The sequence below is a fragment of the Neoarius graeffei genome, chromosome 2, assembly GCF_027579695.1.
Source record: "Neoarius graeffei isolate fNeoGra1 chromosome 2, fNeoGra1.pri, whole genome shotgun sequence".
In the NCBI taxonomy this organism is placed as follows: Eukaryota; Metazoa; Chordata; class Actinopteri; order Siluriformes; family Ariidae; genus Neoarius; species Neoarius graeffei.
Genome location: NC_083570.1, coordinates 2,609,015 through 2,681,103, shown reverse-complemented (window position 1 = coordinate 2,681,103; position 72,089 = coordinate 2,609,015). Strand labels below are relative to the sequence as shown.

The following is a 72,089-nucleotide window of genomic DNA, read 5'->3' as shown; positions in this document are numbered from 1 at the left end:
GCCCCATCTGACACATGCAAACTCCGCACAGAAAGTCCCTCTCCGGCCACGGGGCTCGAACCCGGACCTTTTTGCTGTGAGGCGACAGCGCTAACCACCACACCACCCCCTCTCTGGGTGTTGTAGGGTTTAAACCATTACATTGCAGGCATTTATCGGACACTCTTATCCAAAGTGATGTACAACAATTGCAAAAGTCAGGTACAAGAAGTGCTGAACTTCAAGACAAGGAATTTCTAGTGCCAACTGAACATGTGACAGAATAACAGTGTAACATTCTGTTGAAGTATGAACAATCAGCAATCAGCAAAGGAAAAAAAAACAATTCAATGATACAAATAAGCTGACAAAGTGCAATTGAATAAAGAAAAATAAAACCCCAATGGCTAACAACAGGCTCAACAGTACACAGCCTGGGTTGGTCATGACAGCTATGCGATTACACAGTGGATAGGGAAGCAGGGCAGAGTTGCAGCCTGAAGAGGTGAATCTTCAGTCTGCACTTGAAAGTGGTCAGGGAGTCAACAATTCTAACCACAGTGTGAAGGTCACCAGTGGGGAGTCAGGAGAGACTTGAGTGGGTTGGGGAGGAGCAGAGAGGAGGAGCAGAGCATAGGGTTCTGGCTAGTGTGTAGAGTTGGATCAGCCTCTGGATGTATGCTGGACCTGACCCCTTGACTGCCTGGTAACCTAGCACCTATGTCTTAAATTTGATGTAAGCTGTGACAGGTAGCCATTAAAGGGTGGTATGCAGAATGGTAATGTGGGAGGAATGAGGGAGGTTGTAGATCAGGCAGGCTGCAGTGTTCTGGATGAGCTGCAGGAACCTGATGGCAGATGCTGGAAGGCTAGCAAAGAGGTAGTTGCAGTAGTACAAGTGTGAGAGGATCAGCACTTGGACCAGGAGCTGAGTAGAGTGGGTGGTGAGGAAGGGGTAGATAATTCAGATGTTGTAGAAGAGAAATCTACATGTCTGGATCACTGCAGCTTTGTCTGCTGAGGGGGAAAGTCTGTCAGTGAACACCACCCCTAGGTTCTTCACACTGGGTGAAGGTGACATAGAGATGTCCTCCAGAGAGATGACGAAGTCTGGGGGTGGAGAGAATGGAGTGGGAATGTAGATCACCTCCATCTTGCCTGAGTTGACCTTCAGGTGATATTTGTCCATCAAGTTCTGTATGTCATGCAGGTAAGCAGAGATGCAAGCAGAGACCTGTGTGTCAGATGGAGGAAAAGAGAGAAAAAATTGAGTGCCACCGGCATAGCAGTGGTAGGATAGACCATGAGCAGAGATAATTGTCCAAGAGACTGGGTGTAGAGGGACAAGAGAAGTGGACCAAGGACTGAACCTTGAGGGACACCCCTCAGGACACCCCACGTCACACTAATGAAGATGGAGCCGCACGACAATCTGGAGGCATTCATCACGCTCTTCAAGCATGTGGCCGAAGCAAAGGGATGGCTGGTCAAGCAACGTGCAGCCCATCTATTACTGCTGGTGATGTGAGAGGCACAGTCTACCTTGCAACAGCTCCCTGCCAACAGCCAGCTTGTCTACGCTGACTTGAAGCGAGCCATCCTGAAGTGTGTCAGCCGCTCCCCAGAACAACACAGCCAGCTCTTCTGCATGTTGACACTGGAGGAAGTTGGCTGACCATGTGCGTTCAGCCAACAGCTCTGGGATACCTGCCGGCAGTGGCTGAGGGCAGATGACCATGATGCCAAGGTCAACATGGTGACACTGGAACAATTCATCGCGCACCTTTTGGAAGCAACAGTGGAGTGGATCCAGTGCCACTACCTGGCATCGCTGGATCAAGCCATTGAGTTGGTGGAGGACCATTTGGCAGCAGTTCCAGTGGCAGGCAGACATTCCATCTCTTGTCTTTTACTCTCCCCTTCTCCTTCCTCCTTTCATACCTCTTCCCATCCCCACCCCGTTCCCCCACCACAGTGGCAGGGCCAGCCACACCCAGCTGGCTCACCACACCCGTGGTGTCCCCCTACCTTCTGTTTCTGTATCTTCTCCCCCCCATTTGAGTGACTCCCATACTGACAGTGCAGAGGTGAAGCCTGAGCCAGTATGCTGGTGCTGCAGGGTACCCAGGCATCTCTAGGGCCAGTGCTCTGCAATGGTGGTGGGAGCTGTGGTCTGGATCCCCGACATGCCAGAGACAGCCCTCAATCATGCCAGAGCATATTGTATACCAGTGAGTATCCAAGGGGATACAGACCATGCTTTGGTGGATTCCAGCTGTAATCAGACCTCAGTCCACCAAAGCCTGGTGCAAGGTGAGGCAATGGGGAGAGCACAAGTGCTGAAAGTTTTGTGTGTGCATGGGGATGTGCATGAAGATCCATGAGTTACAGTATTTGGTCGCTGTGTGAGACGGCTAACTCTCCAGTAGCTCTGTAGTTTTTAGCTCTTTAAACCTCTTTTTTTCCACTTTTTTTTACTTTTTTGCTCTTCTTATGAAGACATAGTGTGTTTAACTATATAGCATGGATATATTTAACTTTAACACGCAACCAGGAGCCAGTTTTCTTGCTTATTCGAGAGAGGAGCTGCTGGCCCTGAAAACAATGGGACGAACTGGGATACGACACCCCATCCCGGCCGAGCTGAGGAGGAAACCCAGGGGCTGCAAAGCCAGAGCCAGAGGATTCTTAGTGCCAGTACTAAGCCTGGATAGTTGGGGAGGGTTACATCAAGAAGGGCATCCAGTATAAAACCTATGACAAATAAAATATGCAGAACAGATCCTCTGTGGCAACCCCTAACGGGAGCAGCTGAAAAAAGAAGACAACATTGGAATACGGATCTTAAGTTCAATTCCCAGCACTGCCAACCTGCCACTGCTGGGATCTTGAACAAGGCCCTTCATCCTCAACTGCTCAGTTGTATAAATGAGATAAATATAAGTCGCTCTGGATAATGGCATCTGCCAAATACTGTAAATGTTTCATGAGCTTTGCATGCTCTGACAGAACAAACAAAAGACACACTTCCATGGAGGCATCTGTTTTTTCCACTTCATTCACTGAATGTGCTGAGGTGAGAAATGACATTATTATAATTTGTAAATTGCCACCACAGAGGCACCACAAATGCAGTATAAGCTAGTTGGTGGGAATGGACAAGCACAAATTGGTGAAAAAAATTTTGAAGTTTGGTAAAGAGAATTTTCAGGTCTGAAAAGATGTTAAAAATATGGCAGGTTGATATATATATATATATATATATATATATATATATATATATATATACAGTGGTGCTTGAAAGTTTGTGAACCCTTTAAAATTTTCTATATTTCTGCACAAATATGACATAAAACATCATCAGATTTTCATACAAGTCCCTAAAAGTAGATAAAGAAAACCCAGTTAAACAAATGAGACAAAAATATTATACTTGGTCATTTATTTATTGAGGTAAATGATCCACTATTACATATCTGTGAGTGGCAAAAGTATGTGAACCTTTGCTTTCAGTAACTGGTGTGACCCCCTTGTGCAGCAATAACTGTGACTAAACATTTCTGGTAATGGTTGATCAGTCCTGCACACCGACCTGGAGGAATTTTAGCCAATTCCTCCATACAGAACAGCTTCAACTCTGGGATGTTGGTGAGTTTCCTCACATGAACTGCTCGCTTCAGGTCCTTCCACAACATTTCGATTGGATTAAGGTCAGGACTTTGACTTGGCCATTCCAAGACATTAACTTTATTCTTCTTTAACCATTCTTTGGTAGAATGACTTGTGTGCTTAGGGTCGTTGTCTTGCTGCATGACCCACCTTCTCTTGAGATTCAGTTCATGGACAGATGTCCTGACATTTCCCTTTAGAATTTGCTGGTATAATTCAGAATTCATTGTTCCATCAATGATGGCAAGCCGTCCTGGCCCAGATGCAGCAAAACAGGCCCAAACCATGATACTACCACCACCATGTTTCATAGATGGGATAAGCTTCTTATGCTGGAATGCAGTGTTTTCCTTTCTCCAAACACATCACTTCTCATTTAAACCAAAAAGTTCTATTTTGGTCTTATCTGTCCACAAAACATTTTTCCAATAACCTTCTGGCTTGTCCACATAATCTTTCGCAAACAGCAGATAAGCAGCAATGTTCTTTTTGGAGAGCAGTGGCTTTCTCCTTGGAACCCTGCCATGCACACCATTGTTGTTCAGTGTCCTCCTGATGGTGGACTCATGAACATTAACATTAGCCAATGTGAGAGAGGCCTTTAGTTGCTTAGAAGCTACCCCGGGGTCCTTTGTGACCTTGCCAACTATTACACGCCTTACTCTTGGAGTGATCCTTGTTGTTCGACCATTCCTGGGGAAGGTAACAATGGTCTTGACTTTCCTCCATTTGTACACAATCTGTCTGACTGTGGATTGGTGGAGTCCAAACTCTTTAGAGATGGTTTTGTAACCTTTTCCAGCCTGATAAGCATCAACAACGCTTTTTCTGAGGTCCTCAGAAATCTCCTTTGCTCGTGTCGTGATACACTTCCACAAACATGTGCTGTGAAGATCAGACTTTGATAGATCCCTGTTCTTTAAATAAAACAGGGTGCCCACTCACACCTGATTGTCATCCCATTGATTGAAAACACCTGACTCTAATTTCACCTTCAAATTAACTGCTAATCCTAGAGGTTCACATACTTTTGCCACTCACAGATATGTAATAGTGGATCATTTTTCTCAATAAATAAATGACCAAGTATAATATTTTTGGGTTCTCTTTATTATTAGTTCTCTAATAATAACTGGGTTCTCTTTATCTACTTTTAGGACCTGTGTGAAAATCTGATGATGTTTTAGGTCATATTTGTGCAGAAATATAGAAAATTCTAAAGGGTTCACAAACTTTCAAGCACCACTGTGTGTTTGTGTCTATTTTGCGTTTTACTCAAGACAGTGCATGTGTAATCTGCCTAAAGTGAGACAACAGTGGATGAAACCACATAACTTTTAAAGTTCTAGAATGGGTCACAATGAGATAGCATTATATTTTGAACTCTTTCCCCATGGTTTTAAGAATGGAAATAAATGGAATAAGTCAGTGAATAATTCTGTTTCATCATTTACCACCAGGGATTAATCTGGCATACTGCTATTGGATAAGACAGACTATAAATTAAAAATTTCTTCTCCTTGGTTTAGTTCACATACATGGTGCATGGAGAGGTATGAAGGATTATTTTTTTAAAAAAGGATTGTTTAGAATGTAATACATTTGCAAGGTTTTTATAAAAGCAATACATCATGGTCATTGGATTATTATTATTATTATTATTATTATTATTATTATTCCCTCATTTCCTTGTTAATTTTCTCAGATCTGGATGACATTGTGAAAGCAGTCGATGGACAATATCATCAGTTTGGATTTATCGGAGGAGCCTTCACTTTGTTTCAGTTCACTTAACACCTCATGTTTGAAGATTGATTATCCTTTACAAGTTCGGGTTTTGCTCTACATCCTCTTTAGCACTTCTTCTCTTCTCACTGTATTTGGAAACCTGCTTGTGATTATAACTGTTGTACATTTCAGACAATTACACACATCAACTAATTACCTCATTCTCTCTCTGGCTGTTTCTGATCTGCTTGTAGGAGGAATAGTGATGCCTCCCAGCATGATACGCTCTGTGGAATCCTGCTGGTATTTAGGAAACACCTTTTGTAAAATTCACAGCAGTTTGGATGTCACTGTGTGCACGGCATCCATTTTTAACCTGTGTGTTATTTCTTTAGACCGATATTATGCTGTATGTCATCCGCTTCTGTATCACAGTAAAATGACTCCAACTACCATTAGATTAATGATCATAGTGTGTTGGGGCTTTTCTTCAGCAATTGGGTTTGGGATTATGTTTCTGGAGCTCAATATTCTTGAAAATGAAGAGTTTTATTACAATAACTTCCTTTGTGAAGGTGCATGTATGATTTTACAAGATAAAGCAGCAGCTGTGGTGTTTCCTATGATCTACTTTTACATCACTGCAGTAATCATGCTCTGTGTCTATGGGAAAATCTTTCGCACTGCACAAAGACAAGCTCGTGCAATTCAATCCACAAATGCACAGATGAAGACAGCCAAAGAAAAAGCCAGTGTGAGCAAGTCAGAAAAGAAGGCCACGAAAACATTAGCCATAATCATGGGAGTGTTTTTGACCTGCTGGTTGCCATTTTTCATCTGTAACTGCTTCAATCCATTTATAAGACATTCAGTTCTGCCATTTCTGTTTGATTTATTCCTCTGGTGCGGATATTTCAATTCAATGTGTAATCCGATCGTGTATGCCTTTTTCTACAGCTGGTTCAGACACGCTTTCAGAGTCATTCTATCTGGGGGAATATTTCAAACCAATTCATCGCACACCAGATTGTTTTGATTGCCTTTTTCAAGCTGAAAGTCAATGTTCTTTACTTTTAATCAACATGTCATTAAATAAAATGCTACAAATATTTAGCAGTGAAAAAGGGATGGCAATAGCTTTCCCATTCCTTTCCTTTCTAATTTCTACTCCTGCCTATTCCACACTGCTTTAAGTTGGAAACCTGATCATAGAAATGGATCCCCATTTTGAAGATCAACAATCAATAATTTAGTTTCTGTTCTTATAAAATCTGAACAATTGATCAAAGGGAAATGCTAATTTTTTAATATTTAGATAAATATTGAGGCGTGCATTTTGAACTAAACCCAGTAAAGCCTATTTGCTTCAGCTTTCATTATGACTTCATGTTAGATTTGTAATATTCGACACTGTATTTTGTGATGATAAAGTCAATCTGTCATTAAAAAAATATAAATTCTGTTTGATTTATTCTTTTGGGTGGCATATTTCAGTTCAACATGTAATCCAATAGTGTATGCATTTTTCTACAGCTGGTTTAGACATGCTTTTCGAGTCATTTTGTCTGGTGAAGTATTCCCAGCTGATTCTTCACACATCATTTTTTTTAAATTGCTTGTTTTAAACTAAACTTTTTGCTTGGCTTATTATTATTGTCACCAGTGAAACAAATCTGTCAGGTATTTAAACATCTGAACCAAAATGATTTGATCATCAGCTGCACAAACATGCAAAGCTCGTATGTAGTACATTTTGCGTAGAATAATGTAACATCAAAATGAAGGGTAATACAAGCTGGGTGGGATATTTCATCATTTTTATCAGTGGAAATTAATTGTATATGTTTTGTCACGAAGGAGATTTATGAAAATCTAGCTGAAGATTTCCATAAAGTTGAAAACACTATGAGCTGTCAACACCAAGACAATGAAAATTGGGTTCACTCTGATGTAACTTAGTTGTGGTGACAAACCTTTTGAACAGTCCATTAAAATGGGATGTGAAGACCCTGTATCGGTGTGGCTCTTAATTGACAGTCAGATTTGTGATCAGTTGTTTGCCTACTGCTAATCAGAATCCATGGTTTTACTGAGAGCAGCATGAGCTCTCTTCCATGCTTATTTATACCTGCCCACTATGCAGATGATTTGGCCACAGCAAAAAATTCTTAGTTTATCAGCTGCCATATTGCATTTTGAATTGAGACACCTTGCTGGAACAGAAGAATTTAACAGTGAATATGCATAATTTTTCCTCACAATCATTACATTTGATAACATCTCTCTACTTCCTCACTGATCTGGGCCTTGGCCACTGGCCACTTTCCAAAAGCTGCACTTGATCTATGTTCCACCAAAAACATGTAAGGTCACAAAAAATAACTTTGACACACCCATATATTTGAGTACCTCTGGACCAAATTAATAAGCACTTGAAAGTGGTCATATAACTCATGTGAATTACAATTGATACATACTGCCTAGTGTGGCACTCACTGCTGCGATGGCAAGGAGAATACAGACACACAACCGAAGTCTTCAGTGAAATGAACCATGAATTTAATAAGAAATTAGGGAAGGGGAAGTGTCAGGAGTTGAATGGTGTGGTAGGTGCAGTCTGTGCAGGCGGTGGAGAGCCCAAACTGGCCAAGGGCAAGGTACCATGCAGGGGTTGGCTGTGCCAGAGTCTTTCGGTGATCCAGAGGGTTTGAGAGCGGGGTTGGTCTCCAGCAAACCGTGTGGTGTGCTCCAACTAGTCATTGTCATCTTCTGCATTGGCAAGCCTGACTAGTCAGAGATGGAGAGAGTATCAGTGTTCATGCACATCAGAAAGCTGACTAACCTCTGTGAGTCAACATGCCTTATAATACTCTCCTAGCTGCTTGAAGAGGGTGAATCAAGGTGCCGATTATGCCACTCCAGTCATGTGTGATCAGCAGGCCCCTGCCCTGTGGCCATGCTGCTTCTGGCTGTCCAAAACAATGATGCCAGAAGTGTTCCACTGTCTCATAAATGACATGCTTTTGGGACATGCTTGGGAAGTTCATCATTGCATACATTGACAATATCTGAATATACTCCCCTGACTTTACCACACACATCCAACAGGCTCCAGGCTCCTTGAACACCAAATATATATCAAGGGGAGGAATGCAGTACATTAATGGCATTTAGCAGACACCCTTATCCAGAGTGACATGCAACATACCTAGAGCAGCCTGGGGAGCAGTTGGGGGTTAGGTGTCTTGCTTAAGGGCACTTCAGCAATTCCTGCTGGTCTAGGGACTCAAACCAGTGACCTTTTGGTCCCACAGCTGCTTCTCTACCATTTAGGCTATAGCGTCCACATAAAATGCAATTTTTATATGTACATGATATTCATGAAATTCATCCATTACCCATACCCCAAAGACCCTGGTCACAAGTGGCTATTGACTTGTCACAAACCTTTCCCCATCTCAGTACCACACAGGTTATGTATTTATGGGCGTTAGATCAGTTATTATACAGACACAATACTTGGATAAATCTATAAAAATAACCATATTAATCACTGGTTTGAGAAGGAAATAATTAACATTTAACGATTTCTTTAATAATTGCAAAGCTATTTCCAATTGTCTGCTGGCTAGCATGTAGCTAATCTACTTGCTATTGTCTGCTGTTGTTGCTGTGCTTCAATTTCAGTCTAAATGTTGCAGGAATGTATGAAGTTCACTATAATAGAAAAGAACCAGTAGTCATGCAGGACAGTTATGGTAAAAGTGTGGTTAAGAAGCTTTTTATGATGTTCTAGATGTTGGACTACCAGGTGGCACAGTGGTTATCAGTGTCACCTTACAGCAAGAATGTTCTGGGTTCAATCCTTACAGCCAACAGGGGCCTTTCTGTAACGCGGCTGTAACAAACCATACGCTCGCGGATTGTGAATGAACTCAGTGAGAAAAGACAACATACAAAAGCCAGGCCAGGCCAATACTGAGAAATCCAAAACAGTCACGAGGGCTAGACAAATCGTGGTCAGGAAATGGGCAATAGTCCAAGAACTGGGAATCAGAAAAACACAGGCAATCAAAACACAAGGGCAAGGTGAAACGGGAAAAAAAACGGAAGGCAAAAAGGGTCATATACATGAATACAATCAGAATAGTAACACTCAGTAGGCTCACGAAATGTGGAGGCAATACTGTGTGAGGAACAAAACAAACAAAGGGGTATAAATACAAATGGAAACAAAAAGGTACAGTTGATGGTAATTAGAACTTGGGGGACCCACTCCTAGGAATTGGCTCTGGGTTGGCTGACGGAGTGCACATGGTAGTGACTGGTGTATGAGGGGGATTGTGGGAAGTGGAGTCCTGAGTGTTAGGTGAGCCTGGGAGCATGACACTATCAGTGTGAAGTTTGCATGTTCTCTCCATGGCTGGGTGGGTTTCCTCCAGGTGCTCCAGTTTTCTCCCACAGTTCAAAAAGACATGCAGATTAGGTAAAATAACCAGGCCCTAGGGTTGTACAAATTAGTGCATACTTGGTGCCAGTGCCAAGGCTGGATAGATTGGGGATAGATGATATCGGACCACAAGGGCCACAGCTGGTCAGCATTCTAACATCCACCATCTGCCTCAATCAACAGGCTGTGGGGCAGCTCAGGAAGGGCATCTGGTGTAAATCCTATGCCAAATAAAGTATGCAAAACAGATACTCTTTGGTGACCCCTAATGGGAGCAGCTGAAAAAAGGAGACATTGGACTACTGATCTTGAGTTCAATTCCCAGCAGTGGCAGGTTGGCATTGCTGGGACCTTGAGCAAGGCCCTTCGTCCTCTATTGCTTAGTTGTATAAATAAGTCACTCTGGATAAAGGCATCTGCCAAATGCCATAAATGTTTTAGGAGTGTTGCATGCTCTGACAGAGCAAACAAAAGACACTTCCAGGGAAGTATCTGGTTGTTTTTTTTTCCACTTCACACACTGAATGTTCTAAAGTGAGAAATCATGTTATTACAGTTTGGAAATTACCACCACAAATGCAGCATAAGCTAGTGGGTGGGAATGGGCAAGCCCAAATTGAAAAGAAAAAAAAAAGGTTAAGAGAATTTTCAGGTCAGAAAAGGTGTTAAAAACATGGCAGGTGGATTGTAAAATGTTTTTTGTCTGTGTTTTACTCAAAACAGTGCATGTGTTATTTTGCTAAAAAGAGACAACAGTGAATGAAACCATATAACAATAAAAGTTATGGAAGGGGTCACAATATTATGTTATGCTGGCATGGAATGGTATATCAAATATATTCTGTTTAGCCAGCATGATATTGAATGAGTCAAAGATGAGTTCAATATCATGTTAGCTAAATAGAAGATATCTGATATACAACAAAGATAAGCCAGTGAATATTCTTCTTCTTCTTCTTCTTCTACTCATTATTATTATTATTATTATTATTATTATTATTATTATTATACATACACATTCCTTTTGGGTGGTCAACACATCTTTCTCTTTCAAAATTCTCTCAAATTCTTCTTTATTTAACGAACCAAACCCGGTGGCCATGTTTGTTTACAAATTGTCACAGTCGCACACTCGCGTGGAAGTTTTATGTCTCCGATGTGTGACATCATTTTTTCTTGACAACCATGTGTAGCAGAACGAATGGGTGGAGTCCCTCCTAATGACTAGATAATGGTCAGCCAATTGGTATACTTGGCCACTGTAGATAATGGTAGGTGGTGTTTGTCTTGGAAAATGCCTGAATACTGGCCTTTGTAAATTCCTGTTACACCCCTTCCGCTGGTCCCTGAGTCAGTCCAACGAAGCAATGAAGTCATCTAGAAGTACCTGTGATGATGCCTGACTGCCCACTTCCTGTTCCTGAGCACACCCCTGCCTCAACTGTAGAAGTCTCAGCTGCACCTCCGGTGTTAGTGGGGCCCTGCACAATGAGCATGAGTGTGCCAGTGGTGTCATCAGTACCTCCCTCAGAAATCCTGCTTGGTACCAGTGGGGCAGCCCTTCGTCGGACCACAAGGACCACAGCTGGTCAGCATTCTAACATCCACCATCTACCTCAATCAACAGGCTGTGGGTCAGCTCATCCTACTGGCCTTGTATCCTCATGCAATCTCTGCCTTATTTAGGCCCTTGGATTAGAAAATATGGGCTTTGAGTGTTCCATCATCAGGGCGATGATGAAAAAAGGGGGGGGCAGATTGTAGCAGAATGAATAGGTGGAGTCCTTCCTAATGACTGGGTAGTGGTCAGCCAATTGGTATACTTGGCTACCATATATAATGGTAAGTGGTGTTTGTCTTGAAAAATACCTGAACAGCACCAGCCTTTGTAAATTCTTGTTACTCCCCTTCTGTTGGTCGCTGCACTATTGGTTGTTTATGTCACTGCTCTCTGAAGTTTCAGTTCAGGTTTTGTTCTGGTAGGTCTCTTCCTCAATTTCTCATACTAGAAATTTATCACATTGCATGTTGAAAAACAAATGCTCCATTTCATTCAAACGAGGCACTCGGATGATTGTGCTGTATTAGTTCCCCTGCCTCGAGTGACAAGCTGCTGCTTGATTGGTATGTAGCCACTATCAGGAACTTAGTTTTATTTTTTCCACATTTGTCTGATTTTAATTTGGTATTTTATCATGCATTGTAGGGATCATGGGCTTGAGTTTACGTCTACTGTCATCTGGGTATGCATTATGCTCACTGCTGCTTTGCTGGCTCACTGCTGCTTTGCTGCTCTGTTTTTTGCCTGTACCTTTGTTCATTGCCCAGCTTGTTCCTTGCTGCACCATTTACAGCACCTATTGTTGGTTGAACTCCCTTGGCGAGCTGTGGTGACAGATGCAAACAGCTGGTTCTTGTATGAGTTGTTGTCCTGTATGATTGTTTTGTTTATTTGTGTTTCATGGCACTATTGCCATTATGTTTTTTTTTTTTTGGGCCCATGCATATGTATGAATGTGAAAGCTTGTATATGTGTATAAGGTTCACTGGATGTGGGTGGAGCACAGAGGACGGCAGGACAGAGTCTGAGTTTGCAAAAACTCTTATTTTCACTTTTCAGTGGAATAGCTTTCTCTCTCAGCCACACACACGCACACACATTCCGGTTATCTGGTTGTGGAGAGAGACCCCTCTGCTCTCGCTCTCCCTCCTTAAATAGGGCGCGGTCACTGGGAAGACACACACAAACACAGGTTAATTGCTCTCAGGTGTAGTGATTCTGCCACTTACCTTCCCTGACTCTGCCCTCCCGTCACAGACCGGCGCTTGACCACGCCCCCACTGCCACATACCCCCACCGCCCGACTCAGGCCAGGCAGCCGTCCGGCCTGCAGCCGACTCCCCCCCCCCTTAACGGGAGAGGAAGTCCGCCACGACCATCTGCGCCCCCGGCCTGTGGACCACCTTGAAATTAAAGGGTTGGAGTGCCAGGTACCAACGGGTGATCCGTGCGTTGGCATCTTTCATGTGGTGGAGCCACTGAAGGGGCGCGTGGTCTGAACAGAGGGTGAAAGGGCGCCCCAGCAGGTAATAACGGAGGGCGAGGACCGCCCACTTGATCGCCAGACACTCCTTTTCAATGGTGCTGTAGCGCCCCTCACGCACTGACAGCTTCCTACTGATGTAGAGGATGGGGCGGTCCTCCCCCTCCACCTCCTGGGACAAAACTGCCCCCAGCCCTCTGTCCGACGCATCGGTCTGTAACACAAAGGGGAGAGGAAAGTCAGGGGAGTGTAAAAGTGGCCCTCCACACAGTGCAGCCTTTACCTCTGAAAAAGCCCGCTGGCATTGCTCCGTCCACTGGACCGGATCTGGTGCCCCCTTTTTAGTGAGATCAGTCAGCGGGCTGGTGACGTCCGAATAATTAGGTATAAACCTACGGTAATAGCCAGCCAGCCCCAGGAACTGTCTCACCCCCTTTTTGGTCTTGGGCCTCGGGCAGGCCGCAATCGCTGCCGTCTTATGAATTTGGGGACGCACCTGCCCGTTGCCCAAGTGGAAGCCCAGATACCGTAATTCTACCCTCCCCAATCGCACACTTCTTTGGATTGGCTGTGAGCCCCGCTCGCCTCAGTGACCTAAGGATGGCCCTCAGATGTTCCAGGTGCCTCGGCCAGTCATTACTATAGATGATTATATCATCTAGATACGCATTCGCATAAGTGGCGTGGGGGCGGAGGACTCTATCCATCAGCCGCTTAAACGTCGCGGGTGCCCCAAACAGCCCAAACGGAAGTGTGACAAATTGGTGTAAACCAAACGGTGTGGAAAAGGCCATTTTTTCTCAGGATAGCGGAGTCAAGGGGATCTGCCAATATCCCTTCGTCAAATCCAGTGTCGAATAAAAGCGAGCCGTGCCAAGTCGATCGAGCAACTCATCAATACGAGGCATTGGGTACGCGTCAAATTTAGACACCGCGTTGACTTTTCTATAGTCCACACAGAACCGGACCGACCCATTGGCCTTGGGTACCAAGACCACCGGGCTGCTCCAGTCACTGTGGGACTCCTCGACGATGCCCATTTCGAGCAAAGTCTCAAGTTTTTCCCGAACCACCTTTTTTTTGTGTTCGGGTAGCCTGTAAGGGCGGCTACGCACTACCACCCCCGGGGGCATCTCTATGTGGTGCTCTATGAGATTAGTGCGACTGGGCAGGGGCGAGAACACATCCGAAAACTCGGTCTGCAACTGGGCGACCTCCGTGAGTTGGGTCGGGGAGAGGTGGTCTCCACAAGGGACCGGACACCACTGACACCAACACCACGGGGACCTCCTCGTTCCAGAGTTTAAGCAGATTGAGGTGGTAAATCTGTAGCGCCCCACCCCTGTCCGTTCGCCTCACCTCATAGTCGACGTTCCCGACTTGCCATGTGACCTCAAAGGGTCCTTGCCACTTGGCAATCAATTTGGAGCTCGACGTGGGCAACAGTACGAGTACCTTATCTCCCGGTGTGAACTCTCTAAGGCGCGTACCCTTGTTGTACAGGCAGGCTTGCCATTCCTGGGCCTGCCGCAAATTCTCCTGAGTTAGGTGGGTGAGTGTGTGGAGTTTTGCGCGCAGGTCCATAACGTACTGAATTTCGTTCTTGCTTTGTGAAGGTCCCTCCTCCCAATTTGCCCGCAGCACGTCTAGGATGCCGGACGGCTTATGCCCATATAATAATTCGAACGGGGAGAACCCCGTGGAGGCTTGGGGGACCTCTCGCACTGAGAACAACAAGGGCTCGAGCCACTTATCCCAATTACGTGCATCCTCACTTACGAATTTTTTAATAATATTTTTGAGGGTGCGGTTGAACCGTTCCACTAAACCGTCCGTTTGTGGGTGACACATGCTGGTGTGGATCGGCTTAATCCCCAATAACCCATACAGTTCGCGCAGTGTTCGTGACATAAACGTAGTGCCTTGATCAGTCAGAATCTCTTTCGGGATTCCAACTTGGGAGATGACGCGGAAGAGCGCCTCTGCAATACTGCGTGCTGAGATATTGCGCAGAGGCACTGCTTCCGGGTATCGCGTTGCATAGTCCACCAGAACTAATATAAAGCGGTACCCTCATGCTGACCAATCTAATGGCCCGACGAGATCCATCCCAATTCTCTCAAACGGGGTCTCGGTTAATGGAAGAGGGTGCAAAGGCGCTTTTGGAATGGCCGCGGGATTCACTAACTGGCATTCGCGGCATGCCGTATGCCACCTACGAACATCGCCGCGAATCCCCGGCCAATAGAATCGGGCCATTATTCGGGCTAGTGTTTTATCCTGCCCTAAGTGTCCAGCCATGGGATTAAAGTGAGCCGCCTGGAATACCAATTCCTGGCGGCTCTTCGGAATTAAAAGCTGTGTGATTCGCTCTTTAGTTTGAGTGTCCTGCGTCACTCGGTATAACCTATCCTTCATAATTGCAAAGTAGGGGAAGGGCGGGGTGGCGTTCGGCTGGAGCGTTTGACCATCGATTACTCTCACTTGGTCAAATGCATGTCGCAGAGTCTCATCTCGCGATTGTTCTAATGGGAAATCCGCGAGGGATTCCCCAATAGAGAGAGGAGGAGCCAGCAGCTCCTCACTCTGACGGTGAGATGGCATAGACGGCTCTGTGACAGCTGCCCCCGCCAAAGCGACACCGGGACCTCCCCCTGTCAAATGGCAGGACCCACTCTTTACTAGGCGTGTCATTAAACCCTGAAATCCCGGCCAATCAGTCCCCAAAATTAAAGAGTGGGTAAGGCGAGGATTAACCGCCGCCTTCACTATAAATTTTTCCCCTCTGAAAATAATGTGGACCGACACCAAAGGGTAGCGGTGAACATCCCCGTGCACACACAACACCTTCACCCCTTGTGCTCCCCCTAATGCCTCGTTTTGAACCAGGCTTTGGTGAATTGAGGTCTGATTACAACCAGAATCCACCAACGCCTGATATGTAGCCCCTTGGATACTCACCGGTATGCGATACGCTCCGGCCCGATCGAGGGCAGCCTCTGGCGCGTCGGGGATCCGAACCACCGCGCCCACTTCCATTGCCGTGCACTGCTGTTGAAGATGGCCCGGCTTCCTGCAGCGCCAGCAAACCGGCCCGGGCTTTCCCTCTGCACCGGTGTTCTGGGGCTCACTCACCTGAGGTGGGGGAGAGACAGACACAGAAGGGAGAAACGGGAGGGCACCGCGGGTCCGGCGGGCCGGCTGGGGTGGCACCGGCCCCCGTCTCCGCGGTGGGGGAATGGGGCAAGGACGAGACACAGAAGGAGGGGGAGAGAGAGAGAGAGAAGAGGAGAGAAGAGAAGATGCCGTCTGCTGTCCTGCCACCGGAACAGCCGCCAAATGATCCTCCGCCAGCTCGACTGCCTGATCCAGCGACGCTGGGCGGTGGCACCGGACCCACTCCGTGGTTCCTGCTGGTAAGCGAGTGACGAATTGTTCCAGCACCACCTGGTCGATGATCCCCTCAGCGTCGTGGTTGTTGGCCCTCAACCACCGCCAGCAGGCATCCCGGAGCTGCTGGCCAAACACGAATGGCCGGCCAACTTCCTCCAAGCGCAAAGTGCGGAAGCACTGGCGCTGTTGCTCTGCCGTGTGCCCCACGCACTGGAGGACGGCCTAGACCAGCCGACGGTCAGCGGGGAGCTGTAGCGCAGCCAGCTGTGCCTCTCCCATTAGGAGGGGGAGAAGGCGCGCCACGCGCTGCTCCATTGGCCACCCCGAGGCTTCTGCGACTTGTTTGAATAGCGTGATGAAAGCCCCGGGGTCGTCCTGTGGACCCATCTTGGTAACGGTGAGGGGAGACGGGCCCGAGGCCAGAGCGCTGGTGGACCCCGCCGACGCAAGGAGGTGCCGGAATGCCTCGCGGTCTTCCTGCTGGGCCAGCACCAAGGCTTTGAAGCGTTGCTCCTGTTCCTTCCGGAGGGTGACAAGTGCCTGGTGCTGGCTTTGCTGGGCCGTGGCGAGGGCGTGGACCAGGTCGGCAAATGGGGAGGACTCCATGGGGCTGATCGGCTGGTGCTCCACTATTATCCTGGGTTTCGGCACCACTGTAAGGTTCACTGGATGTGGGTGGAGCGCAGAGGACGGCAGGACAGAGTCTGAGTTTGCAAAAACTCTTTTATTTTCACTTTTCAGTGGAATAGCTTTCTCTCTCAGCCACACATGCACGCACACACATTCTGGTTATCTGGTTGTGGAGAGAGACCCCTCTGCTCTCGCTCTCCCTCCTTAAATAGGGCGCGGTCACTGGGAAGACACACACAAACACAGGTTAATTGCTCTCAGGTGTAGTGATTCTGCCACTTACCTTCCCTGACTCTGCCCTCCTGTCACAGACCGGTGCTTGACCATGCCCCCGCTGCCACAATGTGGTGATTGGGCTCTGTGTTGTATGTTAAAGAGCCAAATTCCCTGACATTGTAGGGTGGGATTGGGTTTCTTCGTTTTTTTTTAATTTGTTTTTTAACTTTTGTGTTTCTTTTCTTCTTTTTTTGAGTTGATCACTGGTAAAGGCCTACTATTTATTGCTGCAGGTCACTAATGATTGCAGTATTTGGCCTACTACTATCATTCATTTCATTTGTATGTTTATAATTCTGTTTGCTTTGTTTGTAAGTTTGGTACACTAACATTGGAGTTCTCCCCAGTGAATGAGAGGGTCGTTTCCCTGCACCTTCAGGTCGGGGAATGGTCTCTGACTATTTGCACTTAGGGGCCAAATGGTAGTTGAGTACCCAACCTTCTTGGAGTCCTTGAGTGGACTGCTAGACAGTGCACCACGAGGGGACTCCATTGTTTTACTGGGGGACTTCAATGCCTACGTGGGCAATGACGGTGAGACTTGGAGGGGTGTGATTGGGAGGAACGGCCTGCCCAATCTGAACCCGAGTGGTGTTCTGTTGTTGGACTTCTGTGCCATGCACGGTTTGGCCATAACAAACACCATGTTTGAGCATAAGGGTGTCCATAAGTGCATGTGGCACGAGGACACCCAAGGCCGTAGATTGATGATTGACTTTGTAGTCATTTCATCTGATCTATGACCATATGTCTGGGACACTTAGGTGAAGAGAGAAGCAGAGCTATCAACTGATCACTTCCTGGTGGCAAGCTGGATCAGATAGTGGGGGAGGAGGCTGGACAGTCCTGGTAGGCCCAAACGTGTAGTGAGGTTATGCTGGGAATGTCTGGCTGAGGCTCTTGTCCGTCGGATCTTCAATTGCCACCTCCGGCAGAGCTTCAACTGCATACTGGGGGAGGATGGGGACATTGAGTCCAAGTGGACCATGTTCCACACCTCCATTGCTGAGGTGGGCGTGCAGAGCTGCAGCTGCAAGGTTGTTGGTGCCTGTCATGGTGGTAATCCCCAAACCCGGTGGTGGACGCCTGTGGTGAGGGGAGCCATCAAGCTGAAGAAGGTCTCCAGAGGCAGCTGACAGATACCGACGGGCTGAGCGGAACATGGCTCTGGCAGTCATGGAAGCAAAAACTTTGGTGTGGGAGGAGTTCGGTGAGGCCATGGAAAGTGATTTTCAGTTGGCCTTGAAGAGATTCTAGCAAACCATCCGCCGGCTCAGGAAGGGAAAGCAGTGCTTTGTCCCAACTGTCTACAGTGAGGATGGAGTGCTGTTGACCTCAACTGGGGACATCATCTGGCAGTGGAAGGAATACTTCAAGGATCTCCTCAATCCCACCTTCATGGTGTCCGAGGAGGATGCAGAGTCTGAGGTGTTTGGGAGGACTCGCCCATCACAGGGGCTGAGGTTGCTGAAGTGGTTAAAAAGCTCCTCAGTGGCAAAGCTCCAGGGTTGGATGAGATTCATCCTGAGTTCCTGAAGGCACTGGATGTTGTTGGGCTGTCTTGGTTGACACGCCTCTTCAACATTGCGTGGAGGTCGGGGACAGTGCCTCTGGATTGGCAGACTGGGGTGGTGGTCCCCCTTATTAAAAAGGGGGATCGGAGAGTGTGTTCCAACTATAGGGGATCACACTTCTCAGCCTCCCTGGGAAAGCCTATGTTGGGGTGCTGGAGAGGAGAGTCAGGTCGATAGTTGAACCTCAGATTCAGGAGGAACAATGCAGTTTTCATCCTGGTCATGGAACACTGGACCAGCTCTTTATCCTTGCAAGGGTACTGGAGGGTTCTATGACCAAGATGGTGGTGCTCTGTTCAGCATGGGCTCACGACAGTTACGGTTTTCTCAATCAAAATACACTTCCTAGTCAGTAATACAACCCTGATTCCAAAAAAGTTGGGACAAAGTACAAATTGTAAATAAAAACGGAATGCACTAATTTACAAATCTCAAAGACTGAAATTGTATTCACAATAGAACATAGACAACATATCAAATGTCGAAAGTGAGACATTTTGAAATTTCATGCCAAATATTGGCTCATTTGAAATTTCATGACAGCAACACATCTCAAAAAAGTTGGGACAGGGGCAATAAGAGGCTGGAAAAGTTAAAGGTACAAAAAAGGAACAGCTGGAGGACCAAATTGCAACTCATTAGGTCAATTGGCAATAGGTCATTAACATGACTGGGTATAAAAATAGCATCTTGGAGTGGCAGCGGCTCTCAGAAGTAAAGATGGGAAGAGGATCACCAATCCTCCTAATTCTGTGCCTACAAATAGTGGAGCAATATCAGAAAGGAGTTCGACAGTGTAAAATTGCAAAGAGTTTGAACATATCATCATCTACAGTGCATATTATCATCAAAAGATTCAGAGAATCTGGAAGAATCTCTGTGCATAAGGGTCAAGGCTGGAAAACCATACTGGGTGCCCGTGATCTTCGGGCCCTTAGACGGCACTGCATCACATACGGGCATGCTTCTGTATTGGAAATCACAAAATCGGCTCAGGAATATTTCCAGAGAACATTATCTGTGAACACAATTCACCATGCCATCCACCGTTGCCAGCTAAAACTCTATAGTTCAAAGAAGAAGCCATATCTAAACATGATCCAGAAGTGCAGACGTCTTCTCTGGGCCAAGACTCATTTAAAATGGGCTGTGGCAAAGTGGAAAACTGTTCTGTGGTCAGACAAATCAAAATTTGAAGTTCTTTATGGACATCAGGGACACCGTGTCATTCGGACTAAAGAGGAGAAGGACGACCCAAGTTGTTATCAGCGCTCAGTTCAGAAGCCTGCATCTCTGATGGTATGGGGTTGCATTAGTGCGTGTGGCATGGGCAGCTTACACATCTGGAAAGACACCATCAATGCTGAAAGGTATATCCAGGTTCTAGAGCAACATATGCTCCCATCCAGACGATGTCTCTTTCAGGGAAGACCTTGCATTTTCCAACATGACAATGACAAACCACATACTGCATCAATTACAGCATCATGGCTGCATAGAAGAAGGGTCCGGGTACTGAACTGGCCAGCCTGCAGTCCAGATCTTTCACCCATAGAAAACATTTGGTGCATCATAAAACGGAAGATACGACAAAAAAGACCTAAGACAGTTGAGCAACTAGAATCCTACATTAGACAAGAATGGGTTAACATTCCTATCCCTAAACTTGAGCAACTTGTCTCCTCAGTCCCCAGACGTTTACAAACTGTTGTAAAGAGAAAAGGGGATGCCTCACAGTGGTAAACATGTCCTTGTCCCAACTTTTTTGAGATGTGTTGTCATGAAATTTAAAATCACCTAATTTTTCTCTTTAAATGATACATTTTCTCAGTTTAAACATTTGATATGTCATCTATGTTCTATTCTGAATAAAATATAGAATTTTGAAACTTCCACATCATTGCATTCTGTTTTTATTTATAATTTGTACTTTGTCTCAACTTTTTTGGAATCAGGGTTGTACCTTTCAGTATGTTTATATATAGTCACCAGCACTTGCTGGAATTACGATCATCCAGTGATTTCAGCTTCATAGACACAACTACTCGGGAGTGTTTCCATAGCCTCGGAGTGCTGCACCAGCAAGACCCAGGGGTCTACGGTGCAGCGGACTCCCTTAGCAGCACAAGCTGATGGAGGAGTAAGTGGAGGCAGTGTGACTGAAGGTGGAAATGTAGTTGTCGGGGGGGGCTAACAGCTAAGCTAAAAGCTAACACTTATAAAACACTGCTTCCATCCATCTTCCTCACTAATGTTCGCTCCCTGGAGAACAAAATGGATCATCTGCAGCTGGAATTAACATCAAAACAAGAGTTGAGGAACTGCTGTGCTATAATTCTGACAGAGACATGGCTTAACTCTTCAATCCCGGACAATGTTGTTAGCATCGAGGGGCTAGCTATGTTTCATGCTGACAGGAGCTGCACACTAAGTGGTAAATCCCAAGGGGGTGGTTTGTGTATTTATATCAATAACAGTTGGTGTAAAAATGCTAAGTTAGTCTCGAGCCATTGCTCACTGGACATTGAGCTTCTAACTGTAAATTGTAGACCATTCTATCTGCCCAGGGAGTTTACTTTAGTTTCCATCACTTCTGTGTACGTGCCCCCCAGTGCTAACACAAAGGAGGTTATGAGTGTTCTCTACCAGACCATCAGTGAGTTGCAATCCACTCACACTGAGGGCTTTTTCATTGTGGCTGGGGGTTTTAACCAGGCCAACATGAAGACAGTCCTCCCTCATTTTCACCAGCATGTGGATTGTGCAACCAGGGGAGTGAACACATTAGATATGGCCTACACCAACATGAAGGATGCACTCAAAGCAGCCCCCCGCCCCCACCTTGGCTCTTCTGACCATTTATCCATTATGCTGATCCCTGCATATAAGCCCCTGCTGATCAGAGGGAAACCTACAGTGAGGCAGGTGAGGGTGTGGTCTGAGGGGGCTATAGAGGCACTACAGGACTGTTTTGTTTGGTGTACACTTCTTGTAGACTGAATGACAATAAAGGTTGTCTAAGTCTAAAGGTGCATGGGAGTTTGCCCAACTGGTCTACATGTGTTTTGTGGCCCTGGAGAAGGCTTATGACCGTGTCCCTCTGAGTGCTCTGTGGGGGTGCTTCAGGAGTATGGAGTTCAGGGCCCACTACTGCGGGCCATTCGGACCCTGTATGACTGGAGCAGGAGTTTGGTTTGCATTACCGGCAGTAAGTCAGACTCGTTCCTGGTGCATGTGGGACTCCGCCAGGGCTGCCCTTTGTCACCGGTTCTGTTCATAACTTTTATGGACAGAATTTCTAGGTGCAGCCAAGGGGCGGAGAGTGTCCAGTTTGGTGGCATCAGGATCACGTCTCTGCTTTTTGTGGATGATGTGGTCCTGTTGGCTTCATCAATCTGTGACTTACAGCATGCACTGGGACGGTTTGCAGTTGAGTGCAAAGCAGCTGGGATGAGGATCAGCACCTCCAAGTCTGTGGCCATGGTGCTCAGCTGGAAATGGGTGGAGTGCCTACTTCAGGTCAGGGGGGAGTTGCTACCTTAAGTGGAGGAGTTTAAGTATCTTGGGGTTTTGTTCACTAGTGAGGGTAAGGGGGAGTGAGAGTTGGACAGACGGATCGGGGCAGTGTCAGCAGTGATGCAGACGCTACACCGGTCTGTTGTGGTAAAGAGAGAGCTGAGTCAAAAGGCAAAGCTCTCAATTTACTGGTCCATCTACATTCCCACTCTCACCTATGGTCACGAGCTGTGGGTAGTGACCAAAAGAATGAGATTGCAGATGCAAGCGGTAGAAACGAGTTTTCTCTGCAGGGTGGCTGGGCTGTCCCTTAGAGACAGGGTGAGAAGCTTGGTCATTCGGGAGAGACTCTGAGTAGAACCGCTGCTCCTCCACATCGAAAGGAGTCAGTGGAGGTGGTTCGGGCAGCTTGTCAGGATGCCTTCTAGACACCTCCCAAAGGAGGTTCTCTGTGCATGCCCCACTGGGAGGAGACCCCGGGACAGACCCAGGACACGCTGGAGAGATTACATCTCTCGGCTGTCCTGGGAATGCCTCGGCATTCCCCTGGAAGAGCTGGTGGAGGTGGCCAGGGAGAGGGAAGTCTGGGCTGCTCTGCTTAGGCTGCTACCCCTGCGACCTGGATAAGTGGTAGAAAATGGATGGATGGATGGATTGTTTGTTTGTTTGTAAGTTAACTATACTGTTGGCAGGAGGCCCACAGCTGTGGGTCATCAGTTTGTAGGGCCCTAATCTATTGGCCAATTTTAGTTATTATATTATTATTTGTTTGTAATTTGATGTGTGAGTGTATTTTTACCCATGCTATATTATTCCCAGGAGCTGAGAGCCTAAAGTGGGGAGGACAGCTGTATCCCTGAGGTGGTGGTGTCCCCTTCTTGTGTGTGGTGTTCACGTATGCATTGTACTAGAACTTTTGTTGTGTGTGTGCACATGTGAGTGGTGTGGCTTTCTTGGGATTCCTCTGACCTGTGGTGATCTGCCTCCCCATCTTTAAGCCTCAGACCAGGGACCCTTACTTTTTGGTCATATGTGTGGTGTGAGTGAAATTTGTCTTTTTTTGTGTCGATTTTATTGGTTTTTAACATTGATATATTTTGTCAATAAAAACAAACATTTTTATCAATGGAACCATGTCTCATGCCTTGTGAGTAAAACGAACTTGTGTGCCATTTTGAATTCTGGTACTTCTGTAGTAATATATTGCTCTGGGTGCATTTCGCAGAGTGGTGTAGTCTGTCTACCTATACCGCAACCCATGCCACACATGCAATATCGTAAACCATATTCAATGCTCATTCTCCATTGGGTAAAGTGATGTAATACAAGGAAGATAAATGATATGCTAACAATATTGAATGCTATGAAACAAAATGAATGAAACATGCTAGAAGGGAATAGAATACATGTTTTTATTCCATCGAAAAAGTGTCCTATATGTATAATAATTAGTATCATGGAATGGGTCAGAATGTTTTTGCATTATATTTTGAACTCTATTCCCATGCTTTTAAAATGAAAATAAAAGGAATAAATCAGTGAATGAGTCAGTTTAATCATTCACCACCAGGGAGTAATCTGGCATACTGCTATTGGCTAAGACAGACTATAAATTTAGAATTCCTTCTCCTTGGTTTAGTTCACATACTGTACATGTTGCATGGAGAGATATGAAGGCTTATTAAAAAAGGATTGTTTAGAATGTAATCCATTTGCAAGTTTTTATAAAAGCAATACATCATGCTCATTTGATTAATATGATTTCTTGAAATTATTGTTGTTATGTCCTTGTTAATTTTTTCAGATCTGGAAGACACTGTGAAAGCAGTCGATGGACAATATCATCAGTTTGGATTTATCAGAGGAGCCTTCACTTTGTTTCAGTTCACTTAATACTTCGTGTTTGAAGATTGATTATCCTTTACAAGTTCGGGTTTTGCTCTACATCCTCTTTAGCACTTCTTCTCTTCTCACTGTATTTGGAAACCTTCTTGTGATTATAACTGTTGTACATTTCAGACAATTACGTACATCAACTAATTACCTCATTCTCTCTCTGGCTGTTGCTGATCTGCTTGTAGGAGGAATAGTGATGCCTCCCAGCATGATACGCTCTGTGGAATCCTGCTGGTATTTAGGAAACATCTTTTGTAAAATTCACAGCAGTTTGGATGTCACTGTGTGCACTGCATCCATTTTTAACCTGTGTATTATTTCTTTAGACCGATATTATGCTGTGTGTCATCCGCTTCTGTATCACAGTAAAATGACTCCAACTACCGTTAGATTAATGATCATAGTGTGTTGGGGCTTTTCTGCTGCACTCGGGTTTGGGATGATATTTCTGGAGCTCAATATTCTTGGAAATGAAGAGTTTTATTACAATAACTTCCTTTGTGAAGGTGCATGTATGGTTTTTCAAGCTAAAGCCGCAGCTGTGGTGTTTCCTATGCTCTGCTTTTACATCCCTGCAGTAATCATGCTCTGTGTGTATGGGAAAATCTTTCGCACTGCACGAAGACAAGCTCGTGCAATTCAATCCACAAATGCACAGATGAAGACAGCTGAGGAAAAAGCCAGTATGAGCAAGTCAGAAAAGAAGGCCACGAAAACATTAGCCATAATCATGGGAGTGTTTCTGACCTCCTGGGTGCCGTTTTTTATCTGTAACTGCTTAGATCCATTTACAGGATATTCAGTTCCTCCGATTCTGTTTGATTTATTCCTCTGGGTCGGATATTTCAATTCAACGTGTAATCCGATCGTGTATGCCTTTTTCTACAGCTGGTTCAGACACGCTTTCAGAGTCATTCTGTCTGGGGGAATATTTCAAGCCAATTCATCACACACCAGATTATTTTGATTGCATTTTTCAAGCTGAAATTCAATGTTCTTTAGTTTTACTTGACACTGTAATAAAATCCCACAATGATTTCATAGTGAAAAGAGGGATGGCAATAGCTTTCCCGTTCCTTTACTATCTAATTTCTACTCCTGTCTATTCCACCCTACTTTAAGTCTGAAACCTGATCATTGAAATTGATCCCCCTTTTGAGGATCAACAATTAATCATTTTCTGTTGTTATAAAATCTGAGTAAATGATCTAACGGACATGCTAATGTATTCTTATTTAGGCAAATATTGACGTATGCATTTTGAAATAAACCCAATAAAGCCTCTTTGCTTCAGCTTTCATTATGACTTCATGTTAGACTTGTAATATTCTACACTGTTTCTTCGTGATGATAAAGTCAATCTGTCATTTAAATAGAAATGCAGAAACGTTTTCCCAGATTTTTGTTTGTTATACAATGTCCTGTCTTTGTATAAATGAGGACTTGCATAATATCTTCATCCTTTAATCCAAACACCGATATTGACCTGATGTTTCTGAGCCTAGGTTCATGCTCAATGCTTTTGCTTGAAAGGACTTTCGAGAAAAAAATGGACTTTGGTAAGCTTGCAATATCTGACCAAAGACAATGCAAGACCAGTATTTACATCCACATATTTATCCACCAATAACTTTTACCTCCACCTGTTTTACAGCAATTTAATCTCCACTGCTTTGAACTGTCTGGCTTCTGTCTTTTGCTTGTATTTTTTCCCCCCAATTCCAGTTTGCTTGAAATTTAAAAACAAAAAACAAACCCTGCTTGCACAACAAGGCATGCCAATAACTGATTGTTCTCCTTGAACCTTCATTTCCCATGCCCAGAAACTCCAACCAATGACATTCTCAATAATGCAACAGAGAGCGCCACTTCCAGTCAGACTACAAACATGGCTGATCTGACCGACAATACCCAAGAACAGTGCCCTCTATCGCCTGTCTATTAATTACACCTGTCACTCATTTCCTGGTTAATCAGCCCACGCTGTATAAACACCTTTCTCACTCGATGTGAAGTATTGTTCAGTGTCTTACCTGTCATACCAAGCCTTGTTGTTCTGTCTGCCTTATCATGTTCTCGATCCTTGTTATTATCTCATTCTCGTTACTCTTTAGTCTAGTTCTTATTACTCTGTCTGCCAATTGATCGACTCACCCCCCCCCCCCCCCCCCCCCCCCCCCCCGTCCCTCAACTTTGATTTCACCTAGTGTTTTGGATTTGTTTGTCAGTCTGCATTCCCCGCTCTCCCCTGCACATAAATTCATAAGTGCCTGCATCCTGACAGGATACTTTGCTGCATATGGATGAAGCAATGGAGGAGCAGTAGGTTGCTTTGATCTCTCAAAGGCACCTTTTAGGAGAACATCAGCAAATGCTCACCAATCTCAACATCAAGATGGCTCAGCTCACTGCTATGATGCTGCAGGCCCTCCTAACATGTCCCGAAGCTCCTTCGAGTCCTGCACTCCCACTTCCATGCCTCAAGAAGTACACCGGGGATGCCCTCAGCTGCAAGGTGTTTCTGCTTCAGTGCTCCATGTACTTCTCCTTGCTCCCACACATCTTGGATGAATGCAAGATCACCGGATTTCTTGCACTTTTAATCAGCAAAGCGCTACAATGGGCTAGCGCAGTGTGGAGGAGCGGCGGTGAACACACCACCTCCTATGACAGGTTTCTGGAGTTATTCAAGTGTGTGTTCAATAATGAACTGGAAGGAATTGAAGTCGGTGAGAGCCTACTCACCATCACCCAAGGTTCAAGGAGGGTCACCAATTATGCCCTAGATTTACGAACTCTTGCAAACATTTTTATCAATGGAACAAACATTTTTATCAATGGAACCATGTCTCATGCCTTGTGAGTAAAACGAACTTGTGTGCCATTTTGAATTCTGGTACTTCTGTAGTAATATATTGCTCTGGGTGCATTTCGCAGAGTGGTGTAGTCTGTCTACCTATACCGCAACCCATGCCACACATGCAATATCGTAAATCATATTCAATGCTCATTCTCCATTGGGTAAAGTGATGTAATACAAGGAAGATAAATGATATGCTAACAATATTGAATGCTATGAAACAAAATGAATGAAACATGCTAGAAGGGAATTGAATACATGTTTTTATTCCATCGAAAAAGTGTCCTATATGTATAATAATTAATATCATGGAATGGGTCAGAATGTTTTTGCATTATATTTTGAACTCTATTCCCATGCTTTTAAAATGGAAATAAAAGGAATAAATCAGTGAATGAGTCAGTTTAATCATTCACCACCAGGGAGTAATCTGGCATACTGCTATTGGCTAAGACAGACTATAAATTTAGAATTCCTTCTCCTTGGTTAAGTTCACATACATGTTGCATGCAGAGGCGCATCTTGTCACCAGTCAAGGCAGGCAGCTGCTTGGGGCCCCTGATCCACTAGGTGGCGAAAGAGAGTCGAGATTTGACACTTGCATTTTTAAAAGTCATTGCGCGTATTAACCTGCAAATAGAAAATTGTGCCTGTCGTACATAAACCAGCTATTCTTCTAATTACGACATCAAGAAGAAAATGAAGAGGAGCTATCCACCCGGGAATGTAAAAAGAAAAAAGAGGAGAGAAGAAAGCAAGACAGTGGTAAGTCAGTCGAAATAATAATGAATGATGTAGTGCTATATAATGGTGCTAGTCTAGTTTCACTCGCGTTAGCATGGCTATACTTTTCTTTTGTTGATTTTAATGACTGTACTACAGCCACTGCCTGGTTTAATTTGACAGCAAAGTTAGTTAACTTAAGTTGGCTCTAGGGCGTCACGGTGGTGTAGTGGTTAGCGCTGTCGCCTCACAGCAAGAAGGTCCTGGGTTCGAGCCCCATGGCCGGCGAGGGCCTTTCTGTGCGGAGTTTGCATGTTCTCCCAGTGTCCGCGTGGGTTTCCTCCGGGTGCTCCGGTTTCCCCCACAGTCCAAAGAAATGCAGGTTAGGTTAACTGGTGACTCTAAATTGAGCGTAGGTGTGAATGTGAGTGTGAATGGTTGTCTGTGTCTATGTGTCAGCCCTGTGATGACCTGGCAACTTGTCCAGGGTGTACCCCACCTTTCGCCCGTAGTCAGCTGGGATAGGCTCCAGCTTGCCTGTGACCCTGTAGAAGGATAAAGCGGCTAGAGATAATGAGATGAGATGAGAATGAAGTTGGCTCTAAGAAAGACTTTCTGGTCTAGCACTCATCTCCATTGAACACAGGGTGCGAAGGTCTTTGGATCTTGAGGACATGGTCACCGCATTTGCACAAGCCAAGGCCCGGAAACAGATACTGTGAAGATATCCCTTACACAAAGGCTAAAAGCCTTTAAAGTTTTTTGTTTTGTTTGTTTGTTTTAATATAATTGGCAATTACCTTGCACTGTCTGTTAAAATGAACAGAAACTTACAGTAACTTAAGAAATATAGAAAACGGTGCTCACAAATTGTTGTTTTTATGAAACATTTATGAAAATGCTGACATCTATTTGTAACTTCACTTTTTGTAGCGTGTGAAATAAAAAAACATTACTGTTCACAATTTGTTGTTGATTTATTGAACTGCATGTGTTCGTAACTTCACAATTTGTAACTTGTGAAATAAAAAAAACTATATTGCTTAGAATTTGTTGATGTTTTATTAAAATAAAGAGTTTGTCCTAGTGAATTTCTGTTGTGTGGGGTAGGATGGAGGGGGGGGGATTTCTGCTTGGGGCCCCACCAGACCCTAGAATCACCTCTGGTTGCATGGAGAGAAATGAAGGCTTATTAAAAAATGATTGTTTAGAATGTAATCCATTTGCAAGTTTTTATAAAAGCAATACATCATGGTCATTTGATTAATATGATTTCTTGAAATTATTGTTGTTATGTCCTTGTTAATTTTTTTCAGATCTGGAAGACACTGTGAAAGCAGTCGATGGACAATATCATCAGTTTGGATTTATCAGAGGAGCCTTCACTTTGTTTCAGTTCACTTAATACTTCGTGTTTGAAGATTGATTATCCTTTACAAGTCCGGGTTTTGCTCTACATCCTCTTTAGCACTTCTTCTCTTCTCACTGTATTTGGAAACCTGCTTGTGATTATAACTGTTGTACATTTCAGACAATTACGTACATCAACTAATTACCTCATTCTCTCTCTGGCTGTTTCTGATCTGCTTGTAGGAGGAATAGTGATGCCTCCCAGCATGATACGCTCTGTGGAATCCTGCTGGTATTTAGGAAACACCTTTTGTAAAATACACAGCAGTTTGGATGTCACTGTGTGCACGGCATCCATTTTTAACCTGTGTATTGTTTCTTTAGACCGATATTATGCTGTGTGTCATCTGCTTCTGTATCACAGTAAAATTACTCCTAGTACTGTTATCTTTCACGCTGCACAAAGACAAGCTCGTGCAATTCAATCCACAAATGCACAGATGAAGACAGCTGAGGGAAAAGCCAGTGTGAGCAAGTCAGAAAAGAAGGTCACGAAAACATTAGCCATAATCATGGGAGTGTTTCTGACCTCCTGGCTGCCATTTTTTACCTGTAACTGCTTAGATCCATTTATAGGATATTCAGTTCCGCTAATTCTGTTTGATTTATTCCTCTGGGTTGGCTATTTCAATTCAATGTGTAATCCGATCATCTATGCCTTTTTCTACAGCTGGTTCAAACAGGCTTTCAGAGTCATTCTGTCTGGGGGAATATTTCGAGCCAGTTCATCGCACACCAGATTGTTTTGATAGCATTTTTCACACCGAAATTCCATGTTCTTTAGTTTTAATTAACACTGTAATAAAATGCCACAATGATTTAGCAGTGGCAAAGGGGGATGGCAATAGCTTTCCTATTCCTTTACTTTCTAATTTCTACTCCCACCTATTCCACATGCTTTGTCTGAAACCTGATCGTGGAAGTTGATTTCCCTTTTGAAGATCAACAATCAATTTTGTTTCTGTTTATAAAATCTGAGCAAATGATCAAAGGGACATGCTAATGTATTAATATTTAGGAAATATCGAGGTATGCATTTTGAAAAACCCGATAAAGCCTCTTTACTTCGGCTTTCATTATCACTGTTAGACTCATAATATTCAACACTAGATCTTCAAGATGATCAAGTCAATCTATTGTTTAAATCGAAATGCAGAAAGCATTTTCACACATTTGTTATACAATGTCCTGTCTTTGTATCATAGGTAATTGCATAATATCTTCATCCTTTAATCTAAACACCAATATTGACCTGATTAGTCTGATCCTAGGTTCATGCTGAATGCTTTTTGCTTGAAAGTACTTCTGAGAAAAAAATGGATTTTGGTGAGCTTGTAATATCTGACCAAAGACAATGCAAGATCTCAATCTTTTATTTCAATTACATATAAACATTATAATAGACTACACAAGTCTGCAAATAGAGCACTGCTAATCAAGGCAGACTCATGTTTACAAAGAAAAAATTTTTATATGAATTAATATAAATACTTAAATATGTATGAAAAAAATAAGAGCATACTTGAGAAATTAACTATTTGGGAACAAAAAGAAAAAGAGGAGACAATACTTATTTGATATAAAGGTACAGTAATATATCATTCAATAACATTAAAAAAATATATATATAAAATAGGAGGGAGAGAAAGAGGTGTATCTACAACCCCGATTCCAAAAAAGTTGGGACAAACTACAAATTGTAAATAAAAACGGAATGCAATAATTTACAAATCTCAAAAACTGATATTGTATTCACAATAGAACAAAGACAACATATCAAATGTCGAAAGTGAGACATTTTGAAATTTCATGCCAAATATTGGCTCATTTGAAATTTCATGACAGCAACACATCTCAAAAAAGTTGGGACGGGGCAATAAGAGGCTGGAAAAGTTAAAGGTACAAAATAGGAACAGCTGGAGGACCAAACTGCAACTCATTAGGTCAATTGGCAATAGGTCATTAACATGACTGGGTATAAAAAGAGCATCTTGGAGTGGCAGCGGCTCTCAGAAGTAAAGATGGGAAGAGGATCACCAATCCCCCTAATTCTGCTCCGACAAATAGTGGAGCAATATCAGAAAGGAGTTCGACAGTGTAAAATTGCAAAGAGTTTGAACATATCATCATCTACAGTGCATAATATCATCAAAAGATTCAGAGAATCTGGAAGAATCTCTGTGCGTAAGGGTCAAGGCTAGAAAATCATACTGGGTGCCCGTGATCTTCGGGCCCTTAGACGGCACTGCATCACATATGGGCATGCTTCCGTATTGGAAATCACGAAATAGGCTCAGGACTATTTCCAGAGAACATTATCTGTGAAAACAAGTCACCATGCCATCTGCCGTTGCCAGCTAAAACTCTATAGTTCAAAGAAGAAGGCATATCTAAACATGATCCAGAAGCACAGACATCTTCTCTGGGCCAAGGCTCATTTCAAATGGACTGGGGCAAATTGGAAAACCGTTCTATGGTCAGACGAATTAAAATTTGAAGTTCTTTATGGAAATCAGGGACGCCGTGTCATTCGGACTAAAGAGGAGAAGGACGACCCGAGTTGTTATCAGCGCTCAGTTCAGAAGCCTGCATCTCTGATGGTATGGGGTTGCATTAGTGCATGTGGCATGGGCAGCTTACACATCTGGAAAGACACCATCAATGCTGAAAGGTATATCCATGTTCTAGAGCAACATATGCTCCCATCTAGATGACGTCTCTTTCAGGGAAGACCTTGCATTTTCCAACATGACAATGCCAAACCACATACTGCATCAATTACAGCATCATGACTGCGTAGAAGAAGGGTCCGGGTACTGAACTGGCCAGCCTGCAGTCCAGATCTTTCACCCATAGAAAACATTTGGTGCATCATAAAATGGAAGATACGACAAAAAAGACCTAAGACAGTTGAGCAACTAGAATCCTACATTAGACAAGAATGGGTTAACATTCCTCTCCCTAAACTTGAGCAACTTGTCTCCTCAGTCCCCAGACGTTTACAGACTGTTGTAAAGAGAAAAGGGGATGTCTCACAGTGGGAAACATGGCCTTGTCCAAACTTTTTTGAGATGTGTTGTCATGAAATTTAAAATCACCTAATTTTTCTCTTTAAATGATACATTTTCTCAGTTTAAACATTTGATATGTCATCTATTTTCTATTCTGAATAAAATATGGAATTCTTGTATTTTTTTTTCCAATTCCAGTTTGCTTGAAATTAAAAAAAAAATACTGCTTGCACAACAAGGCATGCCAATAACTGACTGTTCTCCCTGAATCTTCGTTTCCCGTGCCCAGAAACTCTAACCAATGACATGGTCAGTAACACGACAGAGAGCGCCACTTCCACTCAGACTACAAACATGGCCGATCTGACCTACAACACCCAAGAACCATCATGCCCTCTATTGCCTGTCTATTAATTACGCCTGTCACTCATTTCCTGGTTAATCAGCCCATGCTATATAAACACCTCTCCCATACTCACTCGATGCAGAGTATCATTCAGTGTCTTAGCTGGCATACCAAGCCTTGTTATTCTGCCTGCTTTATCATGATCCTGACCCTTGTTATTGTCTCATTCCTCTTTAGTCTAGCCCTTATTACTTTGTCTGCCAATCGATCGATCCCTGCCTCTCCCTTGATTTCTTCTTGTGTTTTGGATTTGTTTGCCAGTCTGCATTTCCACCCCTCTCCCCTACACATACCTCTCTAAGTGCCTGCATCCTGACAGACATATGATTGATATCAGATTTGATGCTGGATATTCTTTATGCATCACTTTATTTGTTTAATTTGAAATGTTCTTTTAAATAATTAAAAAAAAGCTCAAGTACTGAGTACATAGTCAGTCACCACATTGCTGGTTGAGATGCAAGTTAACTGAACTGTGACCAGAGCTCTACAAACTAGCGACAGCCTCTCATGGGAAAACACTAACCCAAGAACAGTATGCACAAATGTCATTTATTGGCTTCTTGTTGAGTCCTGGAGGACATCATGCGCTTCCCCACCAATCCTGACACATTCATCAAACCCTTAGCTGTCGGAAGCATATACGTACATTTTCTTTGTTTTGCTGAGACTTTTATCCAAAGCAACTTACAGTTGAGACAAAATATTATCATCAACCCTGTACCTGTGGCCTGCTATCTGGTTCCACCAATTAAGTCACTGAAAATGCACCAATGGTAGATTATATTAAAGATTGCTCAAAAATAAGTGTAAGAGTGTGTTTCCTTTTGCTTCTCCTATTGTAGGTCCAAGCAAATAATTTTATTATTAGCCCCTGCTACTGCTACAGCTTTAAAGGGTGCTGCAAGGTAACATTGACATCTTTGAGCCATCACTTATACCTGATGACACCCTGGCTTGAAACATACCTGATTTAACAAATCTTTTTTTATGGTTGTTTGGTTGTCACATAAGACAGATCCAAGTTCTGCATCAACTGTCTTCTTTGCAATTATGAGCCCTTTAATGCCTCAACAATCCAATTGCTGACCCACAGTCAAAGTATATGGTTGTCCAGGTTCTGCAACAAATGGCCATCATACTGAAGTCACCTAACATGCAGTTGCTTGACTTCCAGTGACACCCGTAACCTGCCCCTTTGCCAATCCCTGTTCCCATAGGACTTGAGACAGTTTATTGGCTACAGAACAGCCTGCAAACAGTAAAGCAAGGGTAGATTGTACTGGCCTACTGATCCTCTCTCCTTCCCACCAGTGTGGTCACTGGGTCCCAGAGATTAAGCACGCAAATGCCCACCAATAGGAATGCAGCTGATTGGCCTTCATATTCCCTAATGGAAGAGAGCCCTTTACCAGGTTACCAGGTTTGCATGTTGGCTATTGGCTCATGAGGAGCTCATCCGCCCTTTGACAGGTCCTGTTTTTAATCCTGCTGGGTGACATGCCAGCCTCCTCACCAGTGTACACTGGTGTGGGAGCTGGTTTAGACACCAGCTACCTGTCCATGTGGCAGGTCATACTGGGTTACATGTTACCAGTAGCAAAGTCCTCCAGGACTCTGACCTGACCTTATAATCTTTATTAACCATGAATCACTTTTCCTTCATTAAAGTGGGTGTGCTAAAGCAGAAAAGCATGAAAATATCTAGGACAAGAAGTTCTCCAGGACTAGGGTTGAGATCCAGTGAATCATAAAAGGCTACTATCATGATAATCCCAACCAGAGGGTAACCAGAACCTGGAATCTGGACCACCTTAGAAAGCCACCCATAAAGATTCCATCTTTCCACACCAGAGAGCATCATTACCCAAATACTGGCTTGTTATCATGGTTGCCTCTAATTGTTTTCATCTGTTTGTAATTAGTGCTCATCATTGCTCTACATATAAACCACTTCACATGGGCTACAATGACTTTCTGTCTTAGAGGTATTATGCTGAGTTTAACAAGTCCTGCAGGTTTTCTTGCATCGTTTGTTACTGTTTCAAGATTACACATTTTTTTAACTGCCAGATCATAGCTTCTTTGATTTGTATCAAAGTTTATGTAAAAGATAATAATGCAGTCATTTCAGCAGGACAGTAGATCTCAAACAAGACCTTTATTAAAATGTATAAGAATTCATTTACATTTAAATAACTTCAATTATTCCAAAATTCCACATACATGTAGATAAGGTGATATTCACGGCTGCATTGTTTATACTTGAGTTACGGTACATCTACATGAACAGTTTGCTCAGCAGAGCCTTTGCTGTTTGTCTGAACCAACTATACAAAAACACATATATTAAAGGATTAAACATTGCATTTAAGTATGCAAGCCACATAAGAGATTCATACAAAAGGTTGTCGATTGAATGGCCTATTAGTGGGTCAATAATATTGCACATAAAATATGGTGTCCAGCAACAAAGGAAGGTTCCGATAACTATAGCAAACGTTTTTGTAGCTTTGAGATCTTTCACTCTCAACAGTGTAGAAGGTTTGGGGCATTTATTGCAGCTATGAATTACTTTGGCATGTCTTTTTGCAACAAGAAATATCCTGCTATAGACAGTGATTATGATACATACAGGGATAACATAAAAAATGATGGAATATTTGACCCCGATTTTTCTATTATGGAAAGAAAAACATCCTCCCATGCAGTCTTTGTAAAAACTGCTCCTGATCTTGGCTTGTGGATCTGAAATGACAATGACAAAGCCAAACGCTAATGCCAGACCCCAACTGGAACTAATCATGGTTGCACCAGTTTTGTTGGTCATCAAGTTTTGGTAGTGCAGAGGATAAAATATGGCCAAGTAACGATCAACAGAGATGAAGGTAAGGTGCCACATGGTGGTGTTACACAGGACAATATCAATGGCGGTGTGAATTTCACAAAAAATCGGCCCAAAGTACCAGCAAGTTGCAATTGAGCGCACCATGCTGTACGGCATCACAAATCCTCCGATCAGAACCCCAGCCACAGACAGAGACAGAATCAGATGATTGGTGGCTGCTGGAAGGGGATTCTGGGAATACCAGATGACAAAGATGACTAACATATTTCCACTCACAGTGAGGATGAAGATGGTGGTGAAGAGGAAGTAGAGAGAAAGGCACAAGGTGAGTGGGTACACAGTCCGAGGGCATGAGTTTTCCAGTGAATCATAACACAGAGCAGCGGACTCGGGCGATCTGGACAGGCTTGAGTTCATCTTAAGTGAAGTGGTTCAATTAATGGACACCTAAAAATACAGAATGCATTGTATGAGATTGTTTAGGGAGGTGTTCACACTTTATATACTTGTAAAAGAGAAACTTTGTGTTTATTGTGTGAAGTGATATCCACAGATAGAAGTATTAGGCCATTATTCAAACATTTAACTTTAAAACTTTAAAGGGTCAATGGAAAGTGAAATTTTTCATTTTTAGATTTAATTTGATCCTGAATAACAGGTGAGGTAGCACGCTACTTTGACTGTATATCTGATAAATACGTTTATAGCATTTTGATCTGTCCACTCGATGAAAAAATGCTCTTTAGCTGTAAACAGCCATCGAATGCCTAAATTAATTTTGTGTACAAATACTTAATGAGCTTTTGTGGTTAAAGCTATACAGCCTTTCGATTTCATAAAATTGGTGAAATTTTGTTCCCTCTGAAATTTGGTCATTGTGATTATGTTTATTTCTGCAATATCTCAAAAACACACAAAAAACAGGCCATTCTGTGGCTGGGAAGTTATTTAATTTGAGGGGATTCCCGAGCAAACAGTGTGCATGAAATTGCTCACTTTGTGCAGTCAAGCAGACAGAGCAAGTCCATATGTGCATGCATAGGTTTACCTTCTTCTTCTTTTGGGTGTTACGGCAGCTGGCATGCACAGTTTTTCATTACTGCCATCTACAGGTTTACCTTTGAGCGTGCACTGACAGTTCCATCATTCTGTTGCTAAACGAACAGCTGATCACACTGAGGTGCTCGCTGACCGCCAATATTTATTAGTTTGGTCCTGCGTTTCCTTTCCTTCGCAACATAACAGCTTTTCTTCTTGCTTTCTGTTACTGTAGTCAGTCTTTCACGTTTCATTTGCATCCTCCATTTTTTTTTTCCTGTTTCAAATTTGTATCCCACAATGCCTTGTGTGAATGGAGAAAGCCCACCACGTGATGCATGACGTAGTATCTTGAATTGGGTCATGGCGAAGCAGGAAAAAATAGTGGAGAATTTAGGGACACATGGCTCTAAATTCATTAATTGTTCTATTTAAAAAAAAAAATAATAAAATTGGAAGTCTGTGATTTGAAATCAGTAGTTTTAGGTCCACTAAACAAAAATAATTGGGTGTTGGGAAAATTCTTTTTATGACCTACACTTGAAAAATCTGAAAGACAGTTGACCTTTAAGTGTTATAAACTGATGTTGGCTACATTTGGCTGTTTTTTTTTAATCTTACTCTAGTTATCCTTTCTTTCAGTAGTATGAAATACAAAACACCAAAATTTGAAATTAAAATTAGTATTACAGTCAAATAAGCAAATTGTCATGTCTACTCTAATGGGAGTGTAAACCAGTCCTATTGATATAGTTTTTATGTATAAATATACTGTATTTTGATACACGCACCACAAAGCCTCAGAATTATCTCATCTCATTATCTCTAGCCACTTTATCCTTCTACAGGGTCGCAGGCAAGCTGAAGCCTATCCCAGCTGACTACGGGCGAAAGGCGGGGTACACCCTGGACAAGTCGCCAGGTCATCACAGGGCTGACACATAGACACAGACAACCATTCACATTCACACCTACGGTCAATTTACGGACTGTGGGGGAAACCGGAGCACCCGGAGGAAACCCACGCGGACACGGGGAGAACATGCAAACTCCACATAGAAAGACCCTCGCCGGCCACATGGCTCGAACCTGGACCATCTTGCTGTGAGGCGACAGCGCTAACCACTACACCACCGTGCCACCCAATATTCCTTATTATTGACTAAATATAGAAATATAACAGTGCAATGAAAGTATTCATAATTTATCTTTGACATCCTCTGAAAATATGTGCATTATAATTTTACTATAAAAAAACAAAGTCCTTATCTGGTTCTGGTTCAGCCTTTAACTTTAAACCTCATCTCATATCACAGACTGGTGGATGTTTCACACAATAAAGACACCATTATGGTGTGACATTATTCGAGACACTACAAATACAAATTTTACATCACAGAAAAAAAAATCTTAGGTGTAAACACAACAGGAAAAAATATAAAAATAAAAGAAACATGTAAACTCAGTTTCTGTTGAAACCAAAGTTTGTTTGTTTTTTAATTATTATTTTTAGTGTGAAACTGTAAGATCAGCAATTTTGGATCACTGTATCATTATATTATTTTAGCATTGCAATTATCAATTTTTTATATTATGAAGCTCTGTAACCTGTAACAAAATATTACAGCTGTAGATTTCCTAAAGATGTTTTAGATTATCCCCACTCATGAAAGAACAATTGGGCAAATGTCCAATCAACTTACTGTTGAAGAAACTGAAAAAAAGTCCTTTGTAGCACTATAATAAAGCTTTCTGATGAACAACAGTGACGTGCTTAAACATCAACAAACATCCATTAACATCTGAAATGAGAGAACTCATTGACATTCTCTGGACTTTACACTTCCATTGAGTTGAGCTTCAAGCTACATTTATCTAGAAGCATACTACTTATACATTTATATTAAATTACAACACTGTACAAAAGTCTTCTTGCATTCTTTTTTTATATAACAATTTGGCCAAAGCAATTAGTGTCCACAGGAAAACAAACAAACAAAAAGCTAATTCTAGGTTTATAGGGTTCAAATGTAAATATTACAGTGCAACTTTTGCATACCTTTCAAGAAAAATAAAAAAGTATGCAATTTTGTCACTTACTTTTTTTTTTAACTAGCAAGAACCAAAGCGTCCAGAATAATAATTTCAGATAATTCAGGTTCTCCTAGAGCTGATTTCCTTCTCAAAAATGAGCCTGAGAGAAATGGTATAGGTTTAAAGGCAAACATGTGTGATAGATAGATAGATAGATAGATAGATAGATAGATAGATAGATAGATAGATCATCAGCACTCACACAATGTGCACCATCTGTTAAAAGATGAAAAACAAACTACAAAAAAATTACAGCACAATGTACAGTACATACAATACATAAATCATTAACAGCATTTGCATGTTACTTGTATTACTTAAATTATCATGCATAATTAATTATATTGAGAACTTTTTTTAAAAAATTACCTCTGGATGACTGAGTGGCTGACTTCTGATCAAAGACAAACGACTGGTAGCCTATATATTCATATATTTATATAGGAAGTCAGAGACAAAAGAGAAATGAAACACTTCTGATTACAAACCAATGAAAAACAATTTTTTCCCTCATGTGGCTGTAATTGCACTTGATTGGCTCATGGTTTATCATGCACCATTTCCCTACAGGAAACAAATAGATGTTTATTAGAAATGACACCTGCATATATTTATGAATCATCAAATCAGTATCATCAAATCAGTAACAAAGGGAAATGCAGACCGACAGCTTCAGACAATGACCACCATCATTGTCAGTTTTACGGCAAAGAGGTTTGGTGTCAAAGAGGGCATAACCAACAGACCCAGGTACACCATGAACCAAAGGTCAGACAAGATCCACCAACTACAACAAGAGATTTGGACTTTGGCAAGACAGTTCAAGGTTTCAACTGGGGAGGAGAAATCACCACTGGCTAACCTCTGTAACATCATCAGGAAGAAGCTCATGACCCTGTGCAGAACAGAATAGCACAGGAGATTGAGGAGAGAGAGCCAGGAAACAAACCTGCATTCATAACTGGTTCATTTGGGCTTTCATCATGGCTATGAGGGCAGAAGTGCAGCAGTCATCTTGCTGATAGAAGTAAAGGTAGATCACTTCCTTCACAACATTCTGAGCAATGCTGTTAAGAACAATCCAGCAAATCCAGGGGGTGGGTGCAGCAGCCAGAGCCAGCTCTGCTCTAGGGCCCAGTGGAGTACCCTATAAGGTGTAAAAGCACTGCCCAGAGTTCCTCAGAATCCTCTGGAATATTCAGCACATGATTTGGCGCAGGGGCACTGCAGTGGACCAGTGGAGGGTGTCTGTATACACAAACAAGAGAACTCAACCAAGCTAGAGCAGTTCAGATTCATCTCACAGGAAGATCTTTACTGTTCTATCCAGAAGAGACTTCTTCCTAAAGAATGTCCACATTGATGCCTCAGTACAGAAAGATGGCATTCCTTGAGTTCCAGGGTGCCTAGAACACACTGGAGTTGTCACTCAGAATTTCAGGCTTAAGGTCACTTCTGGGAATACAGCATCAGACTGGTACTGGCTTTAAAAGATGATTATAACTGGGTGAATCTTCTCTGTTATTATCGTTGCCCTTGTCATGAATATGGTGGCCAAGGCAGCTGAAACTGAGTGCAGAGACCCTCTTTGTCATGGTCCTACCTGTGGGCTTCTCTCTTCAGGTAATATCTCCACTCAGCATTACCGGCCATGCCTGCTCTCACTTCCTCTTATTAACTTTCAGTGACTGTCATTGGCTGTTGCCGATCACCTGCTTTCCCCCGTGTGTATTTATACTGCAGTCCTCCCAAGCTTCTGTGTCAGATCGTCTGCAACTTCCAGCATGATAACCTGCTCTGTGTTCCTACTACTCTGACTCCTGACGACATTCTGTTCCATCTGACTCTGTCTGCTCTCCAGCCCCGGTAACCTGATCTGCCTTCTGTCCTGTCGACTCTGCCTCTTGCCTGCCTCTCCTGTACCTTTGCCTGATCTCCAGCTTGCCCAGCCCTGCTGCTCACCTGCCTCTCCATCAGCCCGGTGTGAGCAGCCCTGCCTAGAGCCCTACTCTTCAGCCCCGGTAACCTGACCCTGCATTTCTGTCCCCTATCTTGCTATCTGATCTGTGACTCTGTGTTCCAGCCTGCTCACTAACTCTAGCCTGCTGAGGGACTACTGCTGGGAGACTGCCTGAAACCCAAGTGCTGTCAGTCTACAGCTACACCTCTCTGACAACGCCTGATCCCATCTGATCTCAGAAGCTAAGCAGGGTTGGGTCAGGTCAGTACTTGGATGGGAGACCTCAGATGTCACCACCATGCTCCCACCAGCCATCCCTGCCTCTCAGTCCTCTTGCCACTGAACTTCACACACATTCTCCCTTTTCCCCTGTTATTATTAAACTGTGGTTTGAGTGCATTTGATCTCCTCTCCTGTCTGGTCCCTGACACTCTTTCCAAGTCTGGCATTTGGGAGCCCTCATCAGAACCTTTATGGGTGACACCTCTGTCACCACATCATCAGTGTCTGGTGATAGATAAATCATCCTCCTGGAAAAGCTTATCTCCTGGGCAAGAGTGAGTTTCAAACCTGCCAAATCCAAGGCCATGGTTTTGAAGAGTGGAAAAGTGGTGGAGACATTTTGCTTCTGTTTGGATGACATTGGAGTCCCATTCATCACTGAGAAACCAGCCAAGAGCCTAGGCAAGGTCTTTGACTGGAGCCTCAGGGATGCAATGGCAAGCCAAGCAACCATCAAGGGGCATGAAACTTGGTTCACCACAATCAAGAAGTCTGGCCTATCTAGCAGGTTTAAGGCATGAATTTACCAACATGGCATTTTACCTTGAGCCCTCTGGCCTCTGCTGGTGTACTAGGCAACCCTGTCAACAGTAGAGAGCTTGGAGAGGAAGATTAGTAGCCACCTCCACAGATGTCTGGGTCTGCCCCAAAAACACAGCACTATATGAGAGGAGCAACAAACTCTAGTTTCCTATCAGCAGCCTCAATGAGGAGTTCAGGGTTTCTTGCATAATAGATACACTGCTCTATCAGGACTTCAGGGATGCTATAGTGGTATCAGCAGATGTTATAGTGCAGGCAGGCAGGAAGTGGAGAGCCCAGGGAGGCTTGCAGATATCAGAATCTCGGTGGAGATACAGGGCTTTGGTGGGCATGATGGCAACTGGATGGGCAAGGTTGGGGGCCATCCCACAACCTCTCTATAATAAGTGATAGCAGTGACAGTCTTCATCTAGTCCTGGAGGAGGTGCAGACAGGTGTTGAGGAGTAACAGGCCAGCAGGATGGTGGGCATGGAACAGTAGAGAACATGGACAAGGTGGGCTAGAGAGGGAGATCTCCTGGACTGATATCTGGCATGCAGAACCCCAGAGTATCAAGGTCAAGTTGTGTATGATGTCCTACTTAGCACAGCAAATCTCCACATCTGAGGCAAAAGTGAGTCTCCAGCATGTCCTCTGTGCCTTGGAATAGGTTTACTCAAGCACATCCTCAGCAGTTGTTTAACAGCCCTGGAGGAGGGCTGCCACCACTGGTGATATGATGGTGGTGAAGACATTTGCAGGGGCCATTTCCAAAGCCATGGCCAACAATAAGCATGTCTGTGGCTCGAGAAACATTGTCTTTGCCAGAGCTGGCAAGCAGCCTCAGTCACAGCCCAGATCACCAGCCAGTCTGCTCACCTTTGTGTCAAACTAGGAGCTGTGAGTTGACTTGTGGAGGCAGCTGAAGTTCCCAGACCATGTTTTGACAACTTTGAAGGCCAAGTGTGCTGCTATTATCAGTCTCTTCAAAGCAGGTGCTCCTTATAGAGCTGACAGTTCTCTGGGAGGCCAGTATGGAAAAGGTAAATAAGTGGAATTGGTCCAAGTACCAGGAGCTGGTGGATGAGTCTGGGAGAAGAGGCTGGAAGGCATGCTGTGAACCCATTGAAGTGAGGTACTGAAGTTTCCTGTCCACTCACTGTGCAAGATCTTCACTCTACTTGGCATGACTAGATTTACAAAAAGGAAAGCCATCAAGTCCACCATGGAGGCTGCAGAGAATACTTCCAGATGGCTTTGGATTAAGAGGAATGGGCCAATGCTGCTGAGAGAGGATGTACAATGTTGAAAGAACTAAAACACCCAATGACCTCAGGAAATATCTTTGATGATGTGACCCAGTGTAGATGTACCTTCAAAACTTGACTGAACATTATTTTTATGGATAACATCATAAACAAATTTAAGCATCGGAGATGAGTGCTCAGTCATCTTATCTTTCAAACTGTAGGCACAGTTTCTTTACAGGAGATTGAAAAAGCATAAAATCAAATTTACATAAATACTGACATTTTATTCATTCAGCAACTCAAATTACTGAATTAAAAGAATGCTGAAAAGTTTGATTTTTTAACCTAGATTTAGTGTCATGTAGTTTTATTAAATTATGCACATAATAAAACCAAATTTGCAGTGATTAATGTGATAATTCCAAATATAACTTTTCATGCAGCAATATACTAGGCTCCTGTTAGATTTATTTAAATGATTGCCATCTTCTCACCCAAATATCATTGTATTAGTCCTTTTATGGGTGGCACAATTATGCAATGGTTAGCACTGTTGCCTCACAGCAAAGAGGTTCTGGGTTCAAACCTTACAGCTGACCAGGGCCTTTCTGTTCAGAGTTTGCATGTTCTCCCCATTCCAGGGTTTCCTCCATGTGCTTCGGTTTCCTCCCACAGTCCAAAGACATGCGGATTAGGTCAACTTGCTACTCTAAATTGCCGATAGGTGTGAATGAGAGTGTGAATGGCTGTCCATCTCTATGTTAGTCCTGCGATAGATTGGCAACCTACCCGGGGTGAACCCCACCTCTCATGTGAAGTCATGTGGGATGGGTTCCAGATTCCCCCATGACCCTGATGGATAAATGGTATAGATAATTGATGGAAATTCCTTTTAGTTTTCATTAAAAAAAAAACCTCTTATCAAGAACAACATACAATGAGCACACACATACTCAGTGCCTGGGGAGCATTTGGGGGTTAGGTGCCTTGTACAAAGGCACTTCAGCCTTGGATTTTTTCCTTCTGGTCTAGGGAATTGAACCAATGACCCTTTGGGCCTAAGCCTGTTTTGCTAACCTTTAGATCATAGCTACCCCCTATTTCTTTTATCATTCTGCATTTTCTATCCTTTTTTTTCTTGGGTTTAAATGGGTTTGTGTTTAAAGGTAGTGGTCTACATGCTATTAAAAAATGCTACTTTAAGCAGCGGCGGCATGGTGGTGTAGTGGTTAGCACTGTCACCTCACAGCAAGAAGGTCCGGGTTCGAGCCCTGTGGCCGGCGAGGGCCTTTCTGTGCAGAGTTTGCATGTTGTCCATATGGGTGTGCTCCGGTTTCCCCCAAAGACATGCAGGTTAGGTTAACTGGTGACTCTAAATTGACCGTAGGTGTGAATGGTTGTCTGTGTGTCAGCCCTGTGATGACCTGGCGACTTGTCCAGGGTGTACCCTGCCTTTCGCCCGTAGTCAGCTGGGATAGGCTCCAGCTTGCCTGCGACCCTGTAGAACAGGATAAAGTGGCTACAGATAATGAGATGAGACTTTAAGCAGCTGTGTAACTTGTTTGCATACATTTCTCGAAATTTCATTCAGGGATCAATAATCAACATCTATCTATAAATACTGATATGCTATAACTTTTAGACTTCTGACAATGAACATGGCAACGGGTACAGACATGGCACATCTGTTGTAGTTAACATAATTTGAAGCTCATTAGCATTTTATAATAATGATTAGTATGAATATCCTTGTAAGGTTAAGGTAAAGTATGGCTAATTAAATCTTCAAGCAATTCAATCAAAGGCCCCAGTGAGTAAAATGGTCTCCATATGCTTTTCATTTACAGTATGTCTGCCCACCTGAGGGAAATGCAAACAATTATACAACACAGTCACTGGAACAAATACCAAAACAATCACGATGATTCAGATACAGCAGGTAGCAACCAAGTGACTAAATAAACCACATTAGAAATAGAGGGATAAAATGAGGTAGGAGATTTGTGCCATCAGAATTTTTAATTTTCTCTCTATCAGTTTTCACAAGATTTATTCAAAAGCACTGCTTCATCAGATAAAAAGTAACACGGCATGATATTAAATTGTGAGGTGTCAAAACATGCACACATATGTAACTCAGACAATCACAGAGTTAATGTGATTGCGCATGTGAAGGACAATCTGTTTAATCCAGGCCTTTGTATCAATATCTGTCCCTTTTCAAGTGTCAATATTAAACATCTGCTCCTCATTGTGCATGTGTGTGTGTGTGGGGGGTGTATTTGCATAGGTCATAATTGAGATTCTGTCCATGGAAGATTTGTATCTGCGTATGTATCTAGGTTTCACAGAGATGTTTGCACTGTTTGGAAGAGTAAAAAAAAAAAAAAAAGAGGTATTAAAGGCTGTGATGACCTGGCGACTTGTCCAGGGTGTACCCCGCCTTTCACCCATAGTCAGCTGGGATAGGCTCCAGCTTGCCTGCGACCCTGTAGAATAGGATAAAGCGGCTACAGATAATGAGATGAGATGAGATGAGGTATTAAAGGACCATTGATTTTTTTTTCTTCTGCAGAAGACCTTGTGAATGCTGGACTTTTCGAAAGGACCGTTTTCTCAGAATAAAATAAATGACACACATGGGAGAAGACATTCCATGGTTTATTTCCAGACTCAAAAAGGATTAAAAATGTCTTCTGGGTTTGTTCCCAGAAGAAATTTATCCATTTGCTTACAGTAAGAAGAAGTGCTGTTCTGCTCTCCTGTTCTCCTGCTAAGTGAGTTTCTGAGTTCAGTAAACAAACCACTTGTGAAAGGACGTGTATTTGTACTTTCAACTTTATGACATGACGCTTGTAAATGAGTTTTTATTATTTTTTTTTACAGGATGGAGCAGAATGTGCTCGTTGGACCATGCCAAAAACAAGCTTCAAGGTAAATATTTATATACACTGCATATGCAAGTCTTTCCTGGGTAATGACATGGATTTTCCAGCTAATTTCACTTTCTCAGCCACAGCTTGGAGCATAATGGGTGATGAATCCTTGTCTGACTTGGAACTTTGATGAGAATGCAACATATCAGCATCACTTTGCAAATGTAAGTCTTTTTGGAAACCTTTCTTGTATTTGACCATAATGACATCATTTTGTAAATGATAGTTTGTTTATCTCCCAAAGGAAGGAGCATAATGGACAATCTAACCCTGCCCAACTTCAATCAGAATGTGCCTGTGTGCTATGAATCCATCAACGGATCTTGCTGGAGGATTTCACGACCTTGGAATGTCCAGATCTCCATGTTTTTTGGCATGGCAATTACTATTCTCACAACTGTGATGGGAAATATATTGGTTATAATTTCAATAGCACACTTCAAGCAGCTCCACACACCAACCAACCATTTAATCCTGTCTCTGGCCATGTGTGACTTCTTGTTGGGTGTTTTTGTAATGCCGTTAAGCTCCATGCGCTCAGTGTATGGTTGCTGGCACCTCTCTGACTTTATGTGTAAGGTACACACAGGAATGGACATCATGTTGAGCACAACTTCCATTTTTCACCTCACGTGTGTTTCGGCAGAGAGGTTTTGTGCCGTGTGCAGCCCATTGACATATCGTTCACGCTTTCGTTCTCCCACCGTGCTGTTTCTGGTCTCAGCTAGCTGGTTCATTTCTGCAGCATTCGCCTTTGCCTTGGTGTTTGGAGAACTCAACCTCAAAGGCAGTGAAGATTTTTATAAGTCCCACATACACTGCGTGGGAGGGTGCCATGTCTTTTTTAGCCATGGTTCAGCCGTGGTCACCTCTATGGTCTCGTTTTTCATCCCTGGCTTAATTATGTTTGCCATCTATTGCAGGATTTATATCGTTGCTCGAAGCCAGGCGAGATCCATCAACATTTTGGCCAATCAGCTCAGGATGCACAGTCCCAAACCTGGAGTATTCAGGTACCGGACAAGGAAAGGTACAATGACCGTTGCCATTGTGGTTGGAGTTTTCTTCATCTGTTGGACTCCATTTTTCCTCTGCAATATGATTGATCCTTTTGTTGATTACACAATATCACCAGTGCTAATTGATGTCATGGTCTGGCTTGGATATTTAAACTCAGCCCTGAATCCCTTCATTTATGCATTTTTGTACCCTTGGTTTAGAAAGGCTTTAAGAATCATTGTCAGTGGAGACATTTTTCACAAGAACAGTTGCAGAATTCAGCTGTACTCATGATTAAAATATGAAGATATCTGGGAGAAGAAAAAAAGAGTTCCTGTAAGTGCTTTTCCACTGATATGGTCCTGGGACTCAGAAATATTAGTTCTGTTTGTCATTAATTTGCTGGACAGGAACCAATGAAGCAGAAATGCCAGGGCCAGAGGGTCTAACCCTTTACGTCAGTATGATAGCAAACAAAATCAATATCATAATGGTCTGTGAAAGAAATGTCAAGACACTGAGCATGAGATCTGTATTGGTAAAATGTGTGTGACCAGATACAGATTTAGAATAAATAAATTCTGACATAGTGGTTAGCACTGTCGCCTTCACAGCAAGAAGGTTCTGGGTTCGAGCCCAGCGGCCAATGTGGCCTTTCTGGGTGGAGTTTGCATGTTCTCCCTGTGTCCGGGTGCTCCGGTTTCCCCCACAGTCCAAAGGCATGCAGGTTAGGATAATTGGTGGCTCTAAATTGACTGTAGGTGTGAGTGTGAATGTTTTTTGTCTCTGTGTGTCAGCCCTGTGATGATTTGGTGACTTGTCCAGGGTGTACCCTTCCTCTTGCCCATAGTCAGCTGGGATAGGCTCCAGCTCACCCACGACCCTGCACAGGATAAGCGCTTCCAGATAATGGATGGATAGAATTTCTGGTACATGGACACTTTCACCTGTGATGACCTGGCGACTTGTCCAGGGTGTACCCCGCCTTTCGCCCGTAGTCAGCTGGGATAGGCTCCAGCTTGCCTGCGACCCTGTAGAAGGATAAAGCGGCTAGAGATAATGAATGAATGAATGAATGAATGAATGAATGAATGGACACTTTCACATATATATTTAACAGAGCCATTTTTACACTGTAACCTGTTGAATTCAATTGCGTCTGTAAACATATAGTTAAAATCCAGGCTCCAAACCAGTTTGAGAAACAAAAATGAAAACTAGAAATAAATGGAACAAATGTGACACGGAAACTGTAATCATCCTTCTTAACTGAGAAGTTACTTTTCTTTCTTTCTTTTTTTAGTTTACCTTGATATTTTTTAAAATTTTCAGTTTTTACCGTCAAACTCCCTAATGTTTTAGTTCTTCTTCTTCTTCTTTTTCTTCTCATTCTCCCAGGGCTTTCCCCAAAGCATGGATACACGGCGCTCTGCCATGCCATGCAATGTTGGTGCCATGCTGTCACTTGTGCATGTGCGCACACCCACTCACCCCCACACACACAAATCAATACCATAAATTGAATAATGCAGATTACTTTCCTCACCTAAATATCCCCTATTCCCCTCTGAAAATGAGTAATAACTATAGAAATGGGAAGATATTGTAATGTACAGGTCTAAACTATCCTGATACTCAACCCAGAAGTGAAAATAAAGGGTTTCACTGCATGCACTGACTGCCATTCGCAACCAAACATAAAACCACGTTCTAGGCGCTGGTCTCTAGATGGTGCTGTTATATGATTTGACCTCGATTTCCTATATTATTCAATATTATGCATTTTTTTTGTTGTGCAATAAAATGAAATCTCATCTCATCATCTCTAGCCACTTTATCCTGTTCTACAGGGTCACAGGCAAGCTGGAGCCTATCCCAGCTGACTACGGGCGAAAGGTGGGGTTCACCCTGGACAAGTCGCCAGGTCATCACAGGGCTGGAACCTGGACCTTCTTGCTGTGAGGTGACAGCGCTAACCACTACACCACCGTGCCGCCCCATTTTGAAGTCTCTAATTTCAAAATTTTCCAGGGGAGCATGCCCCAGACCCCCCTGGCAGCCATCCCTATGGGCCCCTCCAGGTCAGGCTCCACATTAGTAGCACCACTCTGAGATATATATAATATATATATATAATTTTTTTTTTTCTGGGGAAAGCCCTGTTCTCCTCCTTCTCCTTCTCCTCCTGTCAGCACAGTAGTGTAGTGGTTAGCACTGTCACCTCACAGCAAGCAGGTTCTGGGTTCAAGCCCAGCGGCTGATGGGGGCCCTTCTGTGTAGAGTTTGCATGGGTTTCCTCTGGGCACTCTGGTTTCCCCACAGACAGGTGGTTAGGTTAACATGGGGCAGCCATGGACTGAAATGCCCTTGAGCAAGGCACCTAACCCCCAACTGCTCCCTGGGTTATGTAGCATAGCTGCCCACTGCTCTGGATGTGTGTGTGCTCATTGCTCACTTGTGTGTGTGTCCAGTGCTTCAGATGGGTTAAATGCAGAGGATGAATTTCACTATGCTTGAGTGTGCATGTGACAAATAAAGTCTTCTACTCATTCTTCTTCCTTTATATTAGGCCTAACTACAACCTCTGGAAAAGGAATGTAACTAACTCTTTTTCACTTTGTTTCGCAATGTTTGGGAGAAAAAAGGAAAAAGAAAGCCATAAGACATAAAAATAAGAATAGAAAATCTATGTTCTGCCCAGCATGAAATCGCAGATTTCTTATTCTCTTTCTGAGCCCTGGTTAAAATATTGGATAACAAATAACAAACTAAGTATAAAACTGATGTATTTTTAAAAAATCCTTCCACAGGAGGAAAAAAAAAAGCATCATGTGTGTTCACAATGTTTGCTGCACCTTGGACATTATTAATTATGTGTGATGATGCTGAACTCTGGCGATAATCATAAGTATGTGCACTGCATGATTTAATTGCCCTCTGGTGATAAATGAGGAATTGGAATGAAACAACAGAAATCAGTGAATTATTAAATTAGGTGAATAATAAGGGCTGTTAACTCCCACGTCTGATTGCATAACTTTTCAGCTCATAGTCCAGTGTATGTAATCCCTTTAGTTTTCTATTCTCTTTATATTTCAATTACTGCTTTAATATTGCTGCAAAAAATAGTCTTGTTCTGCTGTATTGTTCTCTGGTGCTTAAGTGTTTTATTTACATCATTGTTGCTCTGCTGAGTGAACCTGTAACACAATCAAGAAACATCAGTTGATCAGAATTATGAATATTTTCCATTAATGCTTTCAAATAATGTTTATGTACATTAGTGTCTGTGTGTGTAGGGGTATGCTGCCCTCTGGTGAATATAAAAAGTAAGTGCATTGAAATGGTTCACTACCCTCTCCTGTTGTATGAGGAGTACGGATAAAAAGGAGAGGCCTTTATGGTTGAATTAGATGGCTGTCTGGTGCCTGAAAATGATTTCATCTAAACACGCAAAACCAAATGAAGAGAAAGCAGAAAATGTGCTGAATGCACATCGACACTGCCAGTCAAACATCTCTGAACACACTATATTTTAGCACTTTTGTTGTCTTGTCTGAAAAAAAAAAAAAAAAAAGATCAAAACCCCTGACTTTCAATGTCTGGAATAGACTTTTTTTTTTTAAATAAAAGTCCATGATATTCCAGAAATACCATAACCCATAGGAACCCTGTTTAAGCGACGACATTTTAAATATTATAAAACGTGAAAAACTAACAAACGAATAGATATTATTTTCACAGTGGAGAAACTAGAGAAGAAACTTCCAAATGGTGACTTTTGTTTGTGAATTTACCTCCTTGGGATTAATAACGTGACCTATCTTTCTGTCTACCGATATTATTGAATGGAGAAATATTAATTGTTAAATGTTGTCTAGTTTCTCCACTGATACAGTGTCCAAAGTCAAGATCAAGAAGTGAAGTGCAAATTTAGCACACTGTAGGTCAGTTGATCTTGCCCATAGGAATTAAGGACAAATTTATCAGTGTGATGATTTAAACTAGTAGAGCCCAAGCAATGCATTTGGACAGGTAGTGATATCATTAAACTAAGACTGATACTGCTGTTCGGACAGCACAATAAATCTTTAAGCTGGGGTTATGCTTAATTTTAACTATATGCAAGAATACACAATTGGCTCTGTTCATTTGCCTTGTTTAAAAAAAAATGAATCTGATGTGTGCATGGTGCAGGACCAACTGAAACAATATGGGCACTATAGTAGGATTTCAAATCATGTCCATACACTATACCACAAGTTGGCCTAGTGGTTAGCGTGTCCACCTATCGACCAGGAAATCACGAGTTCATACCAAAGACCATCATAAAAATGGTACCTACTGCCATCTGGTGAAGTGCCACAATACAGATGTGAGTAGGGAGTCAAACTTTTGTGGTTAACAGAGGACTCCCCACTGTAACCCTAGCTATGTAACAGGTGAGAGGCCGAGGGCTACTGAAATGGAGATTGGTGCCGCCCAATGTGCCTTAAGGGCCTGGTTAGTACTTGGATAGGAGACAGCTTGGGAAGACCAGGTACTGGAACAGGAAGGGCTTTGACTTTTTGACATACACTATAAGGTCATATTAGGTTCAATCCTTAACTCCAGAGACAGGCTCAATTAATCAGTCTGCTATGGAGTTGTCTGTTGCTGCATCAGGACAAGCACTTGGAGAGGAAGTAGGAACCAGACACAGAGTCAATATCAAAGCTCTACTTGCTCTAGGATATTTAACAAACTGTAAGAAATTTTATATATATATATATATATATATATATATATATATATATATATACACACACACAAAGCATGGGAACAGGGAGCATGAAAAAGGAGTGAAGTAGATAAAGGACTAGTACATAAGCAAATCATGTCGGCATCTTATCACGAAACGTGTAGACATGGGCGCTCCATGCAGCCTTGATTCTTGATACAGAAGATATTTGTTCTAGTCAGTTTGACCATCACATCGCATGCTGATAACTTATGTAAATTCCAGGCAGCATTCATGCAGGGCAGAGGCCTCACAATGCTTGCAAAATTATGATTACATGAATTCTGTGATTACAGGCCAAACGTTTATAGAGACCTGACCACCACACTCATATATCCTATGAGTTAAGTATCTCATTCCAGATTTATTCCCCTTTTTCCATTATAATAAGCTCCACTAGATTTTGGGGCGTGGCTGTGGGGACTGTGTTCATTCAGCTACAAGATCATTAGCGATATCAGACACTAATGTTGGGATGTTGAGACTCCAGTTCCAGTTCATCCCAAAGGTGTTCAGTGGGGTTGAGTTCAGTCAGGGCTCTGTGCAGGACACTCGAGTTCTTCACTCCAACCTTCACACACCATGTCTTCCTGGAGCTAGCTTTGTGTAGAAGAGCATCGTTATGATGGAACAGGTTTGTGCAAGACCCTTAGTTCCCAAGAAGGGGAACTGTAATGCTTTGTATGCTAGAGCAAACAAAGACATCCTATACAATTGTGCACTTCCAACTTTGTGGCAACAGTTTGAGGAAGGCCCATAAATTGGTGTGATGGTCAGGTGTCTACAAACTTCTGGCCATATTGTATGTTTACTTTTCAAAACACCTATTAGTATATCCACTGATTCCCTTATTATGGATTCTAGATTCTAGATTACTAACTACTTTTAAATATAAGTGCCTGATGTGCTCTCTATATATCGATATATAATGGACTCTTCTCAGACAGATGAACACATGTATGATGGGATCCATCATTTTGATGGCTCAATCCAGAAAAAGATCATTATAATAATCCCTTGCGGTGTAGTGAGCACAGCAATCATATCCAAGTGCCCTTCTAGTCAGTCTTAGGAAAAAATGTTCCTCATAACATGCTAGTATAGGTTATTCAGATGTAAAAACACCACCCTTGGCAAATAGGATAGGTGAAATCGAATGCAAGTTATGCCAAGGTCAAACATAGCCAGATGAACCATGAGAACTGTGGCTGGGGTCTACCATGGTCGTTCTGGCAGATTTTGGAAGTGACCCACTGCATAAATTTGGGTGGAGTAAATATGTAAATGAAGCCACTGTAGCTGCAATGGTAACGATGGAAGATGCCAGTAAAACCAGTGGTGGCAGTGACATATAGTGATGTATGGCTTTATGACAATAATGGCAGTGTGTGCGGTTTTCACAGTTGCAGTAGGGCATACCCATGGCAAGATGACCTAAGCCACACCCCCTAGGCAAACTTTTCACTTTCTGCAGAATGTTGTTCCTTGAACATTTTGAGCTCAATGGATGCGACAGAATGCTATGGTAACCCCTGGTAGCCTACATAAGCCTCAGGTATGCCTCAAGGATGCTCACATATGCCTTCCTGCCTATGATGGATGAATTCATCCTGTGCTTGACCCACAGCAGTTTTCAACATGACAAAACTTTCTGGGGATGGAAGTCATGCCCTCCTGGTTGTCAAGGCAGCTCCCCGGCTCTCATATATTCCAACAGACAGGTCTGGAAAACATGCTGTTTGACCTCTGGAAGGCTAAAAATCAGCTACCGATGTCTACCATGAAGTGAAGCTATCTGAGACTTTAGCTTTATGAATGTAATTGTGATTATACGAAGAGGTTACAGGGACAGATAACTGTTGATAGTTTATAGCAAAATACTACATCATCAGAGTAGTTACCATATGAATTTCTGGTAAAAGCCTCACCATGTGTGTTCACACACATGAGAGAGTGTGTGAACACGAGGTTGTTTTATTCAGGCGTTAAAACAACCCCGAATGCTTATCTAGTTTTCATAGACCCACAGTTATATGTAACTAGTGTTTTTACTGTTATGTCTCCTTTGTTTCTTTATGCCTTTTGCACTTTCAAACCACCATACACCGAACAAGTGAAGCAAAACCCAGGCAAACAAAAGTCGAGCCTTGTTCATGTGACACAATATGGGCATTTCTTCATTTGTAATATGGAAACATCCATCCATCCATCCATCCATCCATCCATCCATTTTCTGCCACTTATCTGGGTCCAGGTCACAGAGTTAGCAGCCTAAGCAGAGCAGCCCAGACTTCCCTCTCCCCGGCCATCTCCACCAGCTTTTCTGGGGTAATACTGTGGTGTTCCCAGGCCAGCCAAGAGATGTAATCTCTCCAGCATGTCCTGGGTCTGCCCCGGGTCTCCTCCTGGTGGGGCATGCCCAGAGAACCTCCCCTGGGAGGCGTCCAGGGGGCATCCTAACAAGGTGTCCGAACCACCTCCACTGAGTCCTTTCTATGTGGAGGAGCAGTGGTTCTACTCTGAGTCTCTCCCAAATGACCAAGCTTCTTACTCTGTCTCTAAGGGACAGCCCAGCCACCCTGTGGAGAAAACTAATTTCAACCACTTGTATCAGTGATCTCATTCTTTTGGTCACTATCCACAGCTTGTGACCATAGGTGAGAGTGGGAATGTAGATGGACCAGTAAATTGAGAGCTTTGCCTTTTGGCTTAGCTCTCTCTTTACCACAACAGACCAGTTTAGCATCAGCAGTGATGTGGACACTAGCCCCAATCTGTCTGTCCAACTCCCACTCCCCCCTATCCTTACTCGTGAACAAGACCCTGAGATACTTAAACTCCTCCACTTGAGATAGCAACTCCCCCCTGACCTGAAGTAGGCACTCCACCCATTTCCGGCTGAGCACCATGGCCACAGACTTGGAGGTGCTAATCCTCATCCCAGCTGCTTCACACTCGGCTGCAAACCATCCCAGCGCATGCTGGAGGTCACAGATTGATGAAGTCAACAGGACCACATCATCTGCAAAAAGCAGAGATGCAATCCTGATGCCACCAAACCAGACACCCTCCGCCTCTGGGCTGTGCTGAGAAATTTTGCCCATAAAAGTTATAAACAGAACTGGTGACAAAGGGCAGCCCTGACAGACAATTGAGGTCAACAGCACTCCATCCCCACTGTAAACAGTCAGGACAGAGCACTGCTTCCCCTTCCTGATCTGCTGGATGGTTTGCTAGAATCTCTTTGAGGCTGATCAAAAGTCACTTTCCATGGCCTCACCAAACTCCTCTTACACCCGAGTTTTTGCTTCAGTGACCACCAGAGCCATGTTCTGCTTGGCCCATCGGTATCTGTCAGCTGCCTCTGGAGACCCACAGGCTAACCAAGCCTGACAGGACTCCTTCTTCAGCTTGATGGCTCACCTCACTGCAGGTGTCCACCACTAGATTTGGGGATTACCACCACGACAGGCACCAACAACCTTGCAGCCACAGCTCTGCATGGCTGCCTCAGCAATGGAGGTATGGAACATGGTCCACTCAGACTCAGATGGTCCCCATCCTCCCCCAGCATGCAGTTGAAGCTCAACTGGAGGTGGCAGTTGAAGATCCGATGGATGGCAGCCTCCGCCAGACATTCCCAGCATACCCTCATTACACATTTGGGCCTACCAGGTCTGTCTGGCCTCCTCCCCTGCCATCTGATCCAGCTCACCACCAGGTAGTGATCAGTTGACAGCTCTGTTCCTCTCATTACCTGAGTGTCCAAGACTTATGGTCACAGATCAGATGAAATGACTACAAAGTCAATCATTGATCTACGGCCTAGGTTATCCTCATGCCACATGCACTTATGAACACCCTTATGCTCGAACATGGTGTTCATTATGGCCAAACTGTGCATGGTACAGAAGTCCAACAACAGAACACCTCTCAGGTTCAGATCGGGCAGGCCGCTCCTCCCAATCACACTCCTTCTGGTCTCACCATCATTGCCCACATGAGCATTGAAGTCCCCCAGTAAAACAATGGAGTCCCCTCATGGTGCACTGTCTAGTACCCCACTTAAGGACTCCAAGAAGGCCAGGTACTCTGAACTACCATTTGGCCCCTTAGCGCAAATGACAGTCAGAGACTGTTCCCCAACCCGAAGATGCAGGGAAATGACCCTCTTGTTTACTGGGGAGAACTCTGATGTTAGTGCGCTGAACTGGGGGGCTACCAATAGCCCCACCCCTGCCTGGTGCCGCTCACCCTTGGCAACTCCAGAATGGAAGAGAGTCCAACCCCTCTCCAGGAAATTGGTTACAGAGCCCAAGCTATGCATTGAGGTGAGCCAAACTATATCTAGTCAGCACCTCTCAACCTCACACACAAGCTCAGGCTCCTTCCCCACCAGAGAGGTGACATTCCATGTCCCAAAAGCCAGTTTTGTCAGTTGGAGATGAGTACGCCAGGGCTTCTGCCTTTGGCTGCCACCCGATCCACAATGCACCAGACCCTTATGACACCTCCTGCGGGTAGTGGGTCCATAAGAGAGTGGTTCTGTGTTGCTCATTCAGGCTGGGCCCGGCCACTAGGCGCTCACCGATGAGCCCCTCTCCCAGGCCTGGCTCCAGGGTGGGACCCTGGTATCCCTGGTCCAGATAAGGGCATTTGGATCCTTGCTTTTTCTCTCATAAGGGTCTTCAGAATATGGAAACATTTATCTCTTAAATATCAGAAAGGTATGATTAGTGGTTAAGTTTACTAAAGAGTACATAGCCTTGAGCAAGACCCCTGAACTCTCTTTACTCGATCATGGTCTACTTTGCCTACTCTTTTAGCCCAGCATGCTCTGAGATTGTAATTTCTGATTTCTGAAATGTTATTTACTGCACTATTCAGTGAATTACAATAATTTAGCAGAGTGATGAATTTATCCAGAGTGATGTACAACAAGCACACACACATAGGGGTTAGGTGCCCTGCTCAAAGGCACTTCAGCCATGGATTTTCCTGCTGGTCCAGGAAATCAAACCAGCAACTCTCTGGGCCCAAGACTATTTCTCTAACCTTTAGGCCATGGCTGCCTTATTACAGTACTTGCAATAAGGCTTGCATTCAAAAACATGTGACTGGTCAGACCAACTGCAATTTTCTGGTAAACTCTGATAACTATTTTATTATTAAGAATAAAGCTTTGATGCAAAATTGAACTTAAGGCATGAAATTTATTTGTTAAAGGTTTGGCAAAAAGATTGTATCACCTCTCTGAAAAGTGGCCCTAATGCACTGTACAACTAATCATTAAGGTAACATGAAGGATAAAGGATGATGCAATGTTGTACATACACAGAGTATGGAGTCATTAAACTGTTTTGTCTTTAACACCTTTGATTAGTCAGATACCTGTGAGAGATTCTCCATCATTAAATGTGAGAACTGATAACTGGTCTCTTAGGTGTTATCTCAACTGACAACCATTACCTCATTGTTGTGTTTTGTCCTGATGTAATGCAGACTAATGAGGTTTCAGAGAGTATCCATCAAAGTTTGTGATACTCATATGGCATATCTGTGGTCATATGTTTTAAAGAGACTGGAGCAGACAGCAAAGAGTAATCAAATAGTCATCTCATCTCATCATCTCTAGCCGCTTTATCCTTCTACAGGGTCGCAGGCAAGCTGGAGCCTATCCCAGCTGACTACGGGCGAAAGGCGGGGTACACCCTGGACAAGTCGCCAGGTCATTACAGGGCTGACACATAGACACAGACAACCATTCACACTCACATTCACACCTACGCTCAATTTAGAGTCACCAGTTAACCTAACCTGCATGTCTTTGGACTGTGGGGGAAACCGGAGCACCCGGACAAGGGGAGAACATGCAAACTCCACACAGAAAGGCCCTCGCCGGCCCCGGGGCTTGAACCCAGGACCTTCTTGCTGTAAGGCGACAGTGCTAACCACTACACCACCGTGCCGCCATCAAATAGTCAAAATAAGTTATTCATCTCATATATAGGCCATTAAGTCAATAAACCATGTTGGCCATTCACGATGAACTGATTGCAGGAACACCATAAACAATTAGAAGGCAAGTCATGATAATAAAACAGTAAACAAATAATCATCTACCAAGGCTCTCAACATCTTTCATAAAAGCAATGACTGAAGTATGAATAATTATTTTAATTATACTACATTTGGATTTAAATAAAAGAATGAACCATTTAAATGGTATTTCTAACATGAGGCCTCCTCACTGATTAACAGGCATTCAGCTATACAGATAACGAGGAATTAGCTGAATAAATTGACTTGCAAAGTTATGCTGATTATAATATTCTGTGTGAGAAAGAATAATAATTTATATTATTTAGTAATTCAAAGTGGTGAATGTGAAACAAAAGAGAAAGTTTATAGAAATGACACCCTTTCCGAACACTTCAATCTGAAACATGGCACTGAGGGCCATCAATTCCAGTCCTGGAGGCCTGAGTCCAGCACTGTTTGGTGATTTGTTTTCTTTTTTTCTAGCACATTTACTAAACCTAAGAATTAACTGGAAAGGAAAATCAGGTGTTTCTTTTCTTTTTTCTCAGCAATCAGGCCTACCAGAACTGGAAATGGTGACCCCTGCACTTCATGTACCGTATCTAACACATGGATGAATCATGAAAATTAATTTGCACAGTTACCACGAGTTGTCCTAGTGGTTAGCCTGTTCTATCCATGGTTCAGAAAAACACTGTATCTCATTGTTAGACTACCATCAAAGTTTATGCAGCTTAAAAGAAATGGGATTATGGTGTAAAATAGATATGAACAATTAAGTGCATTGATCACATTTATTTTAATTCTGATGCAGTAATTATTTGGGTACACTATAATAAGTGTCTTGGATTTATATTATATTACATTAATGGCAGCCTGTGAGTTGTCCTAGTGGTTAGCGTGTCTACCTTTCGACCGGGAGATCGTGAGTTCTACTCGCGGTTGGGTCATACCGAAGACCATCATAAAAATAGTACCTACTGCTCTCTGGCAAGGCACGCTGCAATACAGATGCGAGTGGGAAGTCAAACTCTTGCAGTTACCAGAGGACTAGCCCCCCACTATAACCCTAGCTGTATAGGTGAGAGGCTGAGGGCAATCAACATGGAGATCGGCGCTGCCCAACTTGCCCAATTGCATGGTGCGGGAAGGACTTTAGATTTGCACAGTGACACATGCAGAATAAAACATATCTGCCATTTGATGGTGTACACTCTCCCAATCACTGCTGCATCGTGTGAATAATTAGATGGGCTCAAAGTGAGAAGTCAAACTGGTAAAGGTTCATAAAAAAATACAACTAGTCAAGATGGGTGCTAACATGTTCGATTAGGATGTGTGTGTATTGCATGTTTATCTCATCTCATTATCTCTAGCCGCTTTATCCTTCTACAGGGTCACAGGCAAGCTGGAGCCTATCCCAGCTGACTACGGGCGAAAGGCAGGGTACACCCTGGACAAGTTGCCAGGTCATCACAGGGCTGACACATAGACACAGACAACCATTCACACTCACACCTACGGTCAATTTAGAGTCACCAGTTAACCTAACCTTCATGTCTTTGGACTGTGGGGGAAACCGGAGCACCCGGAGGAAACCCACGCGGACACGGGGAGAACATGCAAACTCCACACAGAAAGGCCCTCGCCGGCCACGGGGCTCGAACCCAGGACCTTCTTGCTGTGAGGCGACAGTGCTAACCACTACACCACCGTGCCGCCCTATTGCATGTTTATAATAAGGATAAGCTGAAAGGAGTGCAATGAAAATGTCTGTGAAGAAGAAGCATCATGTACCTCCCTCTGTGTGTGTGTGTGTGTTACACTTGTACATTGTTCATCTGCATCTGTAAATCTGACCATGCTGATCTCACGAAGTTTACTGAGAAGTTTTATTGCCTTCTGTTGGTCCGAGCCCATAATCAAACTGTATATCCTCTTATTTTGGAAGTTCCCAAAGAAAAGTGCAACTTATACATACCAAACAAATAAAAATAAGGAAAATTAGAATAAAACACCAATTATAGATGCATGACAAAAATGTTTTTTATCCAAAAGTTTTAACAATTAATAAACATTACTCTTTAATGATAAAGCTTATTTGATCTGAGGCTTGAACAACCAGACATGAGCCATCAAAAAGTAAAAAAAAAACCCTTCCTTTATTTTCATTATAAAGAAAGAATAAACTATAAATGGTGATACAAGAACCTGGAGCGAATGCAGCAATATGCTAAATGAATCACTAGGGAAAGATGAAGGATAAACAGGATGGTGTAATATTGTATACAGGATCAGTTTGCAGTTTTCAATGACCAGAAATAGATGAGAGTGTGAAGTCATTAAGCTGTTTTGTCTTTAACACCTTTGATTCGTCGGATACCTGTGAGAGATGCTCCATCGTTAAATGTGAGAACTGATAACTGGTCTCTTAGGCGTTATGTCAGACAACAAACATTACCTCGTTGTTGTGTTTTGTCTTGATGCAATACAGACTAACCAGGTTTCAGAGAGTATCCATCAAAGTTTGTGATGCTCATACAACATATTTGAGTTCATATGTTTTAAAGAGACTGGGGCAGACAGCAGAGAGTAATCAAAAGGTCAAAATAAATTACTCATCTCATACATGGGCCATTATGCTTTGTGTCTCACCTCTTCCAACATGATCACCTGTTAGCATAGACACTGTAAAGAATTCATCAAGATAACTCAATAAAGAAACGATTCCATACCAAGGCTCTCGTCTGTTTGTTAAAAACAGTAATCCATGTCAGAATAATTCTTTTAAGTGTACATTTAATTCAAGCAAGAGTGAACTCTTCTAATCATCAGGTTAGGTGGGAAATAAAATGGATGGTGGTTTTCAAGCAACTATTTCACCTCTTGAATCAATGATGGGCAGCACTGTCGCCTCACAGCAAGAAGGTTCTGGGTTTGAGCCCAGGGCCCAGCGAGAGCCTTTCTGTGTGGAATTTGCATGTTCTTCCCATGTCTACGTGGGTTTCCTCTGGGTGTTCCGGTTTACCCCACAGTCCAAAGACATGCAGGTTAGGCTAATTGGTGGCTCTAAATTGACCGTAGGTGTGAATTTGAGTGTGAATGGTTGTTTGTCTATGTGTCAGCCCTGCGATGACCTTGCAACCTGTCCAGGGTGTACCCCACCTCTCGCCCGTAGTCAGCTGGGATAGGCTCCAGCTTGCCTGCGACCCTGTATAGATGGTGTATTTGCAATAAATAGCCAATTCAAACCAGTTAGTTTGCCTTTCTGTATTCACTGACATCTGTACTGGGACCACTTATAGAGTTTGCAGTCATCCTGTGCAGAAAGTGCTTGTAGGCCAACTTCAGCATGTGGACTCACTATTATTGATCCCAGTGGATCGCTCTTACCCTGACCCACCACTGATCTACACCCATGCAACCAGTGCCTGAATGTCCAAAAGCCAGAAGATGGCTATTACACCCCACCCCTGGCTCAGATGCCCATATGCTAACTCCAAAAAAAAGGACTACCAGGCCCAGACTTTGATTCAGTGACTGTCTACATCCATCCAAGCTGCAAAGTACTCAATGCCAGCCAACATCCAAAGGAAAAAAAAGCCCAAAAAGTGATTCAAAACCCTCTCTGAGACTATGAAGACACTGACTAAAGATTTCTCTCTCTCCAATCCCTGTCACTTGTGATCACGGGGAGAGAGATGAAGTTATGCACATGTCTGGGCTTATTGGAGGCACGGGTTCCAGATGGGTTTGCCCGAGGCTCGTCATGGTTGCCAGATGGCTGCCAAAGCGTACAACGTAGAGGAGGTTGTTGTTCTTGACTAGGGCTTGTTGCGGGTATAGTAAACATAAACCGAGGTTGCAAGCCTTTGCTCACATGCAAGCAGGCTGCCCACTTTCGTGCTTGTGTCCTCCACAGGTGTTGTTGCAGGATGGAACTACAAGAGCCGCATATTGGTGCAACATTCACATGTGAAGCGGTTGATTGTAGAGTCAGCGAGCTGACACCTGATGGCACTGACCCAAGTACAACCCCGATTCCAAAAAAGTTGGGACAAAGAACAAATTGTAAATAAAAATGGAATGCAATGATGTGGAAGTTTCAAAATTCCATATTTTATTCAGAATAGAACATACATGACATATCAAATGTTTAAACTGAGAAAATGTATCATTTAAAGAGAAAAATTAGGTGATTTTAAATTTCATGACAACAACACATCTCAAAAAAGTTGGGACAAGGCCATGTTTACCACTGTGAGACATCCCCTTTTCTCTTTACAACAGTCTGTAAACGTCTGGGGACTGAGGAGACAAGTTGCTCAAGTTTAGGGATAGGAATGTTATCCCATTCTTGTCTAATGTAGGATTCTAGTTGCTCAACTGTCTTAGGTCTTTTTTGTTGTATCTTCCGTTTTATGATGCGCCAAATGTTTTCTATGGGTGAAAGATCTGGACTGCAGGCTGGCCAGTTCAGTACCCGGACCCTTCTTCTACGCAGCCATGATTTTTATTTTTTATTTATTTATTTTTATTTACCTTTGTTTAACCAGGGAAACAAAATCACATTGAGATAAATATCTCTTTTACAAGTGAGCCCTGGCCAAGGCAGCAGCACACATTACAACACACAAGATACAAAAAAAACAAAAAAAATAAAATAAATATAAAATATAGAATACAATACAAAAGAAAATACATAAAACAAAATCAAAAATAAAACAAGTGCAAACAATTTTGCATGTGTGGTATAGTAAATACATAGAAAACAATGTATAGTTAAGTAAATACATAAAACAAGATCAAAAATTAAAAACAAGTGCAAACAGTATTGAATGTATGATTAAGATAAAATTTGAATTCGTTGACAGACATAAAACTAGCAAGTCTGAGTGATTTTTGAATCTCATTCCACGCAGCTGAGGCACAATAACTAAAAGCAGTTTTACCAAATTCTGTCTTCATTTTAGGGACATTTAAAAGAATGTAACTACTTGAGCGTAGATTATACCCTTGATTGCTACAAGATAAAAGACTACAGATATACAAAGGAAACTGACCAAGTATCGCCTTATATACAAAGAGGAGCCAATGCTTATGCCGTCTAATATGTAATGATGGCCAGCCTACTAGATTATACAATACACAGTGGTGCGTAGAGTGATTTTTACGAGATATAAATCTTAACGCGGAATGATAAACAGAATCTAAAGATTGTAAAAGTGCCTTAGTGGTGTTTCTATAAAAAATATCCCCATAATCTAGAACAGGTAAAAATGTAGCTTCTACCAACTTTCTTCTGGCAGACTGAGAAAAGCAAGCACTATTGCGATAATAAAACCCCAATTTTAATCTTAGCTTAAAAAGCAATTGTTTTACATGGAGTTTAAAAGATAGATCTTCCTCCAACACAAAGCCTAAATATTTGTAGGAGGAGACCAATTCTATGGATCTGCCCTGCAGCGTATAAAAAGTTGGTATAGAAGAAATACACTTCCGGCTCCTTGAAAAGATCATATATTTAGTTTTCTTATCATTTAATACCAATTTCAGTGATAAAAGATTGTGCTGAACCCTTACAAATGCTTCCTGCAGCTTTAAAATGCACCTGTCAATAGAGGGTGCAGAACAATAAATTACAGTATCATCTGCATATAAGTGTATACTTGCATCAGATAAATTATCACCAAGATTATTAATATATAATGTAAATAGCAGGGGGCCCAAAATAGACCCCTGTGGCACTCCAGTGTCAACATTAAGCCTGTCAGAAAGTAACCCCTTAATTTGTACCCTCTGGGTCCTATCATTTAGGTAGTTAGAAATCCAACCTACTGTGGACTCTGAAAGACCAATACTGTAAAGACGTGATAAAAGGATCCTATGATTGACAGTATCAAAGGCTTTAGTCAAATCAATAAAAACTGCAGCACAGGATTTTCCACAATCTAACGCACAAATGACATCATTTAAAACTTTCATAGTAGCAGTTACTGTACTATGGTTCTTTCTAAAGCCTGACTGAAACTTAGACAGAATGCATTTACTAACCAGAAAATCCTTTAGTTGTTCACTAACAATAGATTCAAGAATTTTGGCAATAATTGACAGCTTAGATATTGGTCTATAATTATCTAAAATGGTTGGATCGCCACCTTTCAGCAGGGGTACAACCAAAGCAGATTTCCAGACATCTGGGACAACATTCTGTTCTAGTGATAAATTGAAAATATAAGACAGTGGCCCAGCAATAATCTCCGCAGCTAATTTTAAGAAATAAGGCTCAATTTCATCAGGCCCTGCAGACTTCTTAACATCCAGATTTTTTAGGGCCTTTACAACCTCATTTCTTGTGATGGCTGAAAAGCTAAATATAGGACCATTTCTTCTCAAAGGAGGAGATAAGTTTGGTGCATCACTCACAGAAGATTCTTTAAAAATTAACCCTGAAGAAATAAAATGCTTATTAAAACTATTTACAATATCAAGCTTATTTGTAATAGACTGATCATTTAATAAAATATAATCAGGAAAGTCATTACATAATGTCAAAGGAGAAAGAGACTTTATAGTTTTCCAAAATTTAAGAGGATTATTAATATTTTGTGAAGTTTCATTTAGATAATAATCAGATTTTAATCTGCGTATCAGTGCTGTGCATTTATTTCTCAATGCTCTAAAAGCTACCCAATCCCTTTCTGAGTCCGACTTCCTGGCTGTGGCCCAGGCCAAATTTCTTTCATGAATAAGTTCAGATAATTCATTCGAAAACCATGAATTATCACGGCCTTTTACTCTGAATTTCTTAACAGGTGCATGCCTGTTCACAATTTTCTGAAACAAGGTGTGGAAATACTGCCAAGCAATGGACACATCAGGTATTAACAATATCCTGTCCCAGTCAGCTAAAAACAGATCGTGCAAAAAGCCTTGCATATCAAACAGCTTAAAGTTCCTCTTTATAACAATCCTAGGTTTTGCTTTGGGAATTTTGCAATTTCTTATAGCAACTATCGCACAGTGATCACTGACATCATCAGGAAAAACCCCAATATGAGAATACTTATGGGGTTTATTTGTGAGTATAACATCTAATAAACTGGACTTGCTGGGATTCTTATGATTAAGTCGTGTAGATGATTCAATCAGTTGAGTGAGATTCACAGAGTCACAAAAGGCTTTGAACTGATCTGAGTTCGTTGACATCCAGTCCCAATTTAAATCGCCCAATAAAACAAAATCCTTGGTCAGTAGGTCAGTTAAGACAGCCGATAATGAGGATAGAGCATCACTAATAGCTGCAGGTGGTCTATAGCAGCCGACTAAACACAAGTGACAATCCTTTCCATATTCCAGATCAATAGCCAACAATTCAAACTGTTTAGGAAGAGAAACTGATTTAAGAACAGATGCGTGCAAGTTTGACTTAATATACAATGCAACCCCGCCCCCTTTACTTTTACGATCAGTTCGGAATATGTTATACCCTACCAAGGCAATATCGTGATTTGATATGGATTTTTTAAGCCACGTCTCAGAGATAACCAAGATATCTGCTTTGGTCGTGTTGGCCCAAATCTGTACTTGGTCCAATTTTGGCAATAAACTGCGAACATTTAAATGCACAATCCCCAGGCCTGACCGACTTGAAAATTCCAGAGGAGTAAGAACAATTTCAGCAGGGCCAGGATTTGGATTTATTCCGGCCAATAAAAGCAACAACATCACCAGAAATCGTTGCCTTAAATTTTTTAATGGGGGACTACACTGTTTGTTTGGAGAGTACAATACAGACTTAGATGGAAAGGCTATGCTCTCAGGCATAATAGCAAAGATGAATGAGATCTTTGGCACAATATCCAATGTCGTAAGACTAGTCACCCAAGATATAAACAGGGTGTCCGTGTGTTTTGATGGGAGATGCATGTGAAGATGCATCAAGACACTTGCGTTGCCTTCTGAATTCCCTGAAGAGTCCCATAGCCCAAAAATGTGGATAACTACATAAAAAAACAGTACCTTCATGATGCTCGTGCCGTGATGTTATAGAAGTCGTACAGACACCCCCCTCCTCTCTGCGGAGGAGCAGACAGACAAAGCCAACAGCAGCGCGAGAACGTGGGAAATACGCAGCTGGAGAATTCAGATGAGGCAAAAAAAAAATCACCAACCTTAACTGCAAGTGTCCCGCTGCCACGATAACCCACGGGCCCCAGCAAGCCCAGTATCCAACAACTACGACTTTCCAATCGGTTATCGTTCGCTTTCCGGAGCGAGTAACCGACTGGTGCTGATGACCCGATGCAGCTCAACAGGCAGACAGCCCACAAGCCCAGGAAAAAAGGCGAAAATCACCAACCTGAGCTGCAGCTGCCCTCACAGTCACGGTAATCCCCGAGCTCCACAAGTTTGTAATCCAGGAAGACCTTCAGGGAACAACAGCGACTTTCCAATCGCCGAATTACCGACAAGAAGTACGTGTTGATTAATGTTGGCGGCCCAGTATAGTGCTACAGGTAGCCTTAAATTTTAGCCTTAGCTTCTCCCAACGCAGCAGGTTGCAGGTAACTAAAAGTCTATCAAAACATGTATGATTTTATCCAAACTTAAAATTGGGATTTTGAGTGTCGCGCAAAATGTAAAAACATATAACATTTAGACAAACAAGGCAACAAATTTAACAGCAGGTCGGACGAGACAAACAGAGTGCTGCCATCTTGGATCTCATGCATTTTGTGAGACAAATGGATGAGAGTAGATAATCTGCCTTGTTGAAGATGCTGTAATTGATGCAGTATGTGGTTTGTCATTGTCATGTTGGAAAATGCAAGGTCTTCCCTGAAAGAGACTTCATCTGGATGGGAGCATATGTTGCTCTAGAACCTGGATATACCTTTCAGCATTGATGGTGTCTTTCCAGATGTGTAAGCTGCCCATGCCACACGTACTAATGCAACCCCATACCATCAGAGATGCAGGCTTCTGAACTGAGCGCTGATAACAACTTGGGTCGTCCTTCTCCTCTTTAGTCCGAATGACATGGCATCCCTGATTTCCATAAAGAACTTCAAATTTTGATTCGTCTGACCACAGAACAGTTTTCCACTTTGCCACAGTCCATTTTAAATGAGCCTTGGCCCAGAGAAGACGTCTGCGCTTCTGGATCATGTTTAGATACGGCTTCTTCTTTGAACTATAGAGTTTTAGCTGGCAACGGCGGATGGCACGGTGAATTGTGTTCACAGATAATGTTCTCTGGAAATATTCCTGAGCCCATTTTGTGATTTCCAATACAGAAGCATGCCTGTATGTGATGCAGTGCCATCTAAGGGCCCGAAGATCACAGGCACCCAGTATGGTTTTCTGGCCTTGACCCTTACGCACAGAGATTCTTCCAGATTCTCTGAATCTTTTGATGATATTATGCACTGTAGATGATGATATGTTCAAACTCTTTGCAATTTTACACTGTCGAACTCCTTTCTGATATTGCTCCACTATTTGTCGGCGCAGAATTAGGGGGATTGGTGATCCTCTTCCCATCTTTACTTCTGAGAGCCGCTGCCACTCCAAGATCCTCTTTTTATACCCATTCATGTTAATGACCTATTGCCAATTGACCTAATGAGTTGCAATTTGGTCCTCCAGCTGTTCCTTTTTTGTACCTTTAACTTTTCCAGCCTCTTATTGCCCCTGTCCCAACTTTTTTGAGATGTGTTGCTGTCATGAAATTTCAAATGAGCCAATATTTGGCATGAAATTTCAAAATGTCTCACTTTCGACATTTGATATGTTGTCTATGTTCTATTGTGAATACAATATCAGTTTTTGAGATTTGTAAATCATTGCATTCTGTTTTTATTTACAATTTGTACTTTGTCCCAACTTTTTTGGAATCGGGGTTGTTTACTGGGCTGGCTTGACATAGCCATTGTATCCCTGTACCCCTTGAAGGTGGTATGCTCATCACACTTTCCATAGCTGGCTGTTGATTGCAGAAGTGGTGGTTTAGTGGCGCGCGCTCTTAAAACCTTCCACCCAGGTGCATATGGTACCTCCATGCTTCATCAAGAGCAGTTCGAGGCATGCATAGTGACGCTGCTTTGGCAGGGGCATGGACCCCTGACACACTTGACTCCACAGCAGTAATCCAATGGCAGGCCATAGGGCGAGATGATCGGGCCAGTGAGGAGCTACACCACTGATGCTGGTTCCCTCCTGGAGCGAGGTGCCAGAGCTTCGTTGGCCGCATCATTTCAGGGGTTCCAGCCAAGCCTTCATGGCTACCATGGTGGTGCCAGGGCACACGAAGTCCCCACCATACTTCACCTTGGCTGGCAGTCCCTTACTTTGATACACTGCCCACCAGGGGGCGATGTGGATGTGGAATTGGACTTCTCCCCCATGACTAAAGATATGGCCCAGTTAAATTCACCCCACTGATAGCCAGAAGTCCATGCCCCTTCATGGTGCTTGACCAACACATATGAGGATGGATTATCTGTTGCTGCTTACAGAATAATTTTTCAACCAGAAAACAAACCAACAGCTGAGTCATACTTTTTGTTTTTGGCACTGGCAGCATTTTATAAGAGACCAACTTCAGCAGCTGACAGCTTCCAGAAACAGCCAACAAATTTCAAATCAGCCATAAAATCTATGTTTAAAATGGCAGCAAATCAACCTATGGCACCAAATGTGCTTTTTTATCTCTCTCTTCGCCTGCTTGTAGCCACAGAAATCTATGCACCTTGGTGTAAGGATTCCAGCAACCACCTTCAATATACTGGAGCTCTGTGTCTTGGCCTATGTCAGACATTGACAGATGTGGTTTAGACTGCATGCCCCCTGCATTACATTATGGGTGGTTTCACCAGATGAAGGGTGATGCTCTGAGGACCGTTGTCCCAATATCAAATGCAGATGTACTGATAACTGGCTAACAAAGGCATATGATATCACCACACCATGCATCTGACATGCACAGACAGCGCTATGGTGATTTTTCAGCTAGTGCTGGAGCACCTATTCTAAACATCAGAAGCTACAGAGTTGAAGGAGGCCTCACTTCTACAGACATCCCAAGTCTCCCGGAAGTTCTGGGAGTCTCCCGCATATTGATAGCGGCTCCCTGATGCCCACAAATTACATACAATCTCACAGAATCTAGAGCAAGCGAGCAATGTTCATCCCGAACCTACTGACCAGTCAGTGAGTGCATAGAGCATGAAGAAGAGCAGCATTTCTGGAACCCAGGAAATTAATGCATGGTACAAATCATCGTTTTTTTTTTTAACTGATTTGGTGTTCAACTTTCACAGTTATGATAAAGCAGTGTCTCTTTGTAATTGTCATCTTTGGAAGCTCACTTGCTCAACAGAAGGCTCAATAATGGCAATAAATTAGTTTCACTTTCAGTGCTGGAGCTGCAGGAGCAGGTGGCGCGCAACTGCCAGGAATTTGTTCGGATTCACCTCCAAAACTAAGTCACTCATAAAACTACAACTTTTTCTGGTTCAAACAGAACCAATTAGGACCATGTACACCCTTTCTATTTTGTGCTACAACGTTAAGTAGAGGGGTGTGGGGGGGGCGCAGCGGGGGTCAATGCGTAATTACAGTTATTTATTTATTTATTTTTACTAAAATCATCATATCTCTGCAACCATACAAGATTTTTTTTTTCAAAATTCCAAACCCTATGATCTTCTTGCTGTGCCCCTTTACAGAGAGCTGATTTTAAGGTGAATTGAACCTGTTTGAAATTTTAAGGTAAAGTCTCTAGAATAATCACGGAATTGGAGTGAAGGAAAAAGCAATTGCAAGATTAATTTATAATTTATAAACCTCCCTGTGTATTTCTGAATCTTGTCGTTGCCTTTTTGTCCACTGAAACACGTGTGATGTTATATTGCATCTAAAAACATGATTTCAATATCAAATGAATGGACACGCCATCCTGTTATCTCTCTCAACTAACTCATCTGAGTTTTCTGTGTTTATAGGCTCTGAAAGAGATTCAATCACAACATGAGCAAAATTTACTCTGTTCAATTAATACTGTACCTTCAGGTACTATTAACACATCCATCTTCCGTCAAATATGTGATTTTCCGATGTGAAAATCAGCACTCTCCAGTCACAAACAAAGCAATTCTACAGAGGTTCGAGAGCATTCTACATCAGAAGCTTTCAAAAAAAAAAGAGGAAAAATTCCCAGTGAGAGATCAAATCTTGACGAATCTGTCAGTGGTCAATCCTGAGAACCATGATGATGTGAAACCAGAGCAGATTTTGATTTTGGCAGAGAGATTTCCAAATGTAATGAAGGCAGATGCCAGAGAACAACTTCATTTAGAAGTCCTGGATTGTGTCTCATCTAACCTGGAAGCACTGGTGCCAAATTACCAAATTATAAGAATTTACCAGTTGATGAGTTCTGGGGGAAGCTGTCCAAAGTCACATCTGTGAGCTCAGGGCAGTAGAGATTCAGGGAGCTCTCTCAGCTGATGAAGCTGCTATTGGTGCTGCCAAATTCTAACTGTGATATGGAAAGGACATTCAGCATGGTGCGTCACATCAAGACAGAATTTAGGAGTCAGACGTCTCACCAAACACGTGTGAATCCGATGTCTTGCAAGATTAACAAGTTTATTGACACAGAGTACTACGAGGTGGAGGTGTCTGGAAAATTGCTCAAATCTGCATAGCAAGCAGCCTCTAAATACAGTGAAAGCTTGCAAAAGGAACAGGCAGTGAACAGAGGAAAGGAAAGAGCCCTTTAGGCCTACCGTACATGTACAGTTGCATTCATTGTCATTCATGCAATTCATTCATTGTTCTGTTATATTCATCTGTGTTTCGGTATCTAAGTAAAGCAATGTTCTGTGGTGAACATTTCTATCTATCCTGGTCATCCATCCTTATTTTTTTTTTGGGGGGGGGTCCAGATTCAATCAGTAAGGAGCTTAATATATGGCACATTGTAGTTATCATAGTTTATGGGTTGAGGGCAGCTAAGTCCCCAAGTCAGGGTGTCCGCTATGAATCTGAGTGAACTGAGTGAATTCAGGTATTGTTCATCTTCAAAAGGCCACCCCAAAATCCACCAGAATGCAGGAAATCACATCAACCAAATCCAAATTTTCTGGGGGAGTACCCCCCAGCAATGTATTCCCCCACCCCCCCAAAAAAAATCCTTCCCCAAAGAGAGGGACCTCCCTGAAATGAATTTTGTCAGGTTGGGACGTCTGACTTCTAACAGCATGAACATGGCTCAACAGTTTGGTAAACTCAGTGTGAGCTTGGTTAAAGCATGGTGTCAGATGTGGCTTGTACAGTCTGTACTGCCTTAAAATCATTACACTTTAGCAGTAGGTCTGCTTGACTTGTACTTTTCCCATTTACCAGCACAGCTCTTTTAAAAATGCTCATATACTTATCAGTGAATAATGGTAAACATGGACTTAAGAGAAGGTTTATACAAATTACACCTCATTCTAAACATTCATATCTGTAACCCACAAAACAGGACCGAGCGAGTGATCAGTTCCAGACCTGGAGACCGAGAGTGCAGTACTGTTTGGTGATTTCTTTTCTCCAACATATTTTATTAATACTGAGAACTAACTGATGAAGTAAATCAGATGATTTTTCAGCAGTTAGGCTCTCCAGAACTGGAACTGATGACCTCTGCACTAAGCGCATTTAGATTAATTACAAAAGTTAATCTGCATATAGTGGTGGTGTAGTGGTTAGCGCTGTCGCCTCACAGCAAGAAGGTCCGGGTTCGAGCCCCGTGGCCGGCGAGGGCCTTTCTGTGCAGAGTTTGCATGTTGTCCGCGTGGGTTTCCTCCGGGTGCTCCGGTTTCCCCCACAGTCCAAAGACATGCAGGTTAGGTTAACTGGTGACTCTAAATTGAGCGTAGGTGTGAATGTGAGTGTGAATGGTTGTCTGTGTCTATGTGTCAGCCCTGTGATGACCTGGCGACTTGTCCAGGGTGTACCCCGTCTTTCACCCGTAGTCAGCTGGGATAGGCTCCAGCTTGCCTGCGACCCTGTAGAACAGGATAAAGCAGCGAGAGATAATGAGATGAGATGAATCTGCATATAAACACTGTAAGAATAAATAAATATGTTGTGGCTTGTAATCACAATCTGTTTTTATTGTGTGAATAATCAGATGTTCTTGAAGCCACTTCTAAAGTTTAAAGGACATGGGACATGGATTTTTTTCTGGGTATAATTATGTATAAAGGACATAAGAAATGCCATCTAAATCACTGCAGGGCATCAAAAATGTGAAAATCATCACATTATTCAACTTTTTTATACATCAGCGTAAAACAAGGATTCGTTAATTAGCTAGGTGGTCACGTGACCCGTGACGTCACAAAAACTTTCCAAGGAGCCAGCGCTTGGGAATCTAATGTAAACAGGTTACCGAAATGGACACCATCGACAGTGATATTCCCGATGTTTCACAGAGATGTGAAGTTAGACCCTATCAATTCAAACCGATAGCTGGAAATTCACATGAACATGGATCTTGTCTTTACTCTGACGGGTCAGATGATTCTGAGAGTGAGAGTTCATTCAATCCCCATGAAACTGAAAGCGGTCGGCTCGATAACACTTCCTGGTAAGTTAAAAACAATTCTGCTCAAAGGCTAATGATCTGTTGAAAGAAGTATTATTTTTGTATCATACATTGAAAGTTCATCATAGATCTAGCTAAAGTCTGTTGGAAGCTAGTTTTTTTTGCTGATA

At 42.9% G+C, this 72,089-nt stretch overlaps 5 protein-coding genes across 5 annotated transcripts; 4 read left to right on the top strand and 1 right to left on the bottom strand.

Annotated features, from left to right (window-relative positions):
• The first annotated feature begins 5,380 nt into the window (after window positions 1–5,380).
• LOC132876031 (trace amine-associated receptor 1-like) lies at window positions 5,381–6,412 on the top strand. Its single transcript, XM_060913254.1, has 2 exons — window positions 5,381–5,699; window positions 5,772–6,412. Exons 1-2 carry the CDS (start codon window positions 5,381–5,383, stop codon window positions 6,410–6,412), a joined length of 960 nt encoding a protein of 319 aa, XP_060769237.1.
• A 17,678-nt stretch (window positions 6,413–24,090) lies between these two features.
• Window positions 24,091–25,122, top strand: LOC132871537 (trace amine-associated receptor 1-like). The gene has a single exon (XM_060905770.1). It carries the CDS (start codon window positions 24,091–24,093, stop codon window positions 25,120–25,122), a length of 1,032 nt encoding a protein of 343 aa, XP_060761753.1.
• Window positions 25,123–29,081: 3,959 nt separating this feature from the next.
• On the top strand, window positions 29,082–29,897 carry LOC132876026 (trace amine-associated receptor 8-like). The gene is made up of 2 exons (XM_060913241.1): window positions 29,082–29,400; window positions 29,473–29,897. Exons 1-2 carry the CDS (start codon window positions 29,082–29,084, stop codon window positions 29,895–29,897), a joined length of 744 nt encoding a protein of 247 aa, XP_060769224.1.
• A 4,949-nt stretch (window positions 29,898–34,846) lies between these two features.
• Window positions 34,847–35,830, bottom strand: taar11 (trace amine-associated receptor 11). The gene has a single exon (XM_060905756.1). The coding sequence runs from the start codon at window positions 35,828–35,830 to the stop codon at window positions 34,847–34,849; it is 984 nt and encodes a 327-aa protein (XP_060761739.1).
• A 9,470-nt stretch (window positions 35,831–45,300) lies between these two features.
• taar1b (trace amine associated receptor 1b) lies at window positions 45,301–46,789 on the top strand. Its single transcript, XM_060905742.1, has 4 exons — window positions 45,301–45,337; window positions 45,447–45,494; window positions 45,574–45,660; window positions 45,741–46,789. Exon 4 carries the CDS (start codon window positions 45,752–45,754, stop codon window positions 46,787–46,789), a length of 1,038 nt encoding a protein of 345 aa, XP_060761725.1. The 5' UTR covers window positions 45,301–45,337; window positions 45,447–45,494; window positions 45,574–45,660; window positions 45,741–45,751.
• The last annotated feature ends 25,300 nt before the right edge of the window (window positions 46,790–72,089 follow it).

Coding starts and splice junctions, on each gene's coding strand:
- LOC132876031 (XM_060913254.1), top strand. CDS start 5,381: ATGGACAATATCATCAGTTTGGATTTATCGGAGGAGCCTTCACTTTGT. Junction 5,700..5,771: donor GTATTTAGGAAACACCTTTT/GTAAAATTCACA, acceptor TTATTTCTTTAG/ACCGATATTATGCTGTATGT.
- taar1b (XM_060905742.1), top strand. CDS start 45,752: ATGGACAATCTAACCCTGCCCAACTTCAATCAGAATGTGCCTGTGTGC.
- LOC132871537 (XM_060905770.1), top strand. CDS start 24,091: ATGGACAATATCATCAGTTTGGATTTATCAGAGGAGCCTTCACTTTGT.
- LOC132876026 (XM_060913241.1), top strand. CDS start 29,082: ATGGACAATATCATCAGTTTGGATTTATCAGAGGAGCCTTCACTTTGT. Junction 29,401..29,472: donor GTATTTAGGAAACACCTTTT/GTAAAATACACA, acceptor TTGTTTCTTTAG/ACCGATATTATGCTGTGTGT.
- taar11 (XM_060905756.1), bottom strand. CDS start 35,830: ATGAACTCAAGCCTGTCCAGATCGCCCGAGTCCGCTGCTCTGTGTTAT.